The sequence below is a fragment of the Enhydra lutris genome, unplaced genomic scaffold (genome assembly GCF_002288905.1).
Source record: "Enhydra lutris kenyoni isolate GAN:26980312 unplaced genomic scaffold, ASM228890v2 scaffoldscaffold28, whole genome shotgun sequence".
NCBI classification, from domain to species: domain Eukaryota; kingdom Metazoa; phylum Chordata; class Mammalia; order Carnivora; family Mustelidae; genus Enhydra; species Enhydra lutris.
This window is the reverse complement of record NW_019154112.1, coordinates 3,519,864-3,591,952: the sequence shown is the minus strand read 5'-3', so window position 1 is coordinate 3,591,952 and position 72,089 is coordinate 3,519,864. Positions and strand designations below refer to the sequence as shown.

Sequence of the window (72,089 nt, the reverse complement as noted above, 5' to 3'; positions counted from 1 at the left end):
TGAACATTTTTTGCAGCATTTTATTCTTTTATCTTCTCTTCATTTTCTTTTTTGTGGCCTCTCTTGGTTTATACTCTTCAGGTGGTTCTCAATCTCTTCTATTTGTTCTCTGATAATCCCTTCATGAACTCCTCTTAAGGCAAACTCTTCAGAATGCTGTCTACTTTCCACTTTATTTGCACATGCTGTTGGCAATGTCAGCCATAGGAGAAGAGACTTGTTGGTTAAAAGATAGCAAAATGCATGATAAACAATATATGTAGTTCTTCTAGGACCACATACTATGTACACTATTTTTAAACAATTTTTCTCACAGCCCATTTTCCACATATATTAGATCACCATCAGTGATTCTGCAGGTAAACAATTCTTGAGTGATATACACGACTTTATGAAAGTAGTCTACCCAGCATCTAATGATGCAAAACTCTTCTATCATGATTGGTTATCAGTGTGAAGAGTTTCCAATCCTGAGGAAACCAGAAAGGTATTCATACTCTTCATAAATATTTTTTGACTGCGTTTTGTGGGGGTAAGCCCCATCCTGAAGCAGTTGATGATTTCACTGTCTAATTTTTTATTTTTCTTTCCAGAATGGGTTCTGGGAGGGTTCCATGGATGGTGCTTCTGCTAGTGAGTGTAATTAGACTGGATTCCTCCAGGATTCAACGCAGAGACTCTCCAGGTAAGAACAGAGCAATTTTCTTCAGGTGTGTATGCAAGAATGGGCATGGGGGAGGGATGTTTTTCCCTGTAGGTCCAGGCTGCAGACTGGAACTGGCTTCTGGCTTCTGGCTTCTGGCTTCAAAGTATTCTTCCCTTTGAAATTAAAATATGCCTCCTCTCTTTACCATACACAATGGACTGCTAGGAAAAGGGACTTCCTGTGCCGCAGCTTCAAGGAGAAGGGTGCTAGAATGAAGGGAAACATTTTGTCTTGCTTAGAGTCCTTATTGTATCAGTGTAAGTCTGAAGAACTGTATTGACTGGGGCCAGCCTGAGAATAGCTGTCATTTTTTCCAGACAGGAGTTTGCTCTGATGATTGCAACTATTTTTATATTTATCCAACTGGAATATATGTGGACAAAAGAAATTGGAAACAAAAGTTTCCTCTCTTGGCATTTATTAACCCCAGTTTTGAGAAATAAGAGAAGTTGAATGCATTATGCCTGTCCTCAGGTTCCTGGGTATTTATTACCATTATTTTTCTAGCCAAGGAGATGGGCTGTGTGAACAGGAGGCAGTGTTACACCCTGAACACATACTTTTTGCAGAAAACAGGATATAATGCACTAAAAACAGAACCTGTTTGAACGTCAAAGTTTCATTAAACACAAAAGAGGAACAAACCTGGGAGGGTGGGGTGGATAGGAGAGGATCGTTATCTCCCAAAATAGAAACCTCTCTGAGCTTAAACAACATGTCCATTAAACAACACAAACGAAAAAAAAAAAAAAAAAGTCAGTTCAGATCTTAAATCTGACACAAATCTGACCCCCAAATAACTTTCTTTTTCTGATTTAAACTGTAGGAAGGAAGAGCCCTGGAGGTTAGCGCTGACTTTAGTTGCTAAGAGCTGATCCAGGAATGAGCTGCCGTTCCTAATGCTCAGCTCAGTAGTTCCTGGAGAAGGCCTCTGAGTTTGAGATGAAAGCAAATTTACAGCTCAGGATTGGCAATGATTGTCCTTTAAGCCTTAACTCATGCTGTTTCTGCAGGTTAGATCTTTTCCTACCAACCTGCCTTATGAACCCATTTGAATTTCCTTTTTGTTGTTCTTGAGTGCATACAGAGAATTGTGTCAGTCTTACCCCATGAGTTCATAGCACTCGGCGATCATTTGTCAGTGTAAGGACTCTCTCCTCTCTCCTGGTCTACATTTCCACACCCTCCTTTCCTTGCAGATCCGTTCGAATGCGTCTGGGGTGTGAGGCTGGCCTTTAGGGATATTTAGCGTTGTTTTTCATGTGTATTTTAAAATTTTTTAAAAAGTCGTTGTGCACTGAATCACATTCTGCTTCCTTTGTCTCGTAACACTATGCTTTTGAGCTCTGCTTCAGTGTTGTTTTCAATGGAAAACAGGTCAGGGAGGGTAAGTGGTTCTAGGTACAACTACTGAAACATAATCTGGGGCCATTTGCCAATTTGTCGCTTTAAATTTTTCAGATCTTCAAGTCTATGACAGGTATAATTGTGTCTTAGTCCATTCTGGCTGCTGTTACAAAATACCACAGACTGGGTGGCTTATAAACAACAAAAATTTATTTCTCACAGTTCTGGAGTCTGGGAAGCCCAAGATCAAGGGGTCAGCATGGCTGTGTTCCGGTGGAGACTCTCTTCCTGGTTCATAGGTGGCACCTTCTCCTTGTGTCCTCATGTGGTGGAAGGGGCTTGGGATCTCTCTGGAGCCTCCTTTATAAGGGCTAATCCCACTCACGAGTGAGAGCTCCACCCTCATGACCCAAACACCTCTCAAAATCATCTCCTACTGATAACATCACCTTTGGGGGTTAGGATTTCAACACATGAATTTGGGGGGGTGGGGCACAAACACTCAGACCAGAGCACACTGTGTGCTCAGTAAGAATTATAATTTTTCTCACCAATGAGGACAGATTACATAATTTTTGAGTGTCAAATTACATTGAAGAATATGAGCAGAGTAGGCTTTGTATGAAAAAATACATAACTCAAACCAATCACCATCAACATTAGTAAGGTGCTCTGAAAGTAGAAAATTATAACAGACAATGGAATTAAGTTTTTTTTTTTATTCCACCTTTAATGGTACTGCTTCATGTAATCCTCCCCCACCCCCCGCCACCAAAGAAGGTTTAAGCTAACTGTATATTCCCTATCAACATGTTGTTGTAGCTACTGGAATGGTGGGTATAGTGCCAATGATGCTGATAGTAATATTACTCTTTGAGCCATTGATTAGTATTATTCTACTTTACACCAACAAAGTTAATGAAATCATTACCTTATTTGAGCCAACGGAGGGGTGAGGTCTCTAAGTAAGAGTGCAAGGGGAAAAGTCCAAAAGAAAATTCTTGGATAAAACCCATAGTGACTGAAAAGTAGGAGAGTTAGTTTCACTTTAAAATGCCTAACGAGTCTGCATTTCTTTGTTGCCCGCCCACCTCCATCACTCCTTCACCTCACCCCAGAAAGAATGTGTAGAATGAACCTGCTAAGGACAAGAGTACTATTGAATTATTTTATTTGGGGATGGATGTTTTCAACTTGATAACAAAGGGAGTTAAAACCTTGGGATTCTGAAAACTTGGCTTGGAAAAACCAGCACAGTGTCAGCAAAACACAAAGGGTCAAAAACTATTTGCGGCATGAATGTTTATGTCTCTTGGGACTCTCTCTTTGGCTTGTCTTTTTTGGGTTACATGTCTTCTGTTTGGCTGGCCAAAGAAGCCTCAGGCTTCTTCCCACAATGGTGGGAACCAGGATGCTAAATGGAACCAGGGTGGGGTCCAGGGGAAAAGAGGCTACTTTGACCTGTTTACTGAGTTCAAAAGGCCTCCTCTCAAATCCATGGGGTCTGGCATTATTTACCATGTATGGTTTCCTAAAAGTAGGGGTTGGTTTAAAGTCTTTTTGTTGTCATTGTTTTCTAGAAGATTTTGTGATTCAGGCAAAGGCTGACTGTTACTTCATCAATGGGACAGAGAAGGTGCAGTTTGTGGTGAGATTCATTTTTAACTTGGAAGAGTATGCACGTTTCGACAGCCACGTGGGAAAGTTTGTGGCATTGACAGAGCTGGGGAAGCCTGACGCTGAGCTGTGGAACGATCGGCCAGATATACTGGAGAGGAGTAGAGCTTCTGTGGATGCCCTCTGCAGGCACAACTACAATCTGGGTGCACCCTTCACTGTGGGGAGGAAAGGTGAGCTGGAAGGTGAGGTCTGGTGGGGTTCAGGCATCTCCCACGTGTGAGCCTGACCATGGGCTTTACTTCCTTATGATAGGCAATTTCCTGCTTCAGGATAAATGTCTAATGAGCAGGGGAGTCTTTTCTGTCCCCATTTGTGATCCACTCATTTTCCTCACAGGTCAGGTCACTGTGGTCTTGGTCCCAGACCTCTAAAGTTCTCAAGGGCGTTAAGTCACAATGGGCTCTCAAGTAGAAGGGGTAATTGTGGGAGTCTCTGATAAGGTCTAACTCCTCTTTGGGGCATTGACATACCCAGTTTCTGAGTCTTGGGGGCAAAAATTTCTTCCCATTTCCAGTTTCCACTTGGGTGGGGTGACAGTCTCTCAGTCTGTGAGACAGTGCGGAGACAGTCTCTCGAGCAACCTGTCCTGGCTTGGTGGTTTTCCTCCACAATGTATCATTTTTTCTCCCCTTCCAGTACAACCAGAGGTGACAGTGCATCCAGAGAGGACCCCATCCCTGCAGCATCGCAGTGTGCTTCTCTGCTCCGTGACCGGTTTCTATCCAGGCGACATCAAGATCAGGTGGTTCCGGAATGGGCAGGAGGAGAGGGTTGGTGTCATATCCACTGGCCTGGTCAGGAATGGAGACTGGACCTTCCAGACAGTGGTGATGCTGGAAATGACTCCTGCACTTGGAGATGTCTACACCTGCCTTGTTAATCATGCCAGCCTGCTGAGCCCTGTTTCGGTGGAGTGGAGTGAGAATCTGCTTCTTATACTCTCTGGGTCTGACTCAGGGTGATGCTGCCTCAGCACAGGGCCTCTATGACCTCCGTGTTCATCTTGGTCCCAACACTCATTCTTTTTTCCCCTGATCTGAGGGAGCCATGGAAATTGGGGTCCTTGGGTTAGGGTGGGAGTAGACATGGCAGATACCTCTGCTTGTATCTTCTAAGAAATGAGGAGGTCTAATCACTTCATCACTTATTTCCAACTGTGGGAACTAGTGTCCTCTCATACTTTGTCTTAGGAAGTTAGCAGGCATTCTTGTGGGCTGTAGGAATCAGTTACAGATTCCATGGATGCAAACCTTGGCATCAAAGAATCTTTTCTAAATGTATTTCTTTTCTCAATAGCATTTGATCTGGTGTCTGGTACAGGCTCTGGGATTCCAGGAAGGTGCACCAAATATTGGGAGCTTTTTACTAATTTTAAGACCTGTTTTCCATAGGAGCTCAGTCGGCGTATTCTTGGAGAAAGATGCTAAGTGGAATTGCAGCCTTCCTGGTTGGGCTGATCTTCGTTTTGGTGGGGACTGTCATCTGCTTCAGGGCTCAGAAAGGTAAATGAGCTTTTCAGGAGTCTCTCGCCACCTGCCCCATGGCTTTTCCCACTTCCCCTAACTTCCAAGATGTGAGGCAGGGAAAGCTGCCCAGGAAAGCTATTCAGGAATAGTCCTTTCTGAAGCCAGAAATATTTCAGGAGAGGTCAGCAGAGATGGGGTTCTGATATTTCAGATCAGCCCCTACCCTTCAGGATAATCACATTTGGTCCTAATGAGGGGCATTCTGTTTCTTCTGTCTCGTTCCAGGATATGTGGAGACTCGGTTGTCTGGTGATGAGGTAAAGTCTTCGTCCTTGTCGTTGGGTGGCCGGTAGTTCTCCCAATGCTTTGGCCAGATGGAGATGTCTTGGGGATAGGATGTGAGGCTGGCTCTGGCTGGGTGGCCTTGGGTGCCGAGCCTCCATAATGGGATGGGGGTTCCTCCTGAGACCTTGATCACCATCCCTGCAGGTCTCAAGTGCAGTTTCATCACCACAACCCTGCTAAGAGGTCCCAACCAAACCTTCTTGCCCTGGAGCCTGAAGTAGTACCGAGGAGCTAGAGCCCAGGACTAAATGAGCCCTACGAGTTACCCTAACATCATCCTCTTTCCAACTGCGCTCTCCACTGTCTCCAGAAGACAAACATGCAGAGGCACTGTTCCTCTTTCACTGTTTTTTTTTATGACCTTTTTTACTGTAAAATAAAAACAGAGATACCAATAACCACACAAAATGTAGACTTTAATGAATTATTTAAGGCAAAACCCCTGCAGTCACCACTCAGCTCAAGAAATAGAACTTTACCAGCCATGCAGGGTTTTCCATGTACCTCAGACCCACCGAAACCCCCGATGTCCTCTCAAAAGTAATCCCTTTCTGAATGTCAGAGTAACCACTTTGGTTGTATTTTTTTATTCCCTAGTCACTCAAGTCTGAATTCATGACAACAGAGTTTAGTTGCCTTGTATGTCTCATACTTTACTGGTTTCTTCTGCATGCCTTTCCCTCCCTTATGGCTAATATTTTGAAAAGCCCGAGGCATTTGACCTGCAGAGTTTCCCACAATCTGGATTTTACCAACTGCACGCACCTGGTGCAGTTTAGCTTGTCCTTCTGTCCTCTGCATTTTCTGCAAGTTGGCATCTGGAAGTAGAGGCTGGATAGACTTTGGTTTAATTTCCTTGGCAAGTCTGTAGGTGGCAGTGTGCTTCCTCACCCTGAGGCACAGACCGTCCAGTTGTGTCTCTTTATGGTGCTGTCACTGGTGGTGCTCATTGCCTAGGCCCTTTCATTCACTGGGGGCTGCAGAATGGGGATATCCTCATTTTGTCATTCCTTCTTCATTGAAATGCTTCATTGCTTCTGTAAAGAGACACCTCCCTTCATATATTAGTGGGTTGCCCAGTGGTACAGTGGAAAGAAAGGAAAAGTGTTTAACTCTTTCCCTTTATTAGTTTTCCAGCTGATGAATTTGGTTCCTACTATTATCCAAAGATGAGCTGTTAGGTTTTACTTTTTATTTTTCTTTTTTTTATATCATTATAAGCTCGAGGATTTGAATGTATTTGACGGATTTTAGCTAATGGCAGTTTTTAGCCACAAGTTCATTCTTATCACCTTAGGTGCATGGAAACTTCATGTGACTCCCAAGTCCTTTTGACACAAGTCTTTTGATAGTTTCTTTGTTATCTGTTATATAACAAGATGTTCTGTATGTCTCCTGCCCAGACCTGCAATCAGCGATTGTTTTACAAAGCCCTGGCTTATTTTAGTGGGAAATGTCACTGAGACCATGATGTGGAGCTAGGAGTTCGTCATTATATCAGGTCTTCCTGGTGGAAACAAAAATGTTTATGTGCAATATTCATATTTATAGAAGTATAAGATTTATGTATCTATAAATAAAAAATTAATCGCTTTTCTATTACACTTGTGTCTCCTTTCTTCCACACCAATAATTCTGGTTTTCAAAGACACAGGGATATGTACAATGAGAATATCCACCAAACTCATTTGCTTTTACCGAATGAACACACAGCGGTCTGAGGATAATGATACTCGTACTACAACCACCAAAATGATTACTGAAAACAGTTAATATTTCTTTTGCTTTGTTCTCCTCATCATTTTCCCGTTTTATAGTTGTCCTATATCTATATTAATGGGTCCCATACCATTACAAAGGATACTTGCTCCCTTTTCAGTCCTAGTTCTGTGAGTAATAACATGTATAATGCTGACTGCTATTCCTTATGTTGGTGTCCCTCGAGTGTAGTGTTCTCAAGTCTGTGGACTCTTAGAGGTCCTTGAGACACTTTTGGGGGATCTGCAAGGTCAAAACAAATTTTAAAATAATAATAATGTTTTATTTTCTTTTTTCACTGTTTTGTACTGGTGATGCAAAATCTACAGTGGGTAAAACTTTTGGTGCCTTAGCGCAAACCAGGCAGTAACACCAAACTGTATAAGTAGTCATGGTATCTTCGGCTGCCACTTACTTGCAGTGAAGAATCCTCAGAAAGTCCAGCTTCACTTAAAGATAGCCTTGATAAAGCAAGAAAAATCATTAGCTTTACTAACTCATGAATCTCAAGCAGGAATCTTTTTAATCTGCAGTGTGACAAATTAGCATTTCTGTTGCAAAGTGACAGAAGAGCATTTATCCTGGGGACACGCACTGTGTAATTGCTTGAGTTGTGTTAAAAAACTAGCCACCTCTTCTTTTTCTTTTCTTTCTTTCTTTCTTTCTTTATTTTTTATCATTTTTTAAAATTTATTTTCAGCATAACAGTATTCATTGTTTTTGTACCACACCCAGTGCTCCATACAATCTGTGCCCTCTCTAATACCCACCACCTGGTTCCCCCAACCTCCCACCCCCCCCACCTCTTCAAACCCTTCAGATTGTTTTTCAGAGTCCATAGTCTCTCATTGTTCACCTCCCCTTCCAATTTCCCCCAACTCCCTTCTCCTAACTCCCCATGTCCTCCATGCTATTTGTTATGCTCCACAAATAAATGAAATCATATGATAATTGACTCTCTCTGTTTGACTTATTTCACTCAGCATAATCTCTTCCAGTCCCGTCCATGTTGATACAAAAGTTGGGTATTCATCCTTTCTGATGGAGGCATAATACTCCATAGTGTATATGGACCACATCTTCCTTATCCATCTCTTCTTTTTCTAATGGACTGTCATTTTTCTTGAATGTGTGACTGACAGACACGCTATGGTTATTATGCCTTGGATATGTTTGGTAGACATTTTCTCAAAAATAAACAAAAGAAGCCTGTCACTTCAAAGAAAATGATACTAACAGTGAAAATCAGATTTTCCAGAGAAAATTAAAATTTTGGAAAACTTGAGTTTGCCGCAGCTTCCCAATAATAAAGATTACTTGGTTGAGATTAATGGTGATATTACCAAAGATGATCTTTTCATATTGTTTAGTGAACCATGTCAACATTTTGGAGATTGGCATAGTCCTGTGAACCCCTTGCCAAATGATCAATGCATGATACAGCAAAATTATCATGGTTAGAAGGTCCACTCAAAATACAAGGTAGACCAATGAATTTTAACATAACAGATCATGAAAAGATCATTAATCAGATTTTAGATTCCACATTACAACTAATTTATAAGAATCTACCATTTGTTGAGTTTTAGTTTCTTATCAAAGAAGAATATCTACAGTAACTGAAAGGCTATTAAAATTATTCCCCTCTTTCCAGCTATAAATCTGAGAGAGGCTACATTTTCTACATGTGTTTTAATCAAAACAACATATTATTACAGACTGAATATAGAAGAATATATGACCAAGTGAATCCTAACTAATACATTAAAAAGATTTTTTAGGGGCCCCTGAGTGGCTCAGCTGGTAAACCTCCAACTCAATTTTGGCTCAGGTCATAATCTCAGGGTCGTGAGACTGAGCCCCACATGGAGCCCCTCATGGAGTTGTTTGGGATTCTTCCTCTCCTCCTTCCTTTGCCCCTCCCCTCACTCATGTGAGCTCTTTCTCTCTCTAATATAAATAAATCTTTAAAAAGATTTTTTAAAATGTAAAAGAATTCCTTTTCTCTCACTATTTTTTCTGTGCTAAAAAATATATATCCTTTTCATTAATATGTCATTTATGTTAATGTGTCATGGTTTATCACCATTATTTAATCAAACAAATAAATAGAAGTTTTTCTTTTCTTTTTAAAAAAAATTAATTTATTTGAGAGAGGGAGAACGGTAGAGAGAGATCAAACACTAGTGGGGGGCAGAGGGAGAGGGAGAAGTAGGCTCCCTGCTCAGCAGAGCAGGGCTCTATCCCAGGACCCTGGGATCATGATCTGGGTTGAAGGCAGATGCTTAACCAGCTGAGCCACCCAGGTGACCCCATATTAAAAATTTTTGTTTTAATTTCTAATAGATAAGTACTGCTTGACATAACCCACATAAACTACAGCTCTTTGGAGTTCCCAGTAATTCTTAAGAATGCAAAGGGATCATGACACCAAAAGCTGTGAACTACTGATATAATCACGGTGGTTGCAATTTTTTTTTTTTTTTTTAAAGATTTCATTTATTATTTGACAGAGAGAGAGAGACAGCAAGAGAGGGAACACAAGCAGGGGGAGTGGGAGAGGGAGAGGGAGAAGCAGGCTTCCTGCCGAACAGGGAGCCTGATGCAGGGCTGGATCCCAGGACTCTGGGATCATCACCTGAGCCGAAGGCAGACACTTAAGGACTGAGCCACCCAGGCATCCTGTGTGGTTGTGATTTACAAGAAGCTCTTTCCCTAGTTGTTTCCTAGGATGACATTATATTCAATAGTTTGAAAGTCAGTTTTGCTGGATATGAAAAAGTTGGTTCTTATTTTCTGGTTTTGAGTACCTTAAAAACGTTACTACATTTTCATGTAACATTATTATCAAAACATACTATGACAATCTAATGATCAAGTCAGTTATTGTTTTTGCTGAGATGACTTTAATATTATGAAATTTTGTTAGAATACATCTTGGTTATGGTCATCTGGGTTGATGTTCTCAAATAAGCCATATTCTCTTTCTTTTTAAAAAATATTTTATTTATTTATTATTTATTTAGAGTGTGAGTGTGGGGGAGAGGCAAAGGGAGAGGGAGAGAGAGAATCTCAACCCGACTCTGCACTGAGTATGGAGCCAAGATATAGGGCTTGATGCCAGGACCCTAGGATCATGACCTGAGCTGAAATTAAGAGTCGGAATCAAGAGTTAACCTGCTGAACCACCCAGGAAACCTGTCACGTATTCTCTTTCAGTATACTGTTCAAAATTTTTTAATTTTAGGAATACTTTATTGAATTTTATTTTTTAGTATTTGATTTGGTTTTCCTTTTTTAGGAACCCCTACCATTTACATATTAGATTTTTTGGCATTATCTTCAATATTTGTCATTTTCTTTTGAATCCTCTTGACCTCTCATTTCTATACAACCCTTTGGGATTGACCTTCCCCCCTCCCCACCCAGCCTAATTCTCTGAAGGTTCATCCAGGTTGTTGTGTGTGTCTTTGTTTATTTCTATTGTTAGCTAGTATCACGTGCTATGTTTATACCACAGTTTGCTTTCAGTTTTTGATGATTATGAATAAAACCGCTATAAACATTCATGTGCAGGTTTTTGTGTGAACACAGATCTTGACTGCTCTGGGGTAACTGCTGGGCGGCACGGTGGTTGCATGTTCAGTTTTTAAAGAAACTGCCAAACTGCTCTCCAGAGCAGCTTTGCCACATTACAGTTTCACCAGTGATGTATCAATGATCTAGTTTTTCTGCAACCTTGTTTTTGCTAATGATATTGTCATTTTTTATTTTAGCTATTCTGATAGGTGTGTACTGATATAGCACTGTGGTTTTAATTTGCATTTCTCTGATGGCTAATGATTTTGCACATCTTTTCATAACATCATTTGACATCTGTATCTCATCTTTGGTGAAATGTCATTTTATGTCTTTTGCCCATTTTCTAATTGGATTGTTTTTTTACTGTTGAGCTTTTAAAATTTTTTAAATTTTATTATTATTTTTTTAAAAAATAGGCTTCATGCCCAGTATGGAGCCCATTGCAGTGCTTGAACTCGTGACCCTGAGATCAAAACCTGAGCTGAGATCAAGAGTTGGACACCCAAGTGACTGAGCCACCCAGGTGCCCCTTTATTGTTTAATTTTGAGAATTCTTTATATTTATCTAGGTACTAGGCTTCATCAGTTATGTGATTTGCAAATATTTTTTCAGTCTATATCTTGTCTTTTCATTATAGTAAGAGGGTCTTTTGCAGAGAAAAAGGTTTTAATTTTGATGAAATCCAATTTATTATTTTCCCTTTTATGAATCACGCTTTTGGTGTGCAGTCTGAGAACTCTATACTTAGTCCTAGATCCTAAGACATTTTTTCCTAAAAGTTTTATGGTTTTACACTTTATATATTAGTCTGTGATCCATTTCACGTTTATTTTTATATAATGTGTGATACTTTCTTTTGCCTGTAGTTGTCTAGTTGCTTTAGCACCATTTGTTGAATGGTTTCCTTTATTGAATTGCTTTTGCACCTTTGTTCGAAAATCAGTTGAGCACACTGCATGGGTCTGCTTCTGGGTTCCTTATTCTGTTCCATCAATCTATGTGTTTGTGCCTCTGCCAATATCACAGTCCTGATTACTCCAACTATATAATTAGTTTTGAAATCAGGCAGAAAGATTCCTCCCATTATCATTCTTTTTTTCAAAGTTGTTTTTATCTGCTCTAGGTCCTTTGTCTTTGCATGTAAGTTTTAGAATAATCTTGTTTATATCTAAAAGAACTCTTGCTGTTTTATTTTTTATAGTCATTGAGTTGAAGCAGTTTATCAGTTCAGAAGAATTGGCATCTTTAGTATGGTGGGTCTTTCAATCCATAAATGCAGTGTGTCTCTCCCTGTATTTAGATATTCTTTGATTTATCAGTATTATGTAGTCTTCAGCATACAAATTTTGCACGTTTTGTTAGAAGTATACCTGCACATTTCATTTTTGAGTGATTTCCAAAATCCGTAATGTGTTTTTTTGGATGGTTTCCCACTCACCTCGATTCAGGGTGGTTTAGTGCTACATCTGTCTGAAGGATCATCTTCTGGAAGCTTACTTTCTCTCCAGTAGGCTGGTGGAGGACAGTGGAGCAGTTGACAGACAAAACCACTGTTTGCACCTGGCTAAAGACTGTGGTGATTTTACAACATCCTGGGCACTTCACATCCATGAAGTAGGAACTGGGGCTCTGAGTCAGGTGCTTCTTTTGTGTTTCCTCTTCTCTTCTGGAGATCTTCTGCAAGAAGCATGTTCTTACTGGGAGATCGGCATCTCCAGAAAGGCTTACGTGATTTAAAATGTTATATTTTTAATTTTGGTATTTGCGTGTTCTTTATTAGTATATAGAGATTGATTTTTATATGTTTATCCTATACCATATAACTTGCTGAACTCAATTTTTAGTTCTAGTAGTTTATATGTATATTCAGTGGAATTTCTATCATGTCTTCTGAAAATACAAACATTTCTTTTTCTTCCTTTACCATATACATGCTTTTTATTTCCCTGTCTTGCTATTGTACTGGCTAGAAGTCCCAGGGCTGTTGGATGAGAGTGGGCAGTCGAAATCTTTGCCTTGTTCCCAGTCTTAGGCGCGGAAAGCATGCAGTCTTTTACCACTAAGTATGTTAGCTGTAAAGTTTTTTGTAGAGTTTAATTATCAGGTTGAGGAAGTTCCTTTCTATCCTTATTTTTCTGAACATTTTATCCCAAATGGATGTTGAACTATGTAACCTTTACTCTAGATATGTACATAATTAACTTGGATTATACTTTTCTTACAGCTGCCTTTTTTATTGGTTGAATGGCTATATGGGCTATATATAGTGGGCTATATTCTTTCCACTTAATGCCTACATACAGCTTTGAATATGGACTCTGATAAGTATTTACTCCCCTTTCAGGTTTTCAACACAGATTAATACTATTTCAGCTAAGTAAGCACTTCTTCTGGTCTATGGCTCATACAATTTAGTTTTGTGATGAGAGTACACTGACATTTGTTTCCCTTTCCTTTTTTTCTTAAACATGTGGTGTATGTACTTATCAGGGGTACCTCTCCTCATATGTTACAGCATCTGTTCCTGGAGAGTTCTGCTGTGTTGTGTTTTCTTTAAGACAAACCCTCCATGTTATGTGAGGGTCAAGCCCACATTTAAGGTTATTCAAGCGGATATAATCTCCATTAATAAAGTACTCAAAGGCATAATGGTGTTATACTTTAGGAATGATCCATAAAATAATCTTGATTTATTAACCAAATGCTCTGCATCTCAAATCATTCATTACAGTTTATTTCTATCCTTGGGAAAGTTTTTTTTTTTTTTTTTTCCCTGTCACAACTTGTAATTTTCTTAGTTTGAGTCGTTTACTGTCCAGTAGAGTGATTTACATTTGCCAGTTTCTTAGTATATTCTATCAAGTGGCATTAGAATTGTTAACAGTATAATGAACACTCAGAATCTGTTATATTTCCCCTCTTTGTAGTTGTGCAGAAAGGGAAAAGTCAGGTTTTATTTCCTTTGCTGACGATCTCCCAAACTTTCTTAAATTACACAGTTGCAGTGATAATTCAGCAGAATATTGTTAACATTTTTAACCTAATATAGTTAATTAAATGTGTAGTAGACAAATTCTGATATAGAACATATATTCTGATATATTTAATATTCATTCTTTGCAATTTTCTATGAATCTCGCAAGTATGGTATTTACTTTTTCTGAAGGGATTAAAAATGAAATGTATCAGAGTTTTCACCTTACAAAACAGAAATTAACGTTTTTTCTCCTCTTTTTATTTCCCTAAGTACTTTACTATTTTAGCCTCATTTAACTTTTTTTTTTTTTTTTTTTTTTGAGACAGAGAGAACTCACATGTACAAGTGGGGTAGAGGGAGAGGAAGAGAAAGAGAGAGAAGATCCTGAGCAGGCTTCACACCAAGAATGGCTCAAAGCCCAACACAAGACTTGATTCTAGGACCCCCTGAGATCATGACTGGAGATGAAATCAAGAGTTGGATGTTTAACTGACTAAGCCACCCAGGCATCCCATAATCATTTAACCTTTTAAATAAAGTTATAAATAGACATGTTTTAAAATGTCAAATATTTGTATCAGGCTTGTTATGAACAACAGCAGACCTTACTGCCTCCCCATTTTCTCTTTCCACACACAGACTTTATTGGGCAGTCCCATTTTACAGTTGAGAAAAAAGAGGCTTAGAGAGGTTCATATGGGTAGGAAGAAATGTAGCTATGGTAAGAAGTCAATTCTGTTTGACTTCAGGACTTGAGCTCTGAGCTCTCTTGCTTCTCATTATCAGTTTCCTATTTCTGCTGTAACAAATAACCACTAATTTAGTGAGTTAGAACAATACAAATTTATTCTCTGGCCATCCTGGAGGTTATAAGCCTGAAATAGGTCATATGGGAATAATGAAGGTATCAGCAGGTCTGCATTCCTTCTGGAGGCTCTAGAGGAGAATCTTTCCCGCCTTTTCAGCTTCCAGAGGACACTTTGCGTTCTTCATTTGTCTCCCCTCCAGCCTCCCCTTTTCTGAGTTACCTCTGCTTCATTGTAATGTTGAAATCTCCGTCCCAGAAAGGGCTCAAGCTTTATTAACATAACATAGGATGAAGGTATAGACTCATTTTGTAATAAAATTCCAGTTGAAAAAAGTTAAGAAATTTAACACTTTTTTATTATTTTATTTTTAAATTTTAACTCCAGTATAGTTAACATAGTGTGTTATATTAGTTTCAAGTGTACAATATATTGATTCAACAGTTCTATACATGACTCAGTGCTCATCACAATAATTGTACTCTTAATCCCCTTTGCCTGTTTTGCCCATCTCCCGACCCACCTCCCCTCTGGGAATCACTAGTTTGTTCTCTATAGTTATGAGCATGTTTCTTGATTTCTCCTTCTCTCTTTTCCTTTGCTTGTTTTGTTTCTTAAAAGGAATTTAACAATCTTGAATCCGGTTTTGTTAAGCAACAAAAGGCTGTCATGTGGCCTTTGACCACCAGATGGCCATCGAGACCAACATTTAAATTTTTGAACTTCCTCTATGGAGGAATCCCCGTGGAAATCCCAGAGTTTGTAAGGGGCTTTCCCCGTGTAGCCTCTGTGTCTCTTTCCTTTCTCATATCATGTCAGTCTGCAACGGTTTGAGCTATGGGGACACCCAGTCACAGAAGCTCTCTTGCTTGTCCCTTTGCTAGTTGTCCTCTTTCCCCCAAGCTGTCGCCCAGCCTTAATTGCGGAAGTCTGCAGCTGTAGCAACAGGGAAATGGCTCAAACACAAATTGAATGTGCTATAAAACAAAACCTGGCTAATTAAAACTTAGGAGTTAACAGGAAGCAAGGCCATTTGGCAAATTGGCTATTCAGTGACTTCAGGGCAGAGGCAGCCTCTCAATCACCCTGAGATGTCCTGGGGCCTAGAAGGAACAACAGAGGTGATCTAGTTCGGAATTCCATGCATTTTGCTGAGTATAATGTAGTCCTACTAGAACTGAGCTCCAGGAGGGCAGGAATGCTGCCTGTTCCCCGCCCCCCCTCCAAAATGTATTTCCAGTGCCTTAGAACAGTACCACTCCATAAATATTTGTTCAATGAAAGAATGAAGTAGAAAAATACGGGCCATACTGATGAAGTTTTAGAATGTAAGTGAGGTTCAGTGGGGTGGAGTCTGGAGCTCACGACCAAGAAAGAATTCTTGAGATGTCTTTGGTGCAAAATGCTGGTTTATTAGAGCATGGGGACATAACCCGTGGGCAGAAAGAGCTGCTGCCCTGGGGCTGTGAGGAGTGGTCCATTATATAGTTGCAAGTTGGGAAGGGGTCAGGGATAGCGTCAGTCTCTAAGGAATTTTGGAAGCAGAGTTTCTAGGTCCTTGAGGGGCTACCTATTGTTGGGAAAAAGTCATTCATTACCAACTAATAGGACCTGAGTCATGAGACCTTTCGGATGTATATTGGTGGGCCCTATGCTTGGGATGATTGCCAGTATGTATCTTGGAGGGTTTAGAGATAAAGGAAGTTTCCAAAGGAATTTTTGTATGTTAAAGTAGACTTACAGGATCCTGGTTGGGGGTAGGGGCCAGTTAGGCTTGGATTGCCTTTTGCCCTTCGCAAAGTATTAAGGTAAAGGCAGAGGAATGTCACTCTGCCTGTTTCAAGGACTTGTCAGTGGGCTCTAGGTAGTAAGAAAATTTAATAACTTTTCTTCTGCCTCTGTTTCCCACATCAATACCAGTCTAAGTAGCTTATCTACCATTATAGTCATAAATAAGGTCAATTAGTAGTAAGGCAAAAAAAATTTTTTTTTCCTTTGGTGCTCCTTTCACAAATTTGTATAAAACCAACATTTCTATTTCGAGTCTTTTAGTTGTAATTATTATACAAAAGGCTTTATCCACTCTTTAAAGCAGTTTAGTCACTAGAGATCCAGAAAGATTTTCTTTTTGTCAGAAGTGTCTAAATGATATAAATTATTTTTCTTCTATCTTGACTGCATTCATTAGACTCCTTTTTTTCCTTTTTTTATCTTCCTCATCAGGTAGTTTTGTTAGCATTTAGAGCTTATCTGAATATGTATATATACACATCTGCATATTAATACATACATCACTGTATGGTATTTCTTGAGACTATTAGGTCCCCCAATAATGGGTTCGTGATTAAAGGAGTGAGACTGATATGAAGCGAAGGTCAAGCAAAGCTTTATTCCAAGCCAAGCATCAAGAGCCAAACTGAATGTTCGCGGCCACGCCTCTTACAGAGAGGGCGACCCCTCTCTGCCTCACAGACTAGCTTTTAAGGGCAAAGGCCATGTGGTTGGGCCTGGCCACGCACAGGTGGCCAATGAAATTGTAACACACAGAGAAAGCTGCACAGTCATGTTAGGTCACACATAAGTGACCAATTGAATTACAATTTACCCTAATAGATATTTGAACCAGCCTATCACCTTGGTCAGAATTGGTGTCCAAAAGGTGCCCAAAGGGCGGGGCCTATACTCCTTGGTAATTAGGGAGACAGTATGCATCCCCCCACTGATCGGATGTCTCCACCTGGCCTGACCCACCCTTGTATTTGGGCTTTGTTACCTGGGACTGGTTTCCGGGACTTTTTTTTAAGTAAGACCACTGAGGGAAGGGGGGCAGGGACCATTTAAGTTTTAAACAACAAAGTTATTGTTTAACCGGATGGAAGCACTCTGGCTAAATAGGTCTTTACAGAGACAAATTAAAATTGCTGCCCTTATCTACTCTAGGATATGTTACACAAATTCATGTGAATTACAACTTGACTGATAATCAATTTCTGCAATTCTGCAATCCAGATCTTGTATTTTTCTTAAATTAAGGGCTCATATTTGAGGCCAGCATTTGTTTGGTTTCTGACCATGGTGTTTTGCATGGAGCAGCCTTTCAGGTCTCCACCCTGACTCACCACGTGCAGCGGGAAGAGAGGCTGAAGGCCTTGCATGTACTCACTTGGATTGCCTGGATTGGGAGCTAGCTGGCCCAGGGAGCCTCTTTTGCCAGCTCTTGGGGTTGAACTGAGGCCAATATTCAATTTCCTGCCAGAAGAATTAAACTTCCCATGTGCTGAAGGGCCCCAGATGCTGGCAGCATGAGTTCCTAGACAACCCTTTAAAACAACAACAAAAATTTTTTTTCTTAGAGAGTGCACAAGTGGGGGGGTTGGCAAAGGTAGAGGGAGAGAAAGAGGACTTTTTTCCTTTTTTAAAAATAATTAGTTAATTAACATATAGTGTATTATTTTCAGAGGTAGAATTTAGTGATCATTAGTTGCATATAATACCCAGTGCTTCTTATATCAAGTGCCCTCCTTAATGCCCATCACCCAATTACCCCATCCCCCCCACCTCCCCTCCAGCAACCCTCAGTTTATTTCCTATAGTTAAGGGTCTCTTATGGTTTGTCCCCTCTCTGATTTCATCTTATTTCATTTTTCATTTCCTTTCCCTATGTTCATCTGTTTTGTTTCTTAAAAATTCCACATATGAGTGAAACCATATGATATTTGTCTTTCTCTGACTGACTTATTTTGCTTACCATAATACCCTCTAGTTCCATCCACATTGTGGCAAATGGCAAGATTTTATTCTTTTTGTTGCCTGAGTAATATTCACTTGTACACACACACACACACACACACACACATCTATCACACATCTTCTTTATCCATTCATCTGTTGGAGAGAGAGAGAATCTTAAGCAGGATTCCCACCCAGCATGGAGCCTAATGCAGGGCTAGATCTCATGACCCTCAGATCAAGACTTGAGCCAAAACCAAGAGTCACCTAGTACATGAATGCTGGTTCCATTCATGAGATTGGGAAAATTTTCATGAAGAACTTGTTCCACTATATCTTCTAGACTTCTTTCTTTCTCCTCCCCTTCAGGGATTCCAATAATTCTGACGTTGGAATTTTTCATGGCATCATTTATTTCCCTGATTCTGTTTTCGTGGCTTCTAAGCTGTTTGTCCCAGGCTTCCTCCTGATCCTTTCTCTCTATCTGTTTGTCCTCCAGATCACTAATTCTATCTTCCGTCTCAGTTACCCTAGCTTTTAGAGAATTTAGATTAGATTGGAACTCATTGAGAACATTGTGAACATCATCCCTGGTGGCTTTCAGTTCTGCCCTAATCAATTCCGTTTGGTCATCCATGGCTTTCTCCAACCTAGCTATTGCCTGGATAATTGTTAGCCTGAATTCCCTTTCTGACATATTGTCTATGTTGATAGCCATTAGCTCTGTTGCAGAAGGCCCATCCTCTGTATTTTTCTTCTGTTGGGCATTCCTCCTCCTAGTCATTTTGGTGAGAGATGGCTGAATAGATGTAGCTGGATGTATCTACTGTGGTGCAGTCAAGGTGCACCCAGAACGCTTCTGAGCAATCAGGATTCCCCACCCAAACAAGAGAACAAAAGAAAAGAAAAAGAAAAAAGAGAGAGAGAGAGACAGGAAAAAAGGGAAGATAAAAGAGAAGGCTCAGCCCAAATGGGCCCCAAGGTAAGAATTATGAAGTATGCAAACAAAAACAGACAAACAGAAAGACTGATAAAAGTAGATGACAAGATAAAATATATATATATATATAAAAGCAAAAAAAAAAAAAAAAAAAAAAAAACAACAAATAGAACCCCAAGTATAAGATTTAGATACTATCAGGACAAACACAAATACACCAAAACACTGGCAGAAGAAAAAGATGGGAGAGTGGTTATAAATTCTCAGTTGGGCGAGGAAGGTTATTTTGATTCTTCTTGGATGTATCTTGATATCTTTGTTAAAGGACTCAACTTTCCTAAGATAAAGGGGGATTAAAAATTGGTTTACCTATAGGGATATCATTGGTTGGGGAAAGGGGATTACCTTGAAGTTTAACTCTATATGAATATTAAAAAATAAAAAAAGAATAAACTAAACTAAATAATAAACTAAACTAAATAAACTAAACTAAAATTTAAAAAAATTAAAAAATAGAAAAGCAAAAGTAAAACACGGGTATATGTATCAAAAAGTTCAGGTTAAAGGTTATATGGAATTTGATGTACTGGACATCTCACTGTGATGGTAAGTAGGTTAAAAAATTATCTATATTAAAAAAAAAAAAGAACCAGAATAGTGGGAATGAATCAAAAACAAAAGTTGTATCTATGAAGTAGTGGTGGTTGTTGTCTTGTCGTCTTTTTTTTTTTTTTCCTTTTTTTTTTCCTGGTTGGTTTTCTGGGGGAGGGGCCTGCGTGGGTTTTCAGACAATGTTCCTTGAGTTAAGTCCTCCCGCCCTCTCAAGGGGGTGGGCTCTGAGGAAACCAGTTTTTCGGGCTTTTGTTCTCTGGAGGTTTTTATGTTTGTTCGTTTCTTTTCTCTCTCCTTGACAGCTTTTGACGGTTTTTGGAGATTTAGAGGAAAGCAAATTGCACCCCGACCTCCTTCTCAGAGAGAAGCCTCAGTCTGTTCCTCTCTGGGTCTCCAGAGCACATTAAGTTCCCCCTTGGCCCTGGCAGAGCAGGTTCTGAGTCGCGGTCCCTGGGGACACAGGAACTCCTGCTTGTACCCAAAACCACGACAGCGATGGCTGTTTGGGCAGCTCCGGACTGCCAGAGAGGTTCCAAGCAGTGATCACACACTGAGATTTCCCCGCTGGCCCGGGCTGGGAGTGCCTGGTCTTTCCGGGTCCGAGAGCACTGGGCTGGCCCCTGCACGCACCTCTCTCAGGGGAGAGGGTGGGGCGCGCGCGTCTCAGGCTCTGATAGCACTGCTCGGCGTTCTGCTGGCTGGCGAAGGTCTCAGCCCCTCATGGGAGCCGGACCCCACGCATTCTCAGGCGCACTGGTGGCTCAGGGACCAAGACCTGGTTTCTCTGCCGCACTTTCTCTGACTCAACGCCACGGGAGGCTGTCCTGGGTCCGGGGACTTAAGCCTCTGTCCCTAACCGCCCTGATTTCCACAATTTCCCCCCACGATCCTTTGCTCTTTTTGAGTGCTTTCAACCAGACTCCAAGTTAATGCTGGTTCCCAGTCGCAAGGCACGCTCCTATTGGGGTATTACTTTCCAATGGGTTGCCTCTGGTGGCTCCCTCCCCCTTTTGTTTATCTTCCTGTATCAGTCCGACGTTCCCACTCTGCTTTACCAGCCCACTGGCGTCTTCTGCCCCTGTAGAGATCCAGAGGTGTATAATTCTGATCTCAGGCTGATTTCATAGGTGATCAGAGTTCTTTAGTAGGTAATCAGCTCACTTTAGGGTACAGGTTGAAACGGTGCCTCCTCCTACTTCCCCGGCATCTTGTCTCCCCACTTGATCCATAAGAAGTTTTTTATATCTTTTGTAGGACTTCTTAGATTCCCTGAATTTTTTGTGCTATAATAAATGGTATAATTAAAATTTTATTTAATGTTTGTTCCTGTTCTATAGAATGTTTTAAGAAATGGATCTTATATTCAACTACTTGCTAAACTCTCTATTGCTTTAAATTCATTTAGTGGTAGATTATTTTGGATTTTCTTTATTCACAGATTTATCATGTACAAATCCTGGTAGTTTTATTTCTTCATTACAAACCATTGTTCCATTATTTTTCTTGCTTTACATTTGATTTTCTTCAATAAATATTCAGTACAGGGTTTGAGGCAGAGAAATCATCTAAATTCTTTCTGGGAATAAAATTCTGAGAGTTGAGAGCAGATTCTACTTAATGACTTTTCTGAAGTGGTGTTTTGTTTCCTGTCCCCACACCTCTCCACATGAAGCGATTAATTGGGTAGGATGCAAGCCTGAACTAAATCTAACATGGACAGGCTCTCCCACAGAGAACTTTGTGTCCCATTTTAAGGGTATGTACTATGTCACCAATGGGACTGGGAATGTGTGGCTTCTGTCCACACCAGTCTACAAGGAGGAGATCCTGAGCTTTGACAGTGATGTGGCAGTGTTTGTGGTTATAACGGGTTGGGGGTTGGAGGGCTGTCCAGTGCTAGGAGTTGGAACACCCAAAAGGACCTCCTGGAGGAGTGCCAGGCCAGATGGACACAGTGTAGGCATAGCTACAAGGACACTGCTGGCTTTGCTATTCAATGGACAGGTGACTTTAGGATGGGCTGAGACATGCTTCCCCCAGAATCTAGTGGGGAAAGCCCCAGGGAAGGGGATTTTTTTTTTTTTTTTTTTTTTTTTTTTTGTGGTTTCCTGTGATCTTGATGGGACTGAAAAGGGTTTTAAGCTCCAAGGAAAAATTTGTTGGAAGGCCTGGCTGGACAGAGTTGGGAGGGAGGTGGGTGAGGAGGAAACTGAAAATCTAGACCGAATTCTACATTTGGGGCAACAGCCTGCGTCTTCAGTGCTCTGAACTTCAATCCTGCAAAGGCCACAAGGTCCTGTCCTATCTGGAAGCATCTGAGTCCCTCATATTGCATGACCTCCTACAACTCCCTGCAATGCCTGATTCTTGTTTGCCTCCTTTGTCTTTACCCTTGCAGAAGCAATTCCTCCTGCTTGAAAGGCTTCTCTTTCCTCTAGTTGGCTTTCTTTTATTATAGTCTCACACCTGTTAGTTCTATCCTAGAGAGAAGTTCTTCTGTGAGCTTCACTCAGGGGAGTGGGTCCGGGCTTCTCCCCCAGGGGTGTGTACGTCACACTGTGCCTACGTGTACATGCATGTATTTGTACATATACATATTTAAAAATTATCATTCAATGTTACAAGAGCTTTCACATAAATTATCTTATTTAATAAACAAGTAAACATTGAATAAAGATATTTTTTTCTGAAAAGTAGGTTCCATATTAGCTAATTAAAACCCAGAGCTCAGATTTCAATAGAGGAGTATTTAATACCTATTTTCTTCTGTATTTAATATCAAAAGAGGGCTCTGGGTCTGGTGGGTGTTTCTCCTTACCTCTGCTGTTTCATGCATATTTCATTCCTTTTCTCCTACATAACTCCCCAATATAATTTTTGGGCTGGGAGTTGTGGAGGGCTGACATCCCATTATCTCAGGTCAAAAGGTCCATGTTGAGTCCTGATCTTCATTTTCTCTCAAGACCTTATGGTTGCCCTTTTCCATAACCTCTCCCTGGGCTGCAACTCAGCCTTGGCAATTTTTGCTCTGACGTGTTGAAGTTCTGAGTTTTGATATTAAAGCTGGAGTCTTGGAGATTGTTGATGGGTTTGTAGAATGTCATACCTCCTGAGGAGCTACCATCTCTTTCCCCCTCATTCATCCATGCTGCTCCTTGGGGTCTTTGTGTGCCCTTGATGCCCTACATCCTGGTTTCAAGCTTTTCTGCTTTTATATCCTGGTTTGGCTTCAAGGCTTCTAGATGGGACTCTGTGGGGCTTGAGGACAGACACTGACACACAGGCTTTTACTCTCTGGGAGCACAGTCTGAATCTGCCCATTGCAAGATGCTAAGTGGAATTGGGGGTTTTGTGCTGGGGTTGATCTCTCTTGATTTGGGTATTATCATTGATTTTTAGAATAAGAAAGGTAGCTCATCTTGGAAAATGGGGAGGACTGGTGCTGGAGCTGAGGCATTTGGTGTAACATTTGCTACGTGACCCCATAAAGGAAGGGGAATAAGATGGACATGTAGTAAGTTGCAAAAATTAGGGGGACTGGAAGATCTCCTTGTTCTGAGTCAAGTCTGCTTCATCACAGAGGTGAATGGTGGAGGGTTATTTTTAGGTAGATAGAGAAGAGCAGCTCTCACACTATTCTTCCCTTTGCCATGTGATTATTAATTTGTAACCTCCTGCTCTGAACCCCCTTCCTTAAAAGACACAGAATCTCTGTTTATCTTCCTTCAGTGACTGGCTCATTGACTTTGGGATGATCTCACTTTATGGCTGGTAAAGTCCAACTGCATGGGTGGGAGTGGAAGAAACAACAGTCTGGAATTGCTCGTTCGTTTCCTTTTGGAGGGAAAGATGCATTCTCTGCACTACTTCGGTTAATGAGCTTTTTTGCCCTTTTCTCTTCAGTCTTGCTGATGATAGAATAGCCTGAGGCTCCACCCAACAGGTAACATCCCTACCCTTCATGCTCAGAAATGTGATGCACATTAAGACAGGAAAAGGAGTTGAGCTCTTTTGTCTGGACACTCTAACATGCTTCCGTTATTTTGTCCTTGCTTCATGGCTCATTCATTTTCTTGTGAGTGGTGTAGGGGAAAAGTCTGAAATGTTCTGCATAGTTACTGGAGACTTCAGAGAATTTTCTCTGGAATAAGACCCAACCTTTTGTATCAGCCATTCAGTGAAGCTTGGATGATGCCCCGGTTTCCAAAGTTATAGAAAAGTACTGCTTGGTAGGCGAGATGACAGAGAATTACAGTTCTTACCTGGCCAGGCAGCTCATGACCTGTGCTTCACCAGGGATTTAAAATATGCTTCTGCCTTCCATGTGACCCTTAAGCTGGAGTTCTGTGTTAATTTTAGCAGAGTATTGTTTTTACTTGTTACCAAAAGAGGTGATGAGGAGTGGCTGGGATACAAGATTGATTTTAATTTCTTGATTGTTCAGAGACCCCTAGGAGGGTAGGGGCTGTGTTTTCTTCAGGGATTGGTGTGATTATAACTTCATTCTCTGTTCTCCAGGGCTTGTGCACTGACCCCAAACATTTTTTTTGGGGATCTGTCACCTCTTCTTTGGTCTTGTCTTGTTATCCTGTCCATGGACCCCCGCCTCCTCTGTCAGGCCCATGAGCAAGCCCCCTCGGTTTGTGAGCTGTTATCCATTGAGATTTGGCTCCACAGGGACTGAGGAGCAGGTGCTAGGTCCTCTTTTTGTTCCTGTGTTTCTTGAGTTTCTGTCTGCGACTCTGCTTCCCACCCTGGTGCTAGAGGTGCTGTTCTCTGTGCTTCCTTCCATGTAAGTTTGAACCATCAGCCGATTTTGCTTTCTTTCTGAAGATTGTCCATGAATTGAATGTCAAACTCTTTTATCTTTCAATAATTTTTTAAAAAATCAAATAGGTTTGTGAATCACCTGTGTTCCCAATTCTGATTGAGTATAATAGCAGTGCTGGTGGGGAAACCCTGAGCAAAGAAAGGTCAGATTTTAAAGTTCATTTACTCACGGAATGTGCTATTCAGGCCAGCAGACTAGAAAATATCGGGTCTCTATTCTTGGTGTAATTTAGGTGCCATGTAAGAATGTGACAAAGGTATTAAACACATTCAATATCCCATTATTCATGGGGCCTGGAAGTTGGTATTGCATGCAAGCAGTCTTTCTTGGCTTCTACTATATCCAATGAGTTTTATTTGCGTGTGCAAGAGGAATTATTTTGTGCCAATTATGGTACCTAATAGCTAATGTAGTAAACCAAATTGACAGCACAGATATCTCCTGTCCAGGCACAATGTAAAGGTAAAATACAATGATTGTTAATCAAGTCCAACATACCTGAATGTATAATTAGCAATGTGTTTATTAGAAAATATTCTTTCCATTGCATATGGTGAAAATCCTACTCATAACAGCTTAAGGGAAAAAATACATCTTTTGAGTTCATACAATTTGAAAGTTCATATATGAATTTGGCTTCAGAAAAGTGCCTAGATCCTAGGATGCAAATAAGATCCCTGTCTCCGTTCTCTGGTGGCCCACTCTCTGCCCCGCTCAGTGGCCCTTCACTGTTCCTCTGTCCTCACTCCCCCAATGTACTTCTTTCTCTTACCGTTCTGTTTGCTTCTTTTTGTCTTTCTCTCCATATTTCTTTTGCCATCTCTGTCTGAATGACCCTGTTAATCTATTAGATGGCGTTTATGTCTCTGTATCTGCATTTCTTCTTATATCAGTTCTGTGTTTATGAATTTCTCTCTTTCTCTGCTTTTGTCTTTTTTCCCCCTCTTCCTTTTCTCTCTGAGTCTTTCTCACACATACATATCTTTTAAACACCATGTCTGTTTCAGAATGTCTTTCTTTTTTTTTTTTAAGATTTTATTTATTTATTTGACAGACAGAGATCACAAGTAGGCAGAGAGGCAGGCAGAGAGAGAGGAGGAAGCAGGCTTCCCAATGAACACCCAGGTGCCCTCAGAATGTCTTTCTGTTCCACCTCCTTTTTTCTCAGTGTATGGGCATATGTGCCTGACTGTCCTTTTTTCTCTTATTGTCATTCTGTCTGTCCATTGTCTTTTTCTTTTTCCACTTTCTCTGTTTATGTTGCTTATTCATCTGCCTTTCTCTCTGTTCTCCTTGTGTGTGTTTCTTGCTTTCTCTTGCTCATGTTCCCTGTGTATGTCCTTCTGAGTTCTGCTTCCCTGTTTTTACCCCTTGTATTCTCTTATGGAGTCAAGTGACTTCCACATGGCTAGGAAAATTGTTATTTCATATTCTTATTTTTATTTAGATTTTTCTAGAATAAACAATCTTAAAATTTATTACAAAAGACCCTGATTAGCCAAAGCAATCTTTTAAAAAAAGGTTTTATTTAAATTCCAGTTAGTACAGTGTACTAACTCCCCCAATACAGTGTAATATTAGTTTCAAGTGTACATTATAATGATTCAACATTTCCATACAACACCTGGTGCTCATCAACTGGACCACTTTCTTATATCATCACATAAATAAATTCAAAATGGATTAAAGACCAAAATGTGAGACATGAAACTATAAAAATTCTAGAGGAGAACACTGCCAGGAACCTCTCTCACACTGGCTGTAACAACTTCTTTCTAGATATGTTTCTTGAGGCAAGGGAAACAAACAAAAATGAACTACTGGGACTTCATCAAAATAAAAAGCTTCTGCACAGCAAAGGAAACAATCCACAAAACTAAAAGACAACCTATGGAATGGGAGAAGACATTTACACATGACATATCTGATAAAGAGTTAATATCCAAAATATATAAAGAATTTATGAAACTCAACACCCAAAACAGAAACAATCCATGTAAAAGATGGGCAGAAGACATTAATAGACATTTTTCCAAAGAAGACATCCAGATGGCTGACACATGAAAAGATGCCCAATATCACCGATTATCAGGGAAATACAAATAAAAACTACAATGAGATATTACCTCACACCTGTTTAAATGCCTAAATTCAACAACACAAGAAACAACAGGTGTTGGCAAGAATGTGGAGAAAGGAGAACACGTTTATACTCTTGGTGGGAGCACAAACTGGAGAAGCCACTCTGGAAAACAGTATAGATGTTTCTCAGAAAGTTAAAAATAGAACTACCCTATGATTCAACAATTGTACTACTGGACATTTACCCAAAGATTACAAAAATATTAATTCAAAGGGATACATGCACCCCAATGTTTATAGCAGCATTATCGACAATAACTAAATTATAGAAATAGCCCAATTGTCCACTGACTGATGAATGGATAAAGAAAGAATGAAATCTTGCCATTTCCAACAATGTGGATGGAATTGAAGAGTATTAAGCTAAGCAAAGTCAATCAGTTAGAGAAAGGAAAATACCACATGATTTCACTCATATGTGGAATTTAAGAAACAAAACAAATGGGCAATGGTAAAAAGAAAGAGAAAGGCAAACCAAGAAACAGACTCTTAACTTTAGAGAACAAACTAATGATTATCACAGGGGAGGTGAAATAGGTGATGGGGATTAAGGAGCATCATCTCATATTTTTAGCCCCTTACCTGAATAGCAAGAGACCATTATGTCAGCTTCAATCTAACAATCTGGATAAAGCCCAGCTTGAGGGGCACTCCAGTTTTTCAACCCATCACTTTTATCCAAGGGGATGTGGGGTTCTGATTGGCCAGGACTTGGATTAGGTCCCACTTCTACGTCATGGATGGAGACTTTTTTCTTTCTTTCTCTAAATAAGGATGGAAAAGAGCAAGGCTGAGTAGATAATGATAGCAGGGATGATGATGATCATGATGATGATACTAACATAATCCATTATACAAGGCTGATATATTCTGATGTGTTCTCTCCTACTCTTTTTTTCTGTTTCTTATTTCTGTTAAAAAAAAAATCAGCAGTTGCTCCCTCTAAATAGAATTTATGTGCTCATATACAACCAAAATTATTTTGTCTCATTCTAAAGGGGGAAAAAACCCAAATTATATTGACCCTCAAGTCCAGAATTGAGTTTCTTTTTCTGCCATGGATGTGGTTCTTATTGTCCCTATAACCAATCGTGAAATGATAAATCTAGCTTTCTTCAGTGCAGGAGGCAATAATAGCATACCCACAACAAAACTGCTAACAACAAAGGGGGAAAGTTTAGAGTGAGATGGAAGGGGAGTGAGGTTGGTCTCAGAATCTGGCTGTACTTTGGCTCTGCTTCTGAGGAGGGTCTACATTGTCTCTCATCCCACATGGCCCCCTCTGTGAGGTGGCACAGGGCAGTATTTTCCTGTGTGTTGCACAATTTAGTTGGCCTCTGCATTCTGGTGTGCTTAATGAGGCATGGGGATGGTTGTGGGCACGATGGATGCTCCAGAATATCTTAGGCATTATGCAATCCTAAATTCTGTTTGAAACATTTTTTCACTTTGATGGGAAATTTGATTAAAGCTGAATTCTTACTGAGTCAAGATGTTTAAATGTAGCCTCAATTCTTGTAGTTTTTCTCTCAGTACTACAGGTTTAGGTATTTCAGCCATAGTCCCAGGTCCTTAGTTGACTTGTCTTCTTCGTCTCTTGTGAATAGGCAGAAAATGGTGGCAAAGAGACAGATTTCTCTGACTCATCTTCTGGGTCACATTCCAGTTAATAGTTTTATTTTTTAAAAATATTTTATTTATCTATTAGAGTAAGAGAGAAAGAGAGCAAGTGGGGGAGAGGGGCAGAGGGAGAGAGAGAATCCCAGGCAGATTCCCTGCTGAGCACAGAACCTAGTGCTGTGTTCTTCCTCATGACCCTGAGATCATGACCTGAGCCAAAATTACGAGTTGGACTCTCACCCAACTGAGCCACCCAGGTGCCCCTCCAGTTAATAGCTTTCTATTTTATTTTATTTTATTTTTAATTTTAATTTAATTTTATTTTTTAAAGATTTTCTTATTTATTTGACAGAGAGAGACACGAGAGAGGGAACACAAACAGGAGAAGTGGGAGTGGGAGAAGCAGGCTTCCCACAGAGCAGGGAGCCCAATGCAGGGCTGGAACCCAGGATCCTGAGATCATGACCTGAGCCAAAGGCAGAGGCTTGAGGGCTGAGTCACCCAGGAGGCCCTCCAGTTAATAGCTTTTTAAATGGGAGACATTTGTACCTTTATCAGGAAGGAATTATATGACATCTGGAAGGTTTCTAAGTGATCATTCTACATGCTCACACAAATACTTCCCTAACTTTTTTCTGTGCATTAATCATTTCTCATTCTGTATGTTCCCTTTTTGTCTAACTTTACTTCCAGCAAGTATTTATGGAATACATAATTCCATTTTCACTTGCTTCATATGCTGTGCAACCATTTGACTCTCAGCTCTCTTGGATTTTTGACTATAGGCAGAAAAAGTACCTCGTGACAAGTATGGTTAATATTTATGCTTTTGGATAAATTGGCTTGAACAGAAATTTGATTCTTTCTTGTAGTATTTTATCAATTATACATCAATATTTTTCGTGTTAGAATCTTGGTAGGCTCATGATCTGATTACAGAAGATATTTTATTCAACTGGCATGTTCCCACATAATAATAGCACCAATTGCTATTCCTTGCATAATAGATACAATTCCAGCTAAACTGAAATCATTTTATGTTTTATTTTTTAAAATATTTTATTTATTTAACAGAGAGAGAGAGAGATCACAAGTAGGCAGAGAGGCAGAGAGAGAGAGGGGGAAGCAGGCTCCCTGCTGAGCAGAGGGCCTGATGCGGGGCTCGATCCCAGGACCGGGAGATCAAGACTTGAACTGAAGGCAGAGGCTTAACCCACTGAGCCACCCAGGTGCCCCAAATCATTTTATGTTTTAGTTTGTGATATATGTTCAAACAAATTCCAGGTACTAGTTTTAGTGTTAAGATTCCTTCAGTTGTAATTGATAGGAAACCAAGTCAAAAATAAGTTAAAAAAAAGAAGAGCAAAAATGAGAGAGAGACAGAGACATAGGAAGAGAGGGGGAAGAGAGAGAAAGAAGGTAACGGGAGAAAGAGAAAGAATGAGAGACAGAGAGACTTTAGGGTTATACTCTTGTTTCTTCATTCTATCTTTCTGTTTCTTAAGCTTTGTTTCTCCCAGTGTGTTGACCTTGGTTTTTCTTATTGCTTGCTCAACATTGTGACAAATATGGCTGTCCTTTGTCACTTCCCAAATCACATCTTTCCAGTACAGTAGCCTTAAATCAATGGAACTTCTATCATAACTCCTCGTAGAAAAATTCCAGAGAAGGATAACTATTTGCCATACTGGGGCATACGCTCATCCCTAAGTTAATTGCTCTGTTCATTGTGCTGAAATATTTGATAGGCAAGGTGAAGGTCAGTTGCCTACTGCAATATTTGTGGGGATGCAATCTCTTATCAGGAGAGAGAAGTCACTGGGAAACAATTGCATGGACTACTGGACTTATGGAATAAAGCATTTCTCACACATACCTCTTTAATAGGTATATGCTGTTATTTTCTACTTTTGAGGGGCATCAGAAAAATACAGTTGCCAAAGTTAGGGGTGTCATTGTATTGATAGCATTTGAGATTTGTTATGTCCGTATGAGTCTATTTAGTTATAAACATTTTTTTATTGAGATATCATTAACACATTATATTAGCTTCAGGTATACAATATAATGATTTGATATGAAATAATCACCACAGTAAGTTTAATTATATCTATCACTACATATAGTTACAAACTTATATTTTCTTGTGATGATAACTTTTAAGAACAACTCTTTTAGCAACTTTCAAATATACAGTACAGTATTGTTTCTATAGTCACTGCTATACATTACATTTCCAGGACTTATGTATTTATAATAGGAAGTTTGTACTTTGAACACACTCACCCATTTTACTTAACTCCACTCCCCACCTCTGGCAACCACAAATCTGTTCTCTATGTCTATGAGTTAGTTTTGGTTTTGTTCCATTTCAGTTTTATTTTATTTTATTTTTTTATACAACAGAAATGATCACAACAAATTTATTGACAACCAATACATGTTTTCATTAACAGGTAACTGGAAGAAAAGCAATCATGAAAAGTACAGCAATGCTGATAATAGAGTGTGTGATCCATTTCCAATTTTATGTCTTCACACCTAAGCAGTTTATATTATTATTATTATTGACTCCATTGGTCAGTCTAAGCAGGATTGATATGTAAATCAATATTCCCTAGTCCACAAGAAAGCAAAACTACTCAGACATACATACCAGAAATGAGGACAAATTTTGTGAATCACCTATAAGTAAGATCATATGGCATGTCTTTCTCCATCTGACTTATTTCACTCAGCATAATGTCCTCCAGGTCCATCTGTATTGTTGCAAATGGCAAGATTTCATTCTTTTATAGTAGAATTATATTACGTTCCAATTCCAATATTCCAGTTTCTCTCTCTCTCTCTCTGTATATATATATAATACATATACATACAGACATATATATGTGTATACATATACACATATATATCTACCCACATACCACATATTACATTTTCTTTATCCATTCATCTGCCAATGGAAATTTAGGTTGTTTCCGTAGCTTGCCTATTGAAAATAATGCTGCAATAAAATATGGGGGTACCTACAATATTTTGAGTTAATGTTTTCATTTTCTTTGGACAAATACTCAGAAGTGGAGTTGCTGGATCATATGGTAGTTTTATTTTTATTTTTGAAGATTTATTATTTTAGAGAGGGAGGGACAGAAGAAGGGAGGGAGGGAGTGGGGAGAGGCAGAAGGAAAGTATATCAAGCAGACTTCCTGTTGAGCACAGAGTCCAAGTCCAATGTAGGGCTTGATCTCACTACCCTGAGATCATGACCTGAGCCAAAATCAAGAGTTTTGCCCTTAACTGACTGAGCCACCCAGGTGCCCCTTATTTATAATTTTTTGAGGAACCTCTAATACCATTTCCCACACTGGCTGCACTCATTTAAGTTCTTACCAACAGTGCACAAGACTTCCATTTTCTCTACATCCTCACCAACACTTGTTATTTCTTGTCCTTTTGATAATAGCTATTCTAACAGGGGTGAGGTGATGTCTCATTGTGGTTTTGATTTGCATTTCCCTAATGATCAGTGATGTTGAGCACATTTTCATGTACTTGATGGCCATTTGTATGTCTTGTTTTTAATCAGGTTGTTGTTATTGTTGTTGTTTACTATTGAATTGAACAAGTTCTTTATATATTTTTAATATTATCTCCTTATCACATACATGATTTTTAAATATATCTCCCATTCAGTAGGTTGCCATTTCATTTTATTGATGATTTCCTTTGCCGTGCAGAAGCTTTTGGTTTGATGCAGTCCTACTCATTTATTTTAGCTTTTGTTGCCTTTGCTTTTGGTGTCAAATCCAAAAAGTCATCACAAAGACCAATGTCAAAGAGCTTACCACCATGTTTTCATAGGAACTTTATGGTTTCAGTTATTATGTTCAAGTCTTTAATCAAGGTTGAGTAGATTTTTGTGTGTGGCATAAGAGAGTGTTCAGTTTCATTCTTTTGCATGTGGCTGTCCAGTTTCTCCAGCACCATTTTTTAAAAAAACTGTCCTTTTCCCTTTGTATATTCTTGGCTCTTTTGTCATAAATGAATTGACCATATATACATAGGTTTATTTCTGGGTTGTCTATTCTGTTCCTTTGATCTATGTGTCTGTTTTATGACAATACCTTACTGTTTTGGTTACTAACAAAGTGTTAATGCCTTAGCTCTGTTTTTCTTTCTCACAACTGCTTTCACTTAGGCTACTTACAAATTTTGGGAATTTTGCTCTATTTTTGTGAATTAGAATTTTGGAATTTTGTATGGGGATTGAGACGAATCTTAAGATTGCTTTGGGTAATTGACACATTTTAATAATAATTCTTCCAGGGGCGCATGGGTGGCTCAGTTGGTTAAGCAACTGCCTTCGGCTCAGGTCGTGATCCAGAATCCCGGAATAGAGTCCCACATGAGGCTCCCAGCTCCACGGGGGGTCTGCTTCTCCCTCTGATCTTCTCCCTCTGACCTTCTCCCCTCTCATGCTCTCTCTCACTGTCTCTCTCTCAAATAAAGAAATAAAGTCTTAAAAAAATAATAATAATTCTTCCAATCTATAAGCACAGAAGATCTTTTCATTTATTTATGTCTTCTTTAATTTCTTTTATTAATTTATTATAGTTTTAATGTGCAAGTCTTTCTCCTCCTTGGTTTAAATTTATTCCTATGTTTTTTTAATGAAGTTATAAATTGGATTGTTTTCTTAATTTCTCTTTCTGATTCTTCATTATTAATTTATAGATGCAACAAACTTCTCATATTGTAGAGCAATTTTGAGAACATTAGAGTACACGAGCCTCACTGATTATTGCTAATAACCATTTTTGGTCATATGTTCATTCCCTGGGTTACACAAGCAAGTTGGAGCAAAACATGCTATATACATCCATCTAGAAATGCTAAAGGTGACTTAGGTGCAAAAGATAACCTGACAGGTCATAATTTCTTTCTTTTTTTAAAAAATGTTTTTATTAACATATAATGTATTATTTGCTCCAGGGTTACAGGTCTGTGAATCATCAGGTTTGCACACTTCACAGCACTAACCATTGCTCATACCCTCCCCAATGTCCATGATCCAACCACTCTATCCTTATTCCCCAACCCCCAGCAGCCCTCAGTTTGTTTTGTGAGATTGAGTCTCCTATGGTTTGTCTCTGTGCATTTCCTTCTTGTTTCATTTTTTCCTTCCCTACTCCCCACAACCCTCTGAACTGCCTCTCAAATTCCTCATATCAGAGAGATCATATGATAATTTTCTTTCTCAGACAGACTTATTTCACTCAGCATAATACCCTCTAGTTCCATCCAAGTTGTTGCAAATGGCAAGATTTCGTTTCTTTTGATGGTTTGATTCCATTGTATATATATATACCACATCTTCTTTATCCATTCACCTGTTGACGGACATCTAGTCCATCAACAAATGTGTAGATTGCTTTAGGTAGCATAGTTTGGCTATTGTGGACATTGCTGCTATAAACATTCGGGTGCACATGCCCCTTTGGATCACTACATTTGTATCTTTAGGGTAAATACCCGGTAGTGCTATTGCTGGGTCATAGGGTATCTCTACTTTCAACTTTCTTGAGGAACCTCCATGCTGTTTTCCAGAGTGCCTGCACCAGCTTGCATTCCCACCAACAGTGTAGGAGGGTTCCCCTTTCTGTGTATCCTCACCAACATCTGTCATTTCCTGACTTGTTAATTTTAGCCATTCTGACTGCTGTGAGGTGGTACCTCTGTGTGGTTTTGATTTGTATTTCCCTGATGCCGAGTGATGTGGAGCACTTTTTCATGTGTCTGTTGGCCATCTGGATGCCTTCTTTGCAGAAATGCCTGTTCATGTCCTCTGCCCATTTCTTGATTGGATTATTTGTTCTTTGGGTGTTGAGTTTGCTAAGCTCTTTATAGATTTTGGATACTAGCCCTTTATCTGATATGTCATTTGCAAATATCTTCTCCCATTCTGTCAGTTGTCTTCTGGTTTTGTTAACTGTTTCCTTTGCTGTGCAAAAGCTTTTGATCTTGATGAAGATCATTTTTGCCCTTTCTTCCCTTGCCTTGGCAATGTTTCTAGGAAGAAGTTGCTGAGGCTGAGGTCAAAGAGGTTGCTGCCTGTGTTCTCCTCAAGGATTTGGATGGATTCCTGTCTCACACTGAGGTCTTTCATCCATTTGGAGTCTATTTTTGTGTGCGCTGTAAGGAAATGGTCCAGTTTCATTTTTCTACATGTGGCTCTCCAATTTTCCCAACACCATTTGTTGAAGAGACTGACTTTTCCACTGGACATTCTTTCCTGCTTTGTCAAAGATTAGTTGACCATAGAATTGAGGGTCCATTTCTGGGCTCTCTATTCTGTTCCATTGATGTATGTGTCTGTTTTTGTGCCAGTACCATACTGTCCTGATGATGACAGCTTTGTAATAGAGCTTGAAGTCTGGAATTGTGATGCTACCAAATTTGGCTTTCTTTTTCAACATTTTTCTGGCTATTCAGGGTCTTTTTTGGTTCCATATAAATTTTAGGATTATTTGTTCCATTTCTTTGAAAAAAATTGATGGTATTTTGATAGGAATTGCATTAAATGTGTAGATTGCTTTAGGTAGCATAGACATTTTCACGATATTTGTTCTTCCAATCCATGAGCATGGAACATTTTTCCATTTCTTTGTGTCTTCCTCAATTCCTTTCATGAGTGTTCTATAGTTTTCTGAGTACAGATCCTTTGCCTCTTTGGTTAGGTTCATTCCTGGGTATCTTATGGTTTTGGGTGCAATTGTAAATGGGATAGACTCCTTAATTTCTCTTTCTTCTGTCTTGTTGTTGGTGTAGAGAAATGCAACTGATTTCTGTGCATTGATTTTATACCCTGACAATTTCCTGAATTCCTGTATGAATTCTAGCAGTTTTGGAGTGGAATCTTTGGATTTTCCACATAAAGGACCATATCATCTGCAAAGAGTGAGAGTTTGACTTCTTCTTTGTTGATTTGGATGCTTTAATTTCTTTTTGTTGTCTGATTGCTGAGGCTAGGACTTCTAGTACTATGTTGAATAGCAGTGGTGATTGTGGACATCCCTGTCATGTGTTCTTGACCTTAGGGGAAAAGCTCTCAGTTTCTCCCCATTGAGAATGATATTCTCTGTGGGTTTTTCATAGATAGCTTTGATGATATTGAGGTATGTACCCACTAACCCTATACTTTGAAGAGTTTTGATCAAGAAAGGATGCTGTACTTTGTCAAATGCTTTTTCAGCATCTATTGAGAGTATCAATGGTTCTTGTTCATTCTTTTATTAATGTATCACATTGATTGATTTGTGGGTGTTGAACTAACCTTGCAGCCCAGGAATAAATCCCACTTGGTAGTGGTGAATAATCCTTTTAATGTGCTGTTGGATCCTTTTGGCTAGTATTTTGGTGAGAATTTTTGCATCCATGCTCATCAAGGATATTAGCTGTAATTCTCCTTTTTGATGGGGTCTTTGCCTGGTTTTGGGATCAAGATAATGCTGGCCTCATAAAATGAGTTTGGACGTTTTCCTTCCATTTCTAGTTTTTGGGACAGTTTCAGAATAGATATTAATTCCTCCTTAAATGTTTGGTAGAATTCCCCTGAGAAGCTGTCTGGCCCTGGGCTCTTGTTTGTTGGGCGATTTTTGATGACTGCTTCAATCTCCTTACTGGTATGGGTCTGTTCAGGTTTTCTATTTCTTTCTGGTTCAGTTTTGGTAGTTTATATGTCTCTAGGAATACATCCATTTCTTCTAGATTGTCAATTTGCTGGCATATAGTTGCTCATAAAATGTTCTTATAATTGTATTTCTTTGGTGTTTGTTGTGATCTCTCTTCTTCATTCATGATTTTGTTAATTTGGGTCCTTTCTCTTTTCTTTTTGATATGTCTGGCCAGGGCCTTATCAATCTTGTTAATTCTTTCAATGAACCAGCTCCTAGTTTTGTTGATTTGTTCTACCATTCTTTTGGTTTCTATTTCATTGATTTCTGCCCTGATCATTATTATTTCTGTTCTCCTGCTGGTTTTAGATTTTCTTTGGTGTTCTTTCTCTAATTCCTTTAAGTAAAGTTAGGTTGTATACTTGAGAACTTTCTTGTTTCTTGAGAAAGCATTGTATCACTATATACTTTCCTCTCAGGACCGCCTTTGCTGTGTCCCAAAGATTTTGAACAGTTGTGTTTTCATTTTCATTTGTGTCCATGAATTTTTTCAATTCTTCTTTAATTTCCTGGTTAACCCATTCATTCCTTAGTAGGATGTTCTTTAACCTCCATGTATTTGAATTCTTTCCAACTTTCCTATTGTGATTGAGTTCTAGCTTCAGAGCATTTTGGTCTGAAAATTTGTAGGGATGATCCCAGACTTTTGGTGCTAGTTGAGACCTGATTTGTGACCAAGTGTGTGATCTATTCTGGAGAATGTTCCATGTGCACTAGAGAAGAATGTGTATTCTGTTCTTTGGGAAGGAATGTCCTGAATATATCTGTGGTGTCCATCTGGTCCAGTATGTCATTTAAGCCCTTTATTTCCTTGTTGATCTCTTGCTTAGATGATCTGTCCATTTCAATGAAGGGAGGTATTAATGTCCCGTACTCTTATTGTATTATTGTCCATGTGTTTCTTTGATTTTGTTATTAATTGGTTTATATAATTGGCTGCTCCCATGTTAGAGGCATAGATATTTAAAATTGTTAGATCTTCTTGTTGGACAGACCTTTTGAGTATGATATAGTGTCCTTCCTCATCTCTTATTATAGTCCTTGGCTTAAGATCTAATTTATCTGATACAACGATGGCCACCCCAGTTTTCTTTTGATGCCTATTAGCATGGCAAGTTGTTTTCCATCCCCTCACTTTAAATCTAGAGGTGTCTTTTCATCTAAAATGAGTTTCTTGTAGACAGCACATTGATGGATTTTTTTTTCTTTCCATTCTGATACCCTGTGTCTTTTGATTGTGGCACTTAGCCCATTTACATTCAGGGTAACTAATGAAAGATATGGATTTAGTGCCCTTGTATTGCCTGTAATGTGACTGTTATTGTATATTGTCTCTGTTTGTTTCTGGTCTATTACTTTTAGATTCTCTCTTTGCTTAGAGGACCCCTTTCAATATTTCCTGTAGGACTGGTTTTTGGTGTTTGCAAATTGTTTTAATTTTTGTTTGTCCTGGAAGCTTTTTATCTTTCCTTCTTTTTTTCAATGACAGCCTAGCTGGATATAGTATTCTTGGCTGCATACTTTTCTCATTTAGTGCTCTGAATATATCCTGACAGTCCTTTCTGGCCTGCCAGCTCTCTGTCAATAAGTCTGCTGCCAATCTAGTATTTCCACCATTGTATCTTACAGGTCTCTTGTCCTGAACTGCTTTCAGGATTTTCTCTTTGTCACTAAGACTTGTAAGTTTTACTATTAGATGATGGGGGTGTTGACCTATTTTTATTGATTTTGAGAGGGTTTCTCTGTGCCTCCAGGATTCTGATGCTTGTTCCCTTTGCCATATTAGAGAAATTCTCTACGATAATTTGTTCCAATATACCTTCTGCCCCACCCTTTGTCTTCTTTTGGGATCCCAATTATTCTAATATTGTTTTATCTTATGGTATCACTTATCTCTCAAATTCTCTCCTCATGGTCCAGTAGTTGTTTGTCTCTCTTGCTCAGCTTCTTTATTCTCCAAAATTTGGTCTTCTATATCACTAATTCTCTCTTCTGCCTCATTTATCCTGTGGTAAGAGCCTCCAGTTTTTATTGCATGTCATTAATAACTTTTTTAATTTCAACTTGGTTAGATTTAGTTCTTTTACTTCTCCAGAAAGGGATTTTATTTCATCGGAAAGGGATTCTCTAATATCTTCCATGCCTTTTTTGAGCCCAGATAGCAGCTTGAAAATCATCATTTTGAACTCTAGTTCTGACATATTACCAATGTCTGTATTGATTAGGTCCCTAGCCGTTGGTACTACCTCTTGTTCTTTTTGTTGTTGTTGTGAGGTTTTCCATCTTGTCATTTTATCCAGATAAGAATAGATGAATGAGAAAAGAAAATACTAAAAGGGTGGCAAAGACCCCAGAAAAATATATGGTAAAGAAATTAGAAGAGACCCAAAACTGGGGGTAGAAGAAAGGGTGAAACCCCCCCCCACCCAAAATATATATTAGACTGGTGAATACAACAGAGCCACCCACTTGATTTTGGGTGTATACTGGTCTCTTAGAAGAAACTGCCTCCCAAACTTTTAAAGAAAGAAAAACTTATATATATACAAAAATAAGGATAAACACAATGTTAGTATATGTGCTGCTGAAGTGAGCACAAGGATAAATACCATGAAGGGATGGAATATGACTGTAAAGATGAAAATTTAAAAAGGTTCTAAAAAAGGAATTGATAAGATAAGTTAGTTGTAAAAGGGGAAAAAAGAGAGAATGTGATCAGGCTGGAGACTAGAACAAAGCCATGTGCTAGGTTTAGGGCATATTTTGATCTAGTAGGAGGAGATTATGCTGAGTGAAATAAGTCAAGCAGAGAGAGTCAATTATCATATGGTTTCACTTACTTATGGAGCATAAGGAATAACACAGAGGACATTGGGTGAAGGAGAGGAGAAGTGAGTTGTGGGAAATTGGAGGGGGGAGATGAACCATGAGAGACTGCATATTCTGGGAAACAAGCTGAGGGTTTTGGAGGGGAGGGGATAGGGGTTTGGAAGGGCCTGGTGGTGGGTATTAAGGAGGGCACATATTGCATGGAGCACTGGGTGTGGCACATAAACAATGAATCTCAGAACACTGAAAAAATAAAATTTAAAAATAAATAAATAAATAAATAAACAAACAAACAAAACTAAACCCCTCCAAAAGAAGAAATTGTATCCCAAAGTCTTAAAGAAAAGAAACCTATATTTAAACAAAAAATAAGGTTAAATACAATGAAAGGATAAAATATGATTATAACAATGAAAATTTAAAAAGATTTTTTAAAAAAGGTATCAGTAAAATAGTTAAAACCATTAAATGAGGAAAGAGGAAAAGTTAAAAAAATTGATTAAGAAAAAATAAAATTAAAAATATTTAACTTTGCAAGACTATAGAATCATGGGAAAAAAGGCATGAATTCTGTGTTGCTTTTCCCTGGCTCTGGAGATCTGCAGTTCTCCTTGATTGGTGAACTTAGTCTTGGCTGGATGTTCTTGCTGATCTTCTAGGGGAGGAACTTCTTGCAGTGATTCTCATATATTATTGTCCAAGGAGGAATTGCACCACACTTGCCAGGGACCAGGCTAGGCAATTTGCTCGGGTTCCTCTCAGTAGCTTTCGTTCCCTGAATGCTTTCTGTAGAGCTCTGGATGACGGGAATGAAAATGGTCACCTCCCAATCTCTGGCCCAGAGGAGCTGAGAGCTCAGGGCCTCATTCCTCAGTGCGCGCTCAGAGAAAAGCAGTCAATCCCTCCCATCTCCCTGGTCTCTGGCCATGCTCCGTGCTCATCGGGCCTATGACTGAGCATTTCTATCTCTGGTGCATGTCCATGTTTGGAGTCTCCAAACCCAGCAGATTCCTGCCAGTGCACTCCCCTGCCACTCCTCCTGGAAGAGGAAGGAGGGAGTCTCCCCAGATCTGTCACTTGTGGGGTCCCTGCTCAAAGAGCAGTGGTCTGACTGTGCCTCTGATCACAGTTTAAGGTAACCTGGAACTGAGAACCCCTCCTTGGCTCCATCTCTGTAGCTGGCTTCCCCGCTCCTATACCTGGCAGCTTTGCCACACTCAGCTCCTTGGTCTTTCTGTGATCCCACAGGTCCTGAGACCACACTGTCTCCAAGAGGGCTCCACCCCTGCTTAGCCTCTGGAGCAATGTCCCTCCATAGAGCAGACTTCTAAAAGTTTCAATTTTGTGCTCTGCTGCTCCACCACTTGCTGGGATCTGGCCCCTCCCCCCACGGTCTATCTTCCCATCACTTTGGATTCACTTCTCCGCATGTCCTACCTTCCAGAAAGTTGTCGATTTTCTGTTCCTAGAATTGCTGCTCTTCTTCTCCTCTATCTCCTGTTGAGTTTGCAGGTTTTTGGAATGGTTTGATAACTATCTAGCTGAGTGCCTGGGACCTAATGATATTTTGGTCTCTTACTCCTCCACCATCTTTCTTCCTCCCTCCAGGTCAGAATTTCTATGTCAGAATTTGGGAACTTATCTTAAAGAAAAAGTTTTCAGAGAAGTCAGTTGTTTAAATAACAAAGGGGCCACAAAATAAAAAAAATATCTAAACCATGGCTACATTATTAGCCAGAGAAAACATGCTTTCTAATAATCAAAGAAGAAAATAACATAGAGACTATTAAAAATTTTAAGCTTCTCCAGAAATAAGGACCTTATTGCTGATACAAATTCTAAGTAATGAAAAACACAGAAGCACAACAAGAATCAGTTCTATAGGCAGTTGATTCTGTCATGGCAGTTAGTTTATTTTCCTTCCAGAACAGGAGTTAAACACTAAATTCTTTTGACTGTCAACATTTCCAACATTTTTTTTCCTTCAGTGCTATTGTTGATACTAATTTCAAAAATGTTAATCTTGACCATGTTCTTTCCAGTTTCATCTTATAATTGATTTCTGGATTCATATCATTGTGGTGGGAAAAGATGCTGGATATGATTTTATTCTTCTTAAGTTTATTAAGGCTTGTTTTTGTGGCATCACACATGATATGTCTTGAGGAATGTTCCAAGTGACCTTGAGGAGAATGTGTATTCTGTTGCTTTTGGATGGAAAGTTTTGTATATATCTGATAGATCCTAATGCGGTCATTTAAGGTCGTAGTTTCTTTATTCGTTTTCTGTCTGAATGTTCTATCCATTGATGAAAGTGGGATATTAAATCCTCTACCATTATTGTATTGTTATATATTTCTTTCTTTAGATCTGTTAATATTTGCTTTATATATTTAGGTGCTCCTATGTAGGATATATAAATACTTAATAAATATTATATCCTTTTATCATCATGTAATGTCCTTCTTTGCCTCTTGTTACAATCTTTGTTTTAAAGTCTATTTTGTCAATTTAAGTATAGTTTCCCCAGCTTTCTTTTGATTTCTATCTTCATGGAATATCTTTTTCCATCCCTCCATTTTCAATATGTGTGTGTACTTACATCTGAAGCAAGTCTCTTGTAGGCAGCATGTAGATAGGTCTTATATTTTTATCTATTTAGCCATTACATCTTTGGAGAATTTAGTCCACTTACATTTAAAGTAATTATTTATAGGTATGTATTTATTGTCATTTTGTTGATTCCTGGATGCTTTGTAATTCCTTTGTTCCTTTCTCCTTCTCTTGCTCTCTTCCTTTGTGGGTTTTAGACTTCTTTAGTTGTATGCTTAGATTTTTTTCATTATCTTTGTGTACCTATTATAGGTCTTTGCTTGGTGGTTACTATGGGGCTTACCTATAACAACTTAAACTCTGTATTTTAAGTTCATAACTTTGAACTAAAGTTCTAAATTTTACACTTCCTCCATGTTTCATGTTTCTGATATTACTTTTTTATCTTAGGCAACCCTTAACTAATTATTATAGTTACAGGTATTTTTACTACTTGTGTCTTCTAATCTTTATTTTAGCTTCATAAGCTGTGTATTAATCCACTGCTATTAATATATATTTACTTTTACCAGTGAAATTTATATTTTCATGTTTTCTTATTACTAAGAGTGCTCCTTTTTTTCTTTCAATTCTAAATAATAACTTTGCTGAGTATTCTTGGTTGGAAATCCTTTTTCTTATGACACTCTGAATATATTGCTCCACTCCCTCTTTAAAGTTTCTACTGAAAAATCTGCTGATAATTTTATGAAGGTTTCCTTGAAGGTAACAAGCTTTTAATTTTATTTTATTTTTTGTTGCATTTAAGATTCTCTTTTTGTTTTTAACTTTTGATATTTAATTATATTGTATCTTGGTGTGGGGCTGTTTGGGTTTATCTTATTTGGAACTGTCTGGGCATTCTGGATCTGGATATCTGTTTCCTTTCTCAGATTAGAGAAGTTTTCAGCCATTATTTCTACAGATAAGTTTTCTGTCCCTTTCTCTCTCTTCTTCTGGGATTCCTATAAGGTGAAAGTTAGCGTCCTCATTGTTGTTCCACAAATCCTTTAACTTTCCTTTCCCTTTTCTTTCTTTCTTCCTTTCCTTTCTTTTTCTTTCTATCTTTTTCTCCTCCTTCTCCTCTCATTGGGTGAGTTTCTCTGTCATGCCTTTTTGCTCATTCATCCTTTCTTCTGCTCCATCTAGTCTGCTGTTGAACCCCTTTAGTGTATTTTTTTTTAATTTCAGTTATTATATTCTTCAGTTCTGTGACTTCTGTTTGGAACTCTTTTATATTTTATATTTCTTTGTTGATATTCTCACTGTGTTCAGCCATTCTTCTCCTGAGTTCAGTGAGTATCATTGTAATTATTACTTTGTATTGTTCTTCAGGTAAATTACTTATGTCAATTTCAATAAGTTTTTCTCTTATCTTTTTGTTTTGTTTGCAACACATTCCTGTGTTTCTTCATTTTGCTTGACTCTCTGTGTTGGTTTCTATGCATTAGATGAAAGAGCCTCCTACCCCGGTCTTGAAGGGTTGGCCTTGTGTAGAAGTAAACCTCATTGTTCAACTCTGCCCTCGCTCTTGGTTGTCTTTCAAATCGTTGTGATTGTCCACACAGACTGTTTTATTTTAATAACTCCCAATAGTTGAAGGTGTATCAAGACCTCCACAAGGGGAGGATCTCATAGCACCTAGATTCAGGTTGATTGGAAGCCAGCTTCTTAGACAGCAGCTTGTATAGAATGCAAATGTATACAGTCCTGTGCATGCAAGTGCAAGCCCCAGTGTCCCCAGATCCCTCAGGCTATCTGGAGGTGAGAAGGAGAGCACAAGGGTAATGCCTGCCTTTTGAGATCTCAAGAAAGGTTTACAGTTAGCCCTTAGATGTGTGTTTAATTAGATATCTTCTCTTCAGTTTACAGCTATAGTGATAAGCTTATAGTCCTGTTTTGCAGAATAATTAAGCTCCTGTGTCTGTCACTTCTTGCTATTTCTTGAGGGTGGGAGCTATTTGAGAACCCTTTCTTTGTTGGTTACAGTTCTGTCATAGCTGCAAGCTTAAGACCAGCTAGCCACCAGAGCCAGGTGATGTAGAGTTTTCCCCTGGTGGCAGCGACAAAAAGCAGGGTACCAAAGAAGGGCAAAAGCTTCTTTTTGTAAGATACTGGTGAGCTATAATGAGGTGAAGGGAGAGCACAAAGATTGCAACAACTGATCTCTGTTCCCTGAGAATACCTCTGTATCACTGTATAAGTGTGCCAAACCCTCAGGCCAAATTTACAGCCAAGCAAATAGGCCTCTTTGTCAGAAAGTGGGGTGGGGGCAGGGGGGATGTGTTTCAGTCTGCTATCTATGCAGGGTCTGGGAGCATTAGTCTGCCAAGAACTGTCTCTTGGTCCTATGCAAACCTGAGACACAAATCCCACTGCCCTTGGAGTCAGGTGATTAAGGGGCAACTTTTTGGGTGGCAGCTGCAAAAACCAGGTCACCATGCATATGTAGAAACTCTCCTTTGGGAGATATTAGTACTGTAGAACATAGCAGAAGGATAGCACAATGATGGTGTGCTATGGTGATAGCACATTGGTAAAAGCAAAGTGGAGAGGAGTGCAAGGATGAGACATCCCATGAGAAAAGAAATGATAAGGAAAAAAATGATAAGAAAACAAGAAGAAAAGAAAAAAGGCCCCCTCCCCCCCAAAAAAAAGAAAGAAAAGAAAAGGGGAATAAAAAAAGACTGCACCTGCTGGCTTTTTAGCAAGGCAGAGGGAGTGTAGAAAGATGGTGTTCACAAGCATCGGTACTCAGGGAGTGTTCCAGCAGGCACCTGTCCCTCAGACCAAAACTTAATATTAAAATGAGTCTCTTTCACATAAAGTCAGGGCATTGTGCTGGATCCTGGGGCAGATGAGTCTGCATGGGCCCTTTAAGAGCTGTTCCTTCTGTAGGACTGCTGACAACACTGATCCCTTCTGTGGCCCTCCATCTTGTTTCTCCTCTCATGGCCCCTCTTGGGGTTGAGAGTTCAGGCCTTGGAGGTTAGTGTATACTCTGACAGGAATGCGGGGAAGGCTTGCTCTGCTCTTCTGTAAAGTTGCTTAGATATCTTCTTGTAAAGTTAACATAGTCACTACCCCCCTCCCTTTTCTGGCACACAGTTGCCACCAGAGGGCTGCTAAAGGTTAGGACATTTTGACCTTACCACAGAGCCCTCTGCACCACCTCTAGCTCTGTAAAATCTGTGGGGTAAGATCCAGACTTAGCAGACAATAGCTGCACAGCACCTGGATCGTTGCCCACCCGATCCCCCCTCAGTAAGTTACCTGAATAAAACCTGCATGAACTGTATGGAGTCACGTGCCTCATTTTCCTGGTCTCTCAGTGTCTTCTCAGTTTGGAGGATAATTTGCCATCCCTCTTTCACCCTCAGACACAGAGTTTGCCACAGCCCCATCAGTCTTCAAAACCAGATGCTTTGGGGGTTTGTCTCTCAGGTGCTGGTCTTAAAAGTTGGGGTGCCTGATGTGGGGTATAAGCCCTTTAGTCCTCAGAGAAAAACTTTGGATTCTGAGTTCTCTCTTGCTGAGGCTGCCTGGGCCATGGGGTTTATGGTGAAACTGTGTCTTATCCTTTCCTACCTGCTTCCATGGGTCTTCCCCCTCTTTGACCTGTATAAAGGGGTCTGCCAGTTTTTTAAGTTTTTTTTTTTTTTTTTTCTTTTCAGAGGAAAATGCTGCACCTATAGCTACAGACTCAGTGTGTCTGTGGGAAGAAGTGAGTTTAGGATCTCCCCATGTCACCATTTTGAACCGGAACCTGCGTTTCTTATATTTGTTGTCCTCTTTTACATCTCATGGTGTGAAGAAACTTGTGTGTTTGTGTTTGAGAACACTGAGACATAGAACACTGTCACGATATGGGTCATCAAGGGTTTCCTTCACTTCAGAAAAGCATGCTGAATTACAGAATGCAGAAACCCTCCCCGCCCCCCACAAAACAAAACAAAACACCAAAAAAAAACCAGGGCAGGAAGCAAGGAAATCTTCAGATTCATAGGTAACTAAAATTCAGAAATATAAATGAAAACCATGATTATAATGTGATCCTCCCTTTGTCTCTTTTTTTTTAAAATACTCCTTTTCCTTGAAACTATGTGAAGTAGATGATTTTCACTCCATGTTTATTTGAGAAAAGCTTATGAAGACATGTGAGCAGAAGGTGAGTTCCCATGCAAGGGAGGCAGGAAGGGCTGTACAGAAGGGGACCAGGAGAGAAGAAAGATGGGGTCCTGCAGTCACACTGGGGCTTCCAGGTCAAGGACAGAGCAGAGGGAGCCATAGGGAGGACAGGTGCTGCAGGGTCGCTGAAGCTGGGTCAATCAGATCCTAAGAAGGCACTGTATTTGTGGAGGAATGATGTAAGGACCTATTTTATATTTCTATTTTAGCCAGAGGCTTCCATTGAAGTTAAACAATAACTTTGTTGTTTAACCCTTAAACTGTCCCTGCTCCCCTTCCCCCAAGGGACTTAAAAACAAGTCCCAGAAACCAGCTCCAGGTGTGAAGGCCAAGAAAAACAAGGCTGTACCCACCTCGAGTCTAGCCCTGACATAAGTACAGCCATCTTGGCAAAGCAAAAGCTGGCACCTTGCACTGTAAAAGTGGGTTAGCATAAGAATGGCCATCCTGAAGGCCAAGAAGCCATTTTACTGAGTGTCCCTAACCAGGGCGCACGTAACTTGAGATAAGAGAAAGTAGCTAAAACCTAAGAAATCATATACCACCAGGGCGGTTAGGCGATGGCCACAGGGACCAAATGTTAAAGAAAAACAAATAGTTTAACTTGCAGAGATCACAATCCTGCAAGACAGGAGTCTCCCTTGGTTTGCAAATGTCCTGGTGATTTACAACAAAAAGGGCTATCTCTTCAATGGCCCAATTTCTAGAGACAAATGGCTCAGTTCCTCAAGGCCTAAGGTCGCCCTCCCCACCATAAAACTAAGGGAGGCTGAGGCAGAAGGAAATGTAAATAAAGTTAAATTTCTTCTAAACCTAAATCTCACTTAACCGCCAGGATAGCGCCAGGGTGATGCTGGGTGGCAAAGGTTAAACAAAGTTAAACTGTCAAAGTGGGGCACAAGATATGTATGTAGCTATGGGAAAGTGCCTTGAAAATGCTATATAAACCCTTGGCTTTGAGTGCTCGGGGTCCTTGTTGAAACCTGCTGCACCAGGCGGATACTTGGACCCCAGCTAGCTGGAAATCAACCTCGCTGTGTGACTTGCATTATCGAGAGTGTTCTCGGTCTAATTGAGGGGTGGTCGACTCCGTACCCTAACAATGAGAACGGGAAGCATTTCACTCTGGAAAGAAGCTGAGAAGGAAGGTTCTTCCTGGAGTGTCACCATCTCCACGTCAGTTCAGGAGACCTGCAGAGACAGAGCAGAGTGTTGTTTCCAGACCCACCTCTCCAAGCAGCCTCTTCTCCCCTCTCCCAGGGCCTTGAGTTAAAGCCCTGCAGTAAGAAGAAGAACGTATTCTCAGATCTCCCTGAGCCAATGCTATTTTCGAGTGCAGACCATTTATTAAGTGGTGAAAAGGAGCTTTACTGCAAACTGCTTCTCATTATTTCTGTCTCCTGGCTTGTCTCTACCATTGGTTCTAGCAGATCAAGTCTACCTCTAAAAGAGGATTAAAGAGGATTATCTGTTGGCTGAAGTCCAGAGTGGCCTGAAAAGAGAGGGGGAACATATATACTTAAAAGTATAGAGGCAAATCTGTCCCCAGATACAATGTCCCCAGCTCCAGAGCCCCGCCTAGATTTCTCTAACACCACAAACTGCACTGCATGATACCAGGGTGGAGAGGAGACCAGAAAGTGAGAGGTGTGACCCAGGAAGTTTCACACAAATGCAGTGTGATTTCACTAGTGACGCTGCCCCAGGTTTTCTACCCATGATCTCCATGCCTGTTAACATTTTTTCTTATCTCCACAGGCCACAGCGTATTATACTTCACAGTAACCATGGAATGTTGATTTCTGGATTTCTGGGAAATCTGAGGTTGACCAGGTTAGGATAAGTTTTATACACTGACAGGAGAATTAACTTAAACAAAGCCATGTTTCTTCCTCTAGAAATGTCCGGTGGAGGCTCACCAACAGGTGCCTTACCCTTCTGATTCCTGAAATAGATGAACAGCCCCACCACGAGGAAGAGCAGACCCAGAACAAAGCCTCCAGTTCCACTCAGCAGCTTGCTCTGTGCAGAGTCAGACTGTGTCCCTAAGAGAAGAAGCTATTTTGGTTCGAAATCCAACTTCTTTGATGGAGACACGGGGATTCAGAACTTTGAGAACGGGGGAAGAAGTCTGCTCTGAAAGAACTAGAATAACTGGACATTACCATAAAAGAGATTTAAAAATCACACTGAATATGTACAAGATTCAGGCAATGAGCTCATTTAAATATCACAGCTCTGATAAACCCACTACTTCAACATCTGATGGATGAGGAGCCTAGGACTCCACGAGGTTTGAGTAGCTTGTCCAGGGTGATAGAGCTAACAGAAAGCCCAGCTGAAATTGGATTTCTCTCATGTCAGGAAGGTCCCTTCACTGTAGATTACCTACCTCTTTTGAGATCACAATGAGCAAGTCAAAGCAACAGTACCAGAAGCAGAAGCTCAACCAGAGGCATGGGACTGGTGCCCAGGGTCAAGGGGAACCATGACCTGTGATATCATGGAGGGATCACAACAGGGGATGACCTCTTTCTGCCTGCAAGGCATAATCCCCTCCCTGGGAGTTAGGCATTTGGGAGACAATTACCAGGCTACCCCCAGTGATCTGTGCTGAAGAGAAGAGATCATGGAGCAAATGAAAACATGGTGTAAGGAGGGAGAACCCTGACACTCAGGAAAAGCAAAGTGCCCTCCCTAGTGGGTGAGGAACTTAGGAGGTCAGAAAGCTTCTCCATTCCACGGTGACAGGGTTCATCAACCTGGGGTGCTCCACTTGGCAGGTGTAGACCTCTCCACTCTGAGGAACTGCCTCCAGCATCACCAGGGTCTGAAAGGTTTAGTCTCCATTATGGATTGGGCCTGTGGACACGACTCCAGACTCCTCTTCCTGGCCATTCCAGAACTACCTGACTTCAATGTGGCCTGGATAGAAACCATTCACAGAGCAGACCAGGAGGTTGTGGTGTTGCAGGGGCTGGGTCTTCCCAGGATACAGGATAGGCTTAACTAGAAGAGAAGAGGTAGAGGGACTCAGTGAGGAAGACGGACTCAGTCTCCCTGGTTGGCTGCCTGACTGCCTCTGGTTGCTGGGCCCAGGCTGAGTCTCAAGCATTCTTCCCCCAAAGCTGGCCATGTAGCCCAATAAGAGCCAGTATCACGAGTCTTGAATTTAATCCTGACCATATGTGTCCATTAGATTTGAGAGATGTTGGAGAAATTTGTGGGTTTTTCTTTTTCATAGTGTAAAACACTTATTCATTTGTTGTTTACAAATGAAAAGTGTTTACAAATCTTTGCCTAACATAAGAATATGAACCAAAAGTGTCACTTCTGGAGCTAGGCTGCCTGGGTTTAAATCCAAGCTCTGACTCTTACTGGTTGAACCTGGGAGAGTTTTCAAATTCTTCTGTGCCTTAGTTGTCTCACCTACAAAGGGGGGGAATAATACTAACTACCTCTTGAATTTTTATGAGGTTCATTGGGTCTACAATATGTAAAACATTGGCTGGAACTGAGCCTTCATGATATGTTAACTATTTATTGTTTTTGTTACCTATGAGAGAAAATATGACTCAAAGCATTATGAAGAAATTGGGGAACAGCAGTTGTTTGTGGGAATGTTGGTGCATTCACACCTTCAAAAATCACAGAAATGGTTCCACCCTGGATTGCAGGAATAGACAGAGGTGGTTTTACATTTCTATGAGTTACAGAGGGAAAGAAGGAAGGAAAGTCATTCATTAGAAAGTTCTTATCCTTATACTCAGCTAATCATTCTCTGTCCTTATTGGAATTGTTATCATTTTATAATTTTCTCTTTTTCTAAACTGATATTTGAAACATCTGGGATTCATTAATATTGTGTTTAATATTTGAGACTACCTCTGGTACTACCAGGCCCTCAATTAATACAATTGGTATTTAATATTAAATTAATACAACTGGTATTTAAAGTACCATTTTAAAGAAATGGACAACTTTTATATAATACCACAAAATAGCAGATTTAAGATTGATGGTGAATCATTGCCAACAATTTTACAGTATATCTCAGTAAGTAGAAATGTATAAATTCTCAACATGGAAAATAAAACAGAATCATATATATACCAGAAACTGGAGGAAATGCTGAATCAAATTTCAGCTAAGTGTTAAGAATCCTACTACATAGGGAACACATAAAGTCATTGAAAAAAACTGGGATCTCAGAGATAATGGATAATAGATAATACTTAGAGCAGTAATTACAATTGGCATTTAAGTATGTGAAAAAAATAGAAGAATCTCTGAAATAAAAAAAAATTTCCAACTTAGTGTCAACTTTGGAAAAAAATCTAACAAAGGGGAATGTGAGGTAAATTGTTTTAACTATAGAAAGTAATAGTATTAGCTACTTACATCCTATTAGCATAAAAAGAGAAACCTCAGTATGTTAATGTTAAGGAAAATTAGAACTCAAAAGATAGTTTTACAATAAATTCAACTATGTGAAAACATTGTCTCTCAGAAAAAAAAAAAAAGTACCCATAAATTTACCTAAGAGAAGCCTTAGAGGGAAGAGGTGATTCAAAGTTTCCCCCAGCCCCCCAAAATTTGTCTTATATTTTTTTCTCAGTGAAATGGTTTGGCACACAGTACACTTACTTCAGGGTTTTCAGAATTAAGAAGGGCATATACCATAAAAATCCTAGAAAAGGGGCATCTGGGTGACTCAGTTGTGTTAAGGGGCTGCTTTTGGCTCAGGTCATGATCCCAGGGTCCTGGGATTCAGCCCCATATGGGGCTCCTTGTTCAGAGGGGAGCCTGCTTCTCCCCTGCCTGCCGCTCCCCCTGCTTGGGCTTTCTCTCTCCCTCTTTCTCTGTGTCCAATAAATAAAATCTTTAAAATAAATCCTAGAAGAGAAGAGGCAATAAATTTTCAGATACTGGCCATAGTAACATTTTTCTAGATATGTCTTTGTTGGAGGTTATGGCATGATTGGAGTCATGGAGGATCAAACCAAGCCCTGACTTGTGTCTCCTTTAAAGTCCTGACGCCTTGATAAGGGGTCAAGGACAGGAAAGTTGAGTAACACTGAGAAAGGGTCTGTGCTATGTGTCGTGTGCTCGCCTACGTGACTTCACACATGCTCTCCCTACAGAAGGGAACAATGTGGTCAGGGTCATGAATTCTTAGTTGGTCCTTGTTGTTCCTGTACTTCCCATAATCCACTCCCTGTTTGTAACTTCTTGTAGCTAATGGCATTAGCGGTGACTACCTGGCATCATGAGATTTGTTTGTAGTTAATGTAAACTTGTTATAGGAACTTGTGGTCATCTGACTAGATACTGATGTATTACTCCTCCTGTTGTGGTTTGCCTTATAAATGCTTGAAAGATGTGGAATAATATCGGCACTGTTGGACATCCTCCTCAGTGCTCCTCCTGCCCCCATCTCTTTGTTTCAATTTCTTTTCACCATCCTCTTACCCTCACGTTCCTGGTCAATTTGTCCCGCCGGCCCCGACAAGTTGCGCCCGAACAGGGACCTGAGAACGTTTCAAGGGAGCACGCATATACAGGTAAGTAGTTACCAAGATTCAGGTAAGAGGAGCCCGGGTTGAGGGGTGACAGCAGGAGTAAAATAACATGAGGTATTCTCAATCCTTAGACCAGGATCTTTTTGTCACTGCATTGCAGGCCCTTATGAAGCAAAAAGGGTCCAAGGTCTCTAAAAGGGCCTTGCAGATAATTACGTAAATAAGCCTTCTTCTAGTAAACCCAGGTTGCTGGGCCATCCCCAGCAAAGGGGACTCTGCCTTTCTCTCTCTTTCTCCTAATAGATGTGGGGGCTTCTCCTTTACTCATTTCTCGTGTTCATGGCTATAACTGGAGCCAACTGGGGTTAGTCTAACTTGAGACATGACTTTAAGGAATATTCCCAAGCAGCTGCCAAAACAAACTTTGTTTCGGGGACATTCCTTGCCCTCTCTGGCCCAATGGAGACTGCTTAACCCCTCCCCCCTTGCTGGCGGGAAAGCATGGCATCTGCTCCTCTCTTGGAGCTGATGAGCTCTAGAACTGGGAACCCTTTCTCTGCCTTCTTGTGGCACTTTGTTCTGTTCTTCACTGTCAGGAAACAAGAAGAGCGCCCCCTGGACCTAACACCCCCCACTCCAGATCTTCCCACCGTGTCTCAGGTAAACATTCGAAATGGAGTGGGCCCAGGTGGAACATAAATCAGTATTTGAACTAAGCTAAGTTAGTTGGGTTAATTAGGGTAAACATGTCTTTTGAGTTAACAGTAGTAAATGTGAAACTTCAGAGTTTTTAAAGACAAGCTCGTGCTTGTTAAAATCTGTTGAAATCTGTTAGCAGAGATGACTAAACTGATGGTTAATTGTCTGTCTCAAAGTTTTAATGGGTAATTGTTAAAGTAGCTTTAAAGTCTTTGCTAACCTGAAACTTTAAATCAAATGGGATAAAATGCTAGAGCAGTCACTGGAACTAGGTTTGTGCTTTTGAAATCTGTTGGTAAACATCTTTTGTGCTTAACTGAATTCTGTTGTAACAGCCCCAGGGCCACTGTTTGAGCTAGATCCATTTGTAAAGAATGGAAGGGGAGACTGATCCCTCCCATTAGCCAGGGATACCCAAAGGGGAGGGTGTCCAACCTGTTTGAATCTGAAGAGTGCCTGTGTGAATGTGTCTGTGTGGCTCCACTGCTTCAGCTACGGAGTCTGAGTGGGCTGCACCCTGAATCTCACGGGGCGTCATATGGCATAATGGTCATCTACTCCACGGAGTAGCCTGGTCCGGGGTTTATACGGACAGACCTTACCTAAGACGTTCCTAAGTTCCCGCGAGGGACGCGAGCAGGACAGCATCTGAAAGATCCCCCTCCCTTTGTCTGCGACATCATTTAGGATGGGAGGGAAACCCAGAAAACTGTCTTAGGAAGAAAAAAGAGGAAAGACACTGGTATAGAAAGGCTCTTGGAAATGAGAAAGCAACCCTGTATGTAAGAAAGTAGGAGATATGTAAAAAAGATTTAAGAAATGAGAATGCAATTTGTTAAGAGAAGGTAATTTTGTCCTAAATGAGATGGTTGGAAGGAAATGGCTTGGGACAAAACCTGGATGCAAAAGAAAGTTGTAGAAGGTTTGCAGAGGGAAATCTTTGGAATGGAATTTAGGATGGTCAGGACGGACTAAGATTGAAATGAATGGGTTTTAATGGTACATTGGTATAAGACTGAAATTGTCTCTGTTCAAAAGGACAAAGTTTTCTTAGATAATTGATCTGCTGTTAGAGAAAATGTAAATGGTTTTCTCTTTGCCTGCCCAGAGTTGTAAATGAAGCCTCTTTGACTCAAGACTTTTCCTTGATATGCTAAATTACTCAGTACTCCTAAACCAAGGATAAACCTTGCTTTTACATTTGGGTAACTGCCCTAAAGGAAAGTCAAATGGGAGATGTTCAGGACAAATACAGGTCTTTGATATGTTAAAATCCTGGGAACTGAAATGGGTAAAAATTTCCAGAAGTAAAAGCTGCATTCGGAGTAAACCAGAATTAGTAATATGGGACTAGATGAACTGAAGGAAGTTGTAATGTTGTCTCTTAATGTTTTGTCTTATTTTAAACATTGCTGGTTCTCTAATGTTTGCCCTTCCAGACTAGGTATATTTTTTTTTCTTAAGATATCTGTGACTTACAAAAATGTAAAAATACTTACTTGCAAACAAATCAGAACATTCAATGGACATCCCCTATAATTCACAAGGACAAGCCATTGTCGAAAGAGCTAATGTACCCTTAAATAATCTCAAAAAATTAAAAGAGGGGAGATACTACAGGGAACAGTGATATACTCTCCTCATATGCATTTAATTTTAACTCTTTATGTTTTAAATTTTTTATATGTGGATGATATCAGACAGCGGCTGAACACTTTTGGCATCCTGATTTTTCTCCGCTTCCATACACCCGGTGGAAAGATCCTTTGACTGGAGTATGGAAAGGTCCAGACCCAGTGCTCCGAAAAGGGCGAGGGTTTGTTTGTATTTTTCCGCAGGATGAGGACACCCCACGCTGGATGCCAGAAAGGTGGTGCCGAATCCTCGCGTCTCCAACAGAGGATGGCTCGCCTCACGTTGAACGGCCAGAACAGACGGAGAAGACGTCGTCTCCCCCCTTTACAGCTGGAGGGATGTTTCATGCAGAACTCTGGAAACTGGTTGCTGCCCTGGGACCAATCGGAGTGCAAATAGCCAGGAGTTGGTTATACTGCCACAAAAGACTTCAATCTGACATTGCGGGCCTGTGTTCCTAGACCTTTTTTTACTGGTAGTGGGCTTGGGATCAAAAGTTCTCATCTCTTTCCAAGGGGGACATCTATTGCATAATATCCATTGTGACCATTGTGTGTTAACACATTGTCTACCTGTGTCCCTGCCTTCGTCAGGCACAGGTCCCATGATAGTGTTTATAACTATGCAACCTCCATATGTTATTACCTGTGGAAGTAGGACACCCTGGTATGCTAATTATGGGTATCAGTTAGTGTTAGAACTACAGGCACAGGTAAAAAGAGTTAAGTGCTTTATAGGGTTACTTATTGCTGGGATAACTGTATTAATTTCTCTAATTGCTACGGCTACTGTTTCTACTATAGCTCTTTCGCAATCTGTACAAACTGCCACACGTGAATTCTCTAGCCTGAAATACCTCTCACTCCTTGGCTACTCAAGAGCATATAGACCAAAAAATTTTAAGCCGCTTGGAAGGATTGGAAGAAGCAGTAGAATTTTTTGGGGGGGGGGGGGCAATTATCTGTGTTAAGAACTCAAATGTCTTTAATATGTCATGGAGGATTTCAACATATTTGTGTCACTCCGTTGAAAGCGTTGAACTATTCTTGGGATGCTGTTAAACATTTGCAAGGAATATGGTTTCATAGTAATGTAAGTCTAGATCTTGCAGAGTTGCAAAAGGAAATTGCTAATAATAGGACATTCACGACTAGATGTACAAAATCCTGCTACTATAGTATCTCAGATTTTGGATGGGTTGCACGGGTTTAATCCTGGAAATATAATGAAATACTCCTTTTGGATTTTTATCATATTCATTGTCTTGGCTATATTGATTGTAGGATGGGGAGTTTCCTTGTTTCGTACAGGACAACAACGACTGCATGCTCAGGCACAAATTCATATGCTTGCTTTATTTAAAAAAGGGGATGTTGGAGGCAACGGCATGGGCATGGTTGGAGTCTTGGGTCAAACCAGGCCCCGACTTGTGTCTCCTTTAAAGTCCTGACGCCTTGATAAGAGGTCAAGGACAGGAAAGTTGAGTAACACTGAGAAAGGGTCTGTGCTATGTATTGTGCGCTCGCCTACGTGACTTCCCACACGCTCTCCCTACAGAAGGGAACAATGTGGTCAGGGTCATGAATTCTTAGTTGGTCCTTGTTTCTGTACTTGCCATAATCCACTCCCTGTTTGTAACTTCTTGTAGCTAATGGTATTAGCGGTGACTACTTGGCATCATGAGATTTGTTTGTAGTTAATGTAAACTTGTTATAGGAACTTGGGTCATCTGACTAGGTACCGATGTATTACTCCTCCTGTTGTGGTTTGCCTTATAAATGCTTGTAAGATGTGGAATAAAATCGGCACTGTTGGACATCCTCCTCAGTGCTCCTCCTGCCCCCATCTCTTTGTTTCAATTTCTTTTCACCATCCTCTTACCCTCACGTTCCTGGTCGATTTGTCGCACCGGCCGGGACATGTCTTCTAAGGCAAAGGAAACAAAAACAATACAGTTGGGATATCAAAATAAAAACCTTTTGTACAGTGAAGGAAATCAGAACAAAAAAGCAACCTACTGAATAAAAGGTATTTGCAAATTGCAAATTATTTATGCTGTAAGGGGTTAATATCCAGAATATATAAAGAACTTAAACAATTCCACACACACACACACCAGACTGGGGCACCTGGCTGGCTCAGTAGGACATGCAAATCTTGATCTTGAGTTGTTTGAGCCCCATGTTGGGTGTAGAGATTACTTAAAAATAACATCTTTAAAAAATCTGAAAAATCGGCAGCCTGAATAGACATTTTCCCAAGGAACACTTAACAGATGGCCAACAGATTCACTGATCAAAGAAATGCAAATCAAAACCGCAATGACATTATCACCTGATAGCATCCAGAAAGGCTAAAATCAAAAAGACATTACAAATGTTGGTCACGATGTAAGGAAAAAGGAACCCTCATACACCGTGTCCTCCCCCCACATCCAGGCCCACAGCCCAGCTCACACATTTCCGTCCTCACTCACAGCGCACCCCTCCCACTCTTTCCACAGTCACACACAGACACACCACAGTGTCCCCACAGTCACAGACATATCCACACAATCACATCCACGCATTCCCCACAGCCACACACGGACACAACCACAATCTTTCTGAAAAGAGCTCTCAGAGGGACCCTCCTACCCTGGACTGGCTCAAGATCCTGCGTGTTCCTCCTGGACGGAGTCTGTCTCTCACTCGTTCCCTGGCCCCCCGCCCCTGCACCGGGAAGCTCTCAAACACCCCGTAGTTGTGTCTGCACACGGTGTGCACCTCGGACCTCTTCAGCTCCATGAAGTCCTTCTGGCTGTTGCAGTACTGAGCGTCCGGCCGCCCCAGCTCGGTCACCGGCCGGTACTCCCCCACGTCGCTGTCGAAGCGCACGTACTCCTCGCCGTTATAGAAATACCTATCCAGGAGCCGCACCCGCTCCGTGCCGTTGGAATAATGACACTCGGACTTCCCCAGGAACAGGAAATGTGCTGTGGGGACAGAGACAATCCGGTCACCCGCGGGCTTCCGGAAGACACTGACGGCGGCGACCCTCGCTGGCAACCCCCGCGCCCCCAAACCACCAGCACACACCGCCCGTCTTCCGTCTGCGCGCGGCGGGAGAGGCGGCCACTGGGTTCCGGGCTCGGCGGCGGAACCCCCAGCCTGAGCAGCGAGGACACTTGCCCCTCACCGCCTCCTCCTGGACGCCTGCGGCTGACAGACACCCGCCTCCCTCCACGCCTCCCACAGCCCTTTCCCCCCGCCTTAAACACGTCCCACCTGCTTCGCCGCCCCCTGAACACTCGCTTTAGCCCCAGCAGGCTCAAGCCCCTGCTGCCCCTGCGAATCCAGAGAAGGAAACAGAAGCGTCCCCTCCACTCCCTGAGCTGAAAATGCAGGGAAAGTGACGCACAAAACCCAACCAGACCAGACTTTGTGCGGGGTGAGAAACGTCACAGGAGACGTGTGCAGTTCTAGAGCCGAGAATAATTGGATGATCTCAGTTACCTTGGAGTGCCAGAGAGGTGGTCTCAAGAGTGACATTCCAGACGTGACAGGAAAGATTAAATAGATGTGAGATGTGAGCTGGTGTGTATGTGTGTGTGTGTGTGTGTGTGTGTGTGTGTGTGTGTGTGTGTTTGGGAGCAAGGGGGGCCTGTTTCAGGTAAAGGTAATAAATTGTACAAAATCTTGAAAGAATTGATGGTGAACCTCCTTAGGAAACCAGAACAAAAGTTCACTGAAGCACAGATAGTGAGAGGAAGGAAGGGAAAAGATTACATTGGAGAAGTCACTTGGGGCTGGGCCCTTAAAGCCTGTGGGTGATAGTAGGATTTTGATTTTATACTAAATGTAATGGAAAACCATGAAGAGTTTTAAAGAGAGAAAAACCATGATCCTATTACAGGATCACAATCCCTTTTCTGAATTTTCAATGCAGATAGCTTAGAAAATCAGTTTTTTTCTTGTTTGTTTTTGGTGCCCAAAACTCATTTGGTAAATCTGACCTGATGAATTAAGGAGTCAAACGTGTCTCAGAGCTCTTACTTGTCCTTCTGTAGTTTAACATGTGTAAACATAGTTATCTATGATATAAATGTATATGTTTTGGTGTTTTTGTCTTTATGTCATTGAAATGTGAAAATAAAGCTAATTCCTTTATCAGGACCCATAAATGGAGGCCACCCAAGCATTCCACCCATATCCCAAATCTAAACTTACAGTCTGCACCTACAGAGAACACCTGTCAAGGAAATTTAACATATACCAGTTACAATTCTCCAACTTGAGTTTAGCTAGTTTACCTTCCCCCAGAAAATAAGACCTGGTAACCTTATATGGAAACCCCCGATCTTTTAGCCAATCATGCACAGTTTCCATGTTCCCTCTTCTTTTTTTTTTTTTTTCTTTAAAGATTCCATTTATTTATTTGACAGAGAGAGATCACAAGTAGGCAGAGAGGCAGGCAGAGAGAGAGGGAAGCAGGCTCCCCGCAGAGCAGAGAGCCCGATGCGGGGCTCGATCCCAGGACCCTGAGACCATGACCCGAGCCGAAGGCAGAGGCCTTAACCCACTGAGCCACCCAGGCGCCCCTCCATGTTCCCTCTTCTAAAGCTCTATAAACTTACACTTGCCCAAATACCTTGGGAAAAGTGCTCCACAGTTTTTGAATCACTTTACTCCCCCAATCTATGGATTATTTTCCCTTGGATAAAGGATATCAAACATTTTATTAAATTGATTTAGTTTTGTCATTTGTCAATGCCAAAAGAGTTAAAGAATAACTCTGTGGTTAAAAGTGAGGCAGATAAATGGAAGCTCCTGATATCATCAGTGGTCTAGAAAGTGGAATTACTGCAGAATTGAGAAACATTTTACTGAAAAATAGTTGTTACTGTCACCACCATTTAGGTTTAAAAAGGCAAGTTGTTGAAAATTAATAAAGACTGTGTGAAATACTGAAAAATTTGTCTTAAAGCAAAAATAGAAATGAAGAGTTGCATTTGCTTTGATTAAATGGATTAAACAAAAAAGTGAATTTTTGCAACTCTCTAGTTTTTTAAAGTAATGAAACAAGCTAAAATAAACCGTGAAATACTGAATTAGAAGGTGAATGAGTGTATAAAGGGTGAGTCTAGAAATTTTAGAAGCAGTACAGTGTAAAACAGTTTTCAACCACAGCATTGTAGATATTTTAGACCTTATAATCTTGGTGATGGGGGCTGGGGTGGCCTTTTCTGAACATACTATACTATTTAGTCTCTCTGGCCTCTACCCACTGGTTGTCAGAAGAAAGTCCTAGTGTGACAAGCATAAGTGACTCAAGATATTGTCAAATGTTCATGTGGTGAAGGAACAGGGTTGGGAGGGGGGTGAACGTGTCCTGTGTGAGAACCATTGGTGAAAACCATCTGAGAAAACTGTGGTGAAAGAGTCATTATTAATCATGAAGCAGTGGAAAATTACATAGAAAAATTTTCCAGTATCATACCTCTTAAAAATCTTGATCCTATATGAAACTTAGGTTTTCTAAAAATCTGGTCCCAGTACAGAGCTGTTTTTCTAGCAAAATAAATTTGTTTAGGGCCAAAATTTACTGATTTTTTTCCTTGGCAATTGGTCATTGTTATATTGTGATTTATAATATGAAATATGTATTTGGCCTTAGTTTCTGGCCCAGAGCTCTTAAAACTCTGGAAATGTCCTATGTGGTAAGAGCAGTAAAGGTGTCTTTTGTTACATTAATGAGGTTGACTTTGGATACCCCTGTGGGATGAGGGCTTGTTGCCAGGAGAATCCACCATGCGATTGGAGGGTTGAAACTTTTAGTCTCATCCTTGCTGACTGCCAGGGAGGGGAGAAAGGCTGAAGATGGGGTTCAGTCACCAATGGCCAATGATTTAATCAATGATGCTTATGTAAAGAAGCCTCCATAAAAATCTAAAAGTCGTGGTTCAGAGAGCTTTTGGGTTAGTGAACATGTGAAGTTTCTGGGAGACTGGCGTGCTTGGAGAGGGCCAAAAACTCTGTGCCCTCTCCCCATACTTGCTCTATCTCTTTCATTTGGCTGTTCTTCAATTTTAGCCTTTTATAACAAATAGGTAATCTGGTAAGTGAAATGTTCTTTGAGGTCTGTGAGTGCTCTAGCAAATTAATCAAAGCCAAAAATAAGGGGTCATGTGAACCTCCAAAGTTTGTCCCTTCCATCAGAATCACAGGTGACAACCTGAATTTCTGACTGGAATCTAAAGTGGGAGAGGGGCTGTCTTATGGGACTGAGCCCTTAATCTGTGGGATCTCCATGTAGATAGCATTAGACTTGAGCTGAACTGAGGATCATCCAGCTGGTGTTGGAGAATTGCTTGGTGGTATGGAAAACCTCCCTACACACTGAAATTGGTACCAGAACACCTTAGTCACCAAGTCATAATTTATCCTTCACATTCTCTTTCTTAGTTTTGTGCTATTGGTTCCCTGCTTATCTATTGTAGTAAAGTACAGCCACAACCATTTCATTCCTGTTCAATGTCCCAAATAATCTATTTTCTAACTTTCTGTCTCCTACTCCCAGTACCATTAGGCATCAAAATTACTAGCATTGGCCTGATGTAGAACTCTCTTTTCTGCAGTCAAATCCCTCAGAAGGAGAGAAACTAAGAAAATAATGACAGTCTTGTATAGATAGTTTACAAAAATGAGCATGTCCCCAGACTTTGAATAGAGACCTTTGTTAAGCTCCTTTTGCCCTATAACATGACGGCAGAGAAGAGTGCAGCCTGGATTAGATCTCTAAGGTCTATGCTACGATTCTGAAATTCTCTAAGTATATTCTAGACAGATGAGAATGTTAAAAAATAAGAAATGTTTGAAGTTGCTGTCCTGTTCAACATGTAGCTTATATGGTTAGCACTGTTAGTCTATGTTCATGTGCCCAATTTAAGGTTGCAGATTTAGCAAACATAAATGCGAGATGCTCAGTTAAATTTGGATTTCAGATAAATTATCAATGTTGACCTGAAATTCAGATTTAACTGGGTATCCTATTTTTTATTTGGAAAGCCTAGCCCAATTGTTAACAAAATCTTAGAAGGAGTATATTTAATATTTCTTTGTATTCTTCAATACATGCCCATGACAGCTGGCACATAGCATGAACTCATATGGAACTTTTCAGGTAGTAAATGCAAAATGGATGAATTTTTTCTGTATATGGAAACTAGCAGCATTTGCCCCTCTCCCCAACTCTAAGATACACACTGTAACATATAAACATCAAAAGTTTATCAGTTTTACCCAGTCTAGTACTATTCACTAATAATAGTTAGAACCCCAAGCTCTAGAATCAGAAAGTTTGAATTTAAACACGAGCGCTTCTACTTTGATCAATTATTTTTTAAGATTTTATTTATTTATTTGACAGAGATAGAGATCACAAGTAGGCAGAGAGACAGAGAGGGGAGGGGAAGCAGGCTCCCTGCTGAGCAGAGACCACCCCCCCCACCCGCCCATGTGGGACTCTGGGATCATGACCTGAGCTGAAGGCAGAGGCTTAACCCGCTGAGCCACCCAGGTGCCCTACTTTGATCAATTTTTAATATCCATGAGCTTTTTTTCTTTATCTCTAAAATAGATTTAATAATATCATATTCTCACAGTGTTATTACTAAGTGTGAAGTTAAATATTGACTCTTCCTATGCTGATCACATAATAATTCCTCAATATATATAACCATTTTAATTTTTATAACTCCTATGAATGTAAACTCATAAGCTTTTTCTACCTTAACCTCCTAAAGCAAATAATATCTTTGTTATGATTTGGCAGTTTTCTTCTATTAATTTTATCGCTAATTACCATTTGAATATATAAAAGCAGGAACATTGGTTTATGCATAATAATGGAGTATATATGAACTTAATACAAAAGAACTCTGCTGACATAGAAAAGAGGGATTTTCAACATACTTGGATTTATATTATATGATCTGCGTTTCAATACTATGTGACACTGGCTAAATCACTTTGAATTTAGATTCCATAGATATGTATGTTTTTATCTGCTGCAGATAGGATAGGGTAGGCATGGGAATTATACACTGATATTTATAGGCTCGCTACATGGTAACTGCAAAATGTTATGATGCTTTATGCTGATAGAGATCAGATTTGCATTTTTCATTACTCCATCTTCATCACCTAGGATAATAGCTGGTGTAGCGTGGGTTGCTAAAATATTTCCCTATGAATTAAAGGCTTTTTGCATAACAAGTCACCTCTGCATGCAAGGGCACTCCAGTGTTTTCTTGCTGATGACTGAATGTCTCTGATTCTTAAGTTCTCCCAGCTTCTCTTCAGGTTCTTTTATTCTTATACTTTAGGTCCAGCTGACTTCCTGATCCCAGAGCACAGGCTTTCCCTGAGGTCAGCTACTCAAAAGAGTCATCTTCAATCCATTTTTTCTTTCTTTGGCTCCCATTGTTTTTTCAAATGCTCCCATCTAGTTTTTATCTTAGATACTTGATTGAATCTGCAAATGTCAAATCCACCAAACCCAGTTCACTTCTCTGTCATGTTTCACTTCACCCACCTCTTAGTTTACTTATACAACTGGCCACACTCTCCTCCTTGAAAAAAAACTACTTTCCTTGACTTCCATGTATGTTGGTTTTCCTCCAACATCACTGGTACCATTCTCAGTTCCCTTTGCTGACTCTTTAGTTCTTGCCTTTTCTTGTCTTCTACACAGTCTGTCCCTGTGAGACCTCCTCTCCTGGAATTTAACACAGCATATGCACATCAATGACAGCAACATATCCACCTCTAACCCTGGCCTCCTCCTAAACTCCAGTCTCATATATTCTACTGACTGCTGAGAGTTCCACATAAATGTCAAGAATCATTTCAAGCTTAAAAAATCTTTATTTCTAATCACCACTTGAAATAATTTCCTCCCCCAGTCTTCCCTATCTCAATAAACAGCATCAGCATCCACATAGTCATTATGGAAGACAAAATCCTTAGGGAGAAGCTTGATTTTCTACCCATTCCACTCATTTAATTTATTAACATGTCATATAAAAATTTATCCCAAACCTGTTCACTTTGCTTTACTGCTATCTTTGTCACCCACTAGTATACTAAACAAAGCCACAAGCCTGTCTTCCCTGGAGAATTACATCATGTTCCTAGATAGTCTCCCCGACTCCATTTGTGAACTTCTACAATCTAGTCTCCAATGGTGGTTAGAATTATTCTTTTAAATATAAATGAACTTACCTTTTATCCCTTTGGTAGTCCACATATCTCTCTAAAGAAAAACGAATTTCTTACCATGGCCATCAGGATCTAATATGATTTGGCTCCTTACTTCCTCTCCAACCTCATCTTATGCTACTCCTCAATTTGCTCACTATGTTTCAGCTACTCTCATCTTCTTTGTGTCTTTTAAACTCAGCAAACATCTTCCCATACTTAGGCCTTTCCCTCTCCCTGGAATACTTGTCACTTAGATCCTTCAAATGACTGGTTTGTTCTCATCATTCATGTGTCAACTAGTGTCACTTTCCAGGGAGAGCTCCTTAGCCCTTGTGCTGAAGTTGGGTGAATTCAATGCTGTTTCACTACACTGATGCATTTTTTAAGAGTAATTATTCTTCTCCGTAATTTTTTTCCCTTTTTGTTAAATACTTTAAAAAAATCTTATTTATTTATTTGATGAGGAGACAGAGCACAAGCAGGGGGAGCAGCAGGCAGAGGGAGAGGGAGAAGCAGGCTCCCCACCGAGCAGGGGGCCTGACACAGGACTTGATCCCAGGACCCTGGGATCATGACCTGAGCTGAAGGCAGATGCTTTACTGACTGAGCCACACTGGTGCCCTCTTTTTGTTAAATATGTATTCAGTTGTTGTCTTTCTCCCCAGTTGTTAGGTAAGTTCAATGACTGTAGGGGACTTTTCTTTCTTAACCAAATAGAATTCTCTGATCCTAAAACAGAATCCAGTATATAATAGTTGCTTGGAAAAGTATCTGTGGTCTAAATGAATAAACCCAGTGTTCTGGGACTTGATCATTGTAGGATCCTGGAAAGTAACAAAGGGCTCAAGCTCCAACACTCTTTTATTCTGATGACACATTAGATCCCTTTGCTTCCTATGAAAATTTAGACAAACCTCCTCTTTCTCCTGCTAGTCAGAGGAAACATTCGTAGGTAAGGAAAGGTGATTTTAAGAAGGAGAACATTTTGTTATATTTCATTTCATCCAGTGGAAATGTGATACTACTGAGGGTTGATGCCTTCATGAAAGGCAAAAAAACATGGCTAATTAAGGAGAGGGCATGGTGAAAGAACCTATGAAATTTGGGGCTAAGACTCCAGGAGGCCAGTGAGTTACTCGACTTTTTAATTGACTTTCAGCCCCAGGAATATAAGCAATCTTCACACTATTGGTACACTGCTCAGGGTGTACAGTTTGTATCATATAAAATTGCTGATAATTGACTAGTTTTGGCTTATGCAAATAGAATTTCATATATTTTTTGTCAAAATAGGTTCATACTGAACACTAATCTGTGCCAGGTTTTTAGAAGAAGCTTTAAGTTCTTTAAGGCATCAAAGGACACCCCACAGATTCTCCTTTTCTATAGGAACATTTCAAGCCCTAAGCTTCCCTGCTTCAGTTCCTGGGTGCTCTCCACAGGAGAAATAGAGGGAAAACAGATCCTAGCTTCTGTCAGATAACCTACAGCACAGGGATACAGGGCTTATAAACATTAGGGTTCAGAAGAAAAGGAAAGGAGAGGATGTGGGAGGCCCCTAGATACATCTTTACATATTAGGGAGAGGCACTAACATCACGAATACTGCTGAGGCCATAACACAAGATCTTCTGCAAGAGATCTTTCTAATCTCTTTTGACTCTTTATAAAATTTTCAGCAAATTTACCCTTTTACTGGCATAACTCAACTCAAAAAGGGAAACACTGAGGGTGCCTGGGTCGTTCAGTTGTTTAAGTGTTGGACTCTTGATTTCAGTTCAGTTCATGATCTCAGGGTCATGAAATCTAGCCCTAGGTTGGGTTCTGTGCTGACATTGGAGCCTGCTTAGGATTCTCTCTTTCCCTCTACCTCGCTCCTCCTCCTATCTCGTTCATTTGTGGATATATGCTCTCATTCTCTTTCAAAAATAAAATAAAAAAATAAAATAAAATAAAATAAAATAAAAAAAAATAGGGAACCACCAGAAGTAAACTATTGGGACAGCATTATTTCTAAATCTTCTCATGAACCTGAATGAATGGGATGGAAGACTGGAGAGATTTTATTAGAAGAGAATTAGGAAGAAATGGCCTATATGTATGGAGGCCCCTTATGAAGCTCTTGTAGATAGGGCAAGCATGCAGGGTTTTTTGCTGTGGAAAGAAGTGGGGATCCATATAATAGAGATGGATGGTCACTGAAGAAAATGTTATAATTTTCTAAGGGACATGGCCTGGATGTGGTGACAAAGCTAACTCCCTTCCTTCCCCCATCCCACAATGGCTTATGTACTTATGTGATGTGTCCTTAGCCCAAGCCAGGGAGGGCTCAGCATCATCAATATCACCATCAGAGCTGCCATTGATAAGCCTCTAGGGGACCACAGACATGCCATGCTGGAGAACAGAGAGGACAGGGTTTGGGGAGCAGGTAAGTCTCGGTGAGGACTAGGACCATCTTTTACCCCATACACAAAGTCATACTAACCAAGGAATTGATACTTGTTTCTGGATTGGGTGATCTCTGTGTTGAAAACCAATCAGCCTCAGGTATGAAAAGCATCATCTCTTGCTGGTCAGAGATTCAGTATTAAGATCCAATTTTGAAAATTTCCTGGAAGAAAAAGATTGTTTTAATTTAAGTACTTTAAAGATTTGATCTAGTTGCATGTGAAATATTTTATTGGACCCATATTGTTAGCCAATTTTGTGCTGGGTAGTGATGTGCACACAAATTAGAAACTTTTAGGAGCATTTTATTTCTCTTTCCTTCTTTTTTTCTTTCTTTTTAAAAAAGATTTTATTTAACAAACAGAGATCACAAGTAGGCAGAGAGGCTTATTTGAAATAAGCCAGTCAGAGAAAGCCAAATACCATATGATTTCACTCATGTGGAATTTAGGAAAGAAAACAAACAAATGGAAAAAAACAGAGAAGGAGGGAGTGTGGGGGGAGAGGGAGTTAGGGAGGGAGAGAGAAAGAGAGAAAGAGAGAGAGAGAGGGAGGGGCAAGAGATAAGCCAAGGAAAAGAGCATTAACTATAGGAATCAAAGATCAAACTGATGGTTACCAGAGGGGAGATGGGTGGGAGGATGGGTGAAATAGGTAATGAAGATTAAGAAGTACACTTGCTGTGATGAGAGCTGGGTATTTTATGGAAGTGTTGAATCACTTTGTTGTACACTTGAAACTAATATAATATTGTACATTAACTAAGTGGAGTTAAAATAAAAACTTGAAAAAAATAAAAATATCTATGATTGCAATTTTTTTCTTTTATTTTTTCAACTTTTGCATCATTTATTTCAAAGGTATAGTATTAGGTGCCCACATATTTAGAAATGTTATCTATTTCTTTATTGTTCCTATTATCATTAAATTTTTAAATTATTTATTGCAAGATTTTATGAAATCTATGTTGTTTGATATTAATATAGCCATACTATATTGTGGTTTGAGTTTTTATGGTATGCATTTATTTTTTCAGTTATTTTTCACCTATCTGTGTGAAAAGCATGTCTCCACCATTTTTTGAACACATCCTTACTTTCTGATATCTGTCATGCACCTACCATTTTTTAATGCATTCTTACATTCTATGATCATTTTGCATTTTCCTTTCCTCAGCTCTAGAATCGGTTATATCTCCAAGGAACTCTGGTTCCTTTTGGAGAGAATAGTATTTAGAAAGCAATATCTGTATGCTAGGTGTACTCATTGCTATTGAGATGTCAAAAGTCTCAGACTTGACATCTAGCCCTTTTACTTATAAAAAATATAAAGTCTAACTAAAAGAATGATTAAAAAAAGCTACTAGAAAGAATTGGAGATCATTCAAAGTAGAATAAATGGGAAAACTTTTTTTCAGAAAAGGGACACAAGATAAGTTAAGTGAGCTCAACATTTCCTCAGATCTTCCCCTGAGGATGTTTGTTGGTTTTAAGGAGAAGCTGGGAGAATATAGCTTAAACAAAAACATACAGTCTTATCAGAATGAGAAGACAGAGGTCAGAGTTTGGTGCTGAAAAGTTGGTTGAAACTGAGGAGAGACCTTCAAAAAGGCTGAAGATTCAAAGAGGAAGCCTATTTTACATGCCTTTCAAAGGTTGTATTTTCCTTTTCTGAGATTTTCCAGTTAAGTTTCACAAATATTGAAGACTCTAGCTATGACATCTCTACTCAACTACTATTAAAAGAGATAAAATGAATATATCAAAAAGACAGGTAAAGAAGAATAAAGGACACAGATATGGGAAAAAATAAAACATGCAGCAGAGTGGTAGACTTAAATCCAACCACATCAACAATTGCATTAAACAAATATCATTAAATACTCTAATTAAAAGGCAGAAATTGATAGATTGGATTAAAAAGCAAGGCTTCTCACAAGAAAAACATTTAAATATTGTTGTCCACAAAAGAAAGATTGTAAGTATAATGACATAGATCTAAAGTAAAGAATGGAAAAAATATTGTGCATCTACTAATAAGAAAGTGGAATGCCTACATTAATATTAATCAAAGAAAACTTTATGAAGATATGAAGATAAAGAGAGACACTTCAAAATGAAAGAGCCAATACATCAAAAAGATATATAATTTAAGTGTATGTATGCCAACAACTGCTGTATATACATTGTTTTCAATTTACATGGAAAATACACCAAAATATACCACATATGTTGACACTGAAAACATTTCAATAAACTTTAAATAAACTAAAAAGCAGTGATAAAACTGGACAAAGTTGTCAGACTCCAAAGGAAGAAAAATTGGGAAACATTTAACAAGGGAATCTAAACTAAGACCTAATAGTAACAGTAGAAGTCTGTAGTATTTTAGTTAGAGGATTCTTTGAACAGCACCTCCTCCAACTTCAGTTGATCATGTAGAATTTCTACTAGGCAGCCAGTCAGGCCATGGAATGTGACAACTCCTCTGTTTTATCAGAGGAAACTGATATTATTTGAGAAAGAGCATGAAGAAAAATCAGCGTCTTAGGATGTTATAGAAATAACAGCAAAGATCTTAGGAGCAAATAATCAGGGAAGATGAATATTTCAACAAGTTTGAAGTCACAATACTGCTTGGAACAAGCAATAAAATGGCAGAGCAGTCAGAAATTTAACAGGGGATTCCAGGGAATAAGACAGCCAAAGAGAATCTTGCTAAAATCCCACTTATGCCTGGTGGTCTAGAAGTCTGTGTACATAAGCTAGGCTATGCATGCTCAGGAGGGACCAGATAGGGTCTTAGGAATCTACTCTTCCTGGATGAATGTGAAGGCCTTGGGAATGTAGAAAGTAAAAACTAGGACATATTTGTAAACTCCTTGAACTTTGAGAATATCCTTCAAGTCATACTCAGACCCAATAGTAAATTGTAGAAGCCTAACTGGCACAAGGTATTGAAGCAGAACCTCTGATCAATTGCTGCTGCATTAAGTTATAATGACCCATGGGTGACCCTAGAAATGCAGGCTTAAAAATAAAAACAAGAATTGTTAAAGAAACTGAGCAGGGACACCATAGTCTGCACATTTTGGGGAAACAGACTACAGAATTAGCCCAAGCATGTCACTAAAACAGAAAATAAACAAACAGCAAGGACATTCCCTCCCAGAGGGTGGGGAATCAGAATCCAGAATGAATATAGCATATTATCTAAAATGTTGATTTTCAACAACAACAAAAACAACAAAAAATGCAAAAGAAAACAGAAAGTGTTACTCACACACAAGAAAAAAAGTCAACAGAAGGTGTCTCTGAGGGAGCCCGAATGCTGGCTCAATGAAGCCTTCAAATAAGTTATAAATACATTCAAAGAACTAAAAGAAATCATACTTAAAATGTTAAAGGAAAGAATGAGTAAACTTCTCATAAAATAGAGAATATCAACAAAAAGAAGAAAAGATTCAACTGGAAATTCTGGAGTTGAAAAGTACAATAACTAGAATGAAACATTCTACAGTAGATCTGTTCTGGTAGAAGAAATAATCAGTAAACTTGAAGGCTGGTCAATAGCACTTATCCACCTTGAAGAATGGGGACTAAAAAGAATGAAGAAAAGCAGCATTAGAGACATGTGGAGTGTCATCAAGTATACCAATATACATGTAATGAAATAGAAAGAGAAAGGAAAAGAAATAATGGCTGAAAACTTGCCAAATTTCATAAAAGACATTAATCTACACATCCAGGTAAAAGAAACACTGGGATCCCCATCTAGACACATCATAGTCAAACCTTTGAAAGCCAAAGGTGAAGAGAAAATCTTGAATGTAATAAAATGACTCAACCTGTACAAGGGAATCCTAATAATATAACAACTAACTCTTCATCAGTAATAATAGTGGCCAGTAGAGAGTAAGAGTTGATGTACTTCAAGTGCTGAAAGGATCCAGTGAAACTATCCTTCAGAAATGAAGGTGAAAGGAAGGTATACCCAGCTCAAGTGGGACTGAATTTTTTGCTGGTAAATCTGTCCTGCAAGAAATACTAAGGGAAATTCTTCGAATTAACAGAAAGTGGCAGCAGATGGAAACTTTCATCTACATGAAGAAACAAAAAATACTGGTAAAAGTAATTATAAAAATATATACATATATTTCTTTAAAAAAACCCTCCACCTTACTGAGGTATGATTGACATACAAAACACTGTATATATGTATATATATATATATATACACACACACAACGTGATGAGTTTGGAGGTAAGTGTACATCTGAGAAACCATCATCACAATCTATGTCATAAATATATCCACACCTCCAAAATTTCCTCCTGCCCTTTTCCTTGGTTAATAATTATTATTATTGTCATTATATCATAATAAGAACCATAAGACATATCCTGTTACATTTTTACCATAAAAAATCCTATTAACACATTTTTAAGTGTACAATATAGTATTATTAACTATTAACTATTATTAACTATTATTATTAACTCTTAACTATTAACTATTATTAATGCATATGTATTAGGACTTATTCATCTTGCATAACTTACACTTTGTACCCTTTGACTAATACCTCCCCATTTCTTCCTCCTTCCAACCCTTGGAAATTACCAATCAACTCTGCTTTTATGTGTTTGAGTATTCTAGATTCCTTATGTGAGTGGTTTCATAGTATTTGTCCTTCTGTGTCTGGCTTATTTCACTTAGCATAATGTCTTCCAGGTTTATCCACGTAGTCACAATTGCAGGATATCCTTTCTATTTTAAAGGCTGAATAGTGTCCATTGTATATACTTAACCATATTTCCTTCATCCATTTAACCATCAATGGACATTTAGGTTGCTTCCATAGCTTGGCTGTTATGAACATGAGAGTGTAGATAACACTTCAAGATCTTAATTTCAATTCCTTTGAATATATTTCCAGAAGGAGGATTGCTGAATCATATGGTAGCTCTATTTTTAATTTCTTGAGGAATCTCCTCACCGTTTTTGATAATGGTTGCACCAATTTGCATTCCCACCAACAGTGTACAAGGGTTTTCTTTTCTCCACATCCTCATCAAAACTTGTTATCTTTTTTTAATAATAGTCACCCTAACAGATGTGAGGTGATATCTCATTGTAGCTTTAATTTCTATTTCCCTGGTGATTAATGATATTGAGTATCTTTTCATATACCTGTTGGTCTCTTTTTTTTCCTTTTAAGTTTTAGATTCCAGTTAGTTAACATACACAGTGACATTAGTTTCAGGTGTAGAATTTAGTGATTCATCACTCTCATACAATACCCAAGACTTGTTACAATAAGTGCCTTCCTTAATACCTATCAACTACTTAACCCACCCCCACCCCATATCCTCTCCAGTAAATCTCAGTTTATTTTCTGTAGTTTAGAGTCTGTTTTCAGGTTTGCCTCTCTCTTTCCCCACCCTCCCGCCATGTTCATCTGTTTTCTTTCTTAAATTCCACATATGAGTGAAATCTTATGGTATTTGTCTTTCTCTGGCTGACTTATTTTGCCTAGCATAATACTCTCTGTCTTCAAACATGCCATTGAAAATGGCAAGGTTTCATTCTTTTTTTATGGCTGAGTAATATTCTGTTGTATATAGACACCACATCTTTATCCACTCATCAGTCGATGGACATTTGGGCTCTCTCCATAATGGGCCCAGCACGCTTCCGCTACGCTACTCTGCTTGGGCTCTCTCCATAATTTGGCTATTGTTGATAATGCTGCTATAAATACTGGGGTGTCTGTATCCTTTCAAATCAGTGTTTTTGTTTCCTCTGGGTAAATACTTAGTAGCTTTTCTTAATTTACTTAAAAGGCAAACAACAATAGTTATAAAATTTTATTGCTGGGTTTATAACACATAAAGTAACATATATGACAACAGTAGCACAAAGAAGTAGAGATAGGAATAGAACTATATTGGGGGAAGTGAACAATACTAGATGGTAAGTTGAATGCACAGGAAGAAATGAAGAATACCAGACCTAGTAAATATGTAGGGTAATATAAAAGACACTGTAAACATGTTTTTTTTTTTAACTCCTTTAACTTCTTTAATAGAAAAAAGATTTATAAAACAATACTTATAATACTTAATTGTTGGGCTTGTAACATGTTAATAATATATATGACAATAATCATACAAGAGTGAGAGGGTATAAAACTATCTGGTACAAAAGCTTTAGTATTTTGCTGAAACTCAGTTAGTATTAATCTGAAGTTGATTGCAATAAATTAAGATGCATATTACAATTCTTGGAGAAAACACTAAGAAAATAACTTTAAAAAAGTTAAAACATCAACAAAAAATTAAAATGGAATACTACAAAAATCTGGTTTTTTTTTTTTTTTAAAGATTTTATTTATTTATTTGACAGAGAGAGATCACAAGCAGGCAGAGAGGCAGGCAGAGAGAGAGGAGGAAGCAGGCTCCCTGCTGAGCAGAGAGCCCGATGCGGGGCTCGATCCCAGGACCCTGAGATCATGACCTGAGCCGAAGGCAGCGGCTTAACCCACTGAGCCACCCAGGCGCCCCCAAAAATCTGTTTAAAAGAACAAAGGACTGTAAAGGAGAAATAAAACAACAAAAAAGACATGAGATATAAAGAATAAATAGCAATAT

At 39.6% G+C, this 72,089-nt stretch overlaps 1 protein-coding gene and 1 pseudogene across 2 annotated transcripts; one reads left to right on the top strand and one right to left on the bottom strand.

The window, feature by feature from the left end:
• The first annotated feature begins 506 nt into the window (after window positions 1-506).
• On the top strand, window positions 507-7,958 carry LOC111152191 (HLA class II histocompatibility antigen, DO beta chain). Of its 2 annotated transcripts, none has more exons than XM_022510581.1 (6): window positions 507-685; window positions 3,634-3,903; window positions 4,370-4,651; window positions 5,125-5,235; window positions 5,485-5,516; window positions 5,689-7,956. In XM_022510581.1, the coding sequence occupies exons 1-6, from the start codon at window positions 595-597 to the stop codon at window positions 5,722-5,724; spliced, it is 822 nt and encodes a 273-aa protein (XP_022366289.1). In that variant the 5' UTR covers window positions 507-594; the 3' UTR covers window positions 5,725-7,956. The 2 variants fall into 2 exon arrangements, with proteins under 2 accessions (XP_022366289.1, XP_022366287.1); XM_022510579.1 differs by adding an exon at window positions 2,276-2,344 and having other exon boundaries at window positions 516-685; window positions 5,485-7,958.
• Window positions 7,959-47,341: 39,383 nt separating this feature from the next.
• On the bottom strand, window positions 47,342-65,381 carry LOC111152448 (annotated as a pseudogene).
• Window positions 65,382-72,089: the final 6,708 nt, after the last annotated feature.

Coding starts and splice junctions, on each gene's coding strand:
- LOC111152191 (XM_022510579.1), top strand. CDS start 595: ATGGGTTCTGGGAGGGTTCCATGGATGGTGCTTCTGCTAGTGAGTGTA. Junction 2,345..3,633: donor CGGTGGAGACTCTCTTCCTG/GTTCATAGGTGG, acceptor ATTGTTTTCTAG/AAGATTTTGTGATTCAGGCA. Junction 4,652..5,124: donor CCCTGTTTCGGTGGAGTGGA/GTGAGAATCTGC, acceptor TGTTTTCCATAG/GAGCTCAGTCGGCGTATTCT.